The 72,089-nt window shown below is 41.2% G+C and overlaps 3 protein-coding genes across 5 annotated transcripts in view; all 3 read right to left on the bottom strand.

The window, feature by feature from the left end:
- Positions 1-6,069: 6,069 nt before the first annotated feature.
- On the bottom strand, positions 6,070-17,936 carry LOC125372063. 2 transcript variants are annotated; one of them, XM_048380958.1, is made up of 9 exons: positions 17,708-17,936; positions 16,244-16,534; positions 15,231-15,554; positions 13,583-13,613; positions 12,572-12,603; positions 12,288-12,377; positions 11,005-11,088; positions 8,592-8,686; positions 6,070-6,648 (listed from the first exon to the last, which is right to left on the bottom strand). In XM_048380958.1, the coding sequence occupies exons 1-9, from the start codon at positions 17,826-17,828 to the stop codon at positions 6,295-6,297; spliced, it is 1,422 nt and encodes a 473-aa protein (XP_048236915.1). In that variant the 5' UTR covers positions 17,829-17,936; the 3' UTR covers positions 6,070-6,294. The 2 variants fall into 2 exon arrangements, with proteins under 2 accessions (XP_048236915.1, XP_048236916.1); XM_048380959.1 differs by having other exon boundaries at positions 6,435-6,648; positions 8,630-8,686.
- Positions 17,937-27,934: 9,998 nt separating this feature from the next.
- On the bottom strand, positions 27,935-41,593 carry LOC124148306. 2 transcript variants are annotated; one of them, XM_048380964.1, is made up of 10 exons: positions 41,243-41,593; positions 40,495-40,525; positions 39,490-39,521; positions 39,206-39,295; positions 36,787-36,870; positions 35,189-35,281; positions 33,537-33,629; positions 31,885-31,977; positions 30,960-31,052; positions 27,935-30,037 (listed from the first exon to the last, which is right to left on the bottom strand). In XM_048380964.1, exons 1-9 carry the CDS (start codon positions 41,349-41,351, stop codon positions 31,000-31,002), a joined length of 678 nt encoding a protein of 225 aa, XP_048236921.1. In that variant the 5' UTR covers positions 41,352-41,593; the 3' UTR covers positions 27,935-30,037; positions 30,960-30,999. The 2 variants fall into 2 exon arrangements, with proteins under 2 accessions (XP_048236921.1, XP_048236922.1); XM_048380965.1 differs by lacking the exon at positions 31,885-31,977 and having other exon boundaries at positions 41,243-41,592.
- Positions 41,594-65,811: 24,218 nt separating this feature from the next.
- Positions 65,812-72,089, bottom strand: part of LOC124148330 (endochitinase A-like) — an 11,352-nt gene continuing 5,074 nt past the window's right edge. The window contains exons 5-10 of the mRNA XM_048380960.1: positions 71,436-71,467; positions 71,152-71,241; positions 69,418-69,501; positions 67,848-67,940; positions 66,939-67,031; positions 65,812-65,969 (exon numbers count right to left, since the gene is read on the bottom strand). Of these exons, the coding sequence (XP_048236917.1) occupies positions 66,979-67,031; positions 67,848-67,940; positions 69,418-69,501; positions 71,152-71,241; positions 71,436-71,467 (352 nt within the window). The 3' untranslated portion in view covers positions 65,812-65,969; positions 66,939-66,978. The remainder of the gene's footprint in view (positions 65,970-66,938; positions 67,032-67,847; positions 67,941-69,417; positions 69,502-71,151; positions 71,242-71,435; positions 71,468-72,089) is intronic.

The raw sequence follows: 72,089 nt of genomic DNA on the forward strand, positions 1-72,089 counted from the left end.
GTTATCAAACACATGACACTCAATAAAGCAAACACAGCAAAAGACTACAATGTGATGATTCACAATCTCGCTATCAAAAAACTTTCCAATAAGAGTATGTAACATCTCTTCCGACTATATCATGAGCAGGTGTTAATGAATCAAATAGTGATGATAACAGATGTTCGCGAAACGGTTAGTGTATCAAGCCCCACCGGTGGCACCCGTCACAAACACAGTCAAAGGCAAGTCAGTTGTTCACCTGAAAAAAACCTCGGGAACATAGCAAGCTATACTGAGGCCTTGAATGTTGTAACGTTGATCAAACAACTTCTGAGCAAACGTCGTATGACTCACTTGATTAATAGCGAGTGAGTACACCTCGTGCACCAATGCACGTCACAACACGTCGGCGTATCGATAACAACGTTAGCCATTCATAAAGAAGAGGGCGCCCCATGTCCTCTAGGTCGACTGGTGGTGTTGGATATCAAAGAATACAACTCGTCCCCAGTTGATATTTGGGGTAAGTTATCGGACACACTCCTTGTATATGGGTGACATATTTAGCAGCAAGTCATGTTTTCTTGGTATACTTTCTTTTGGACGTCAGTATACTTGCATGTGTTGTTACCCCCTCCCACGGTGTATGAGCAAAATGTAGGTAAGGGGATCTTATTTGTTTTTGTGGTGGCTTTCGTTTTTTTGTTTAGAATTGTTTTCTCCAGAAATACTTGTGAAAGCAATTTTGACTCAGGTTTTGGAAATAAAATATGTTTCTTCACAAGACATGTTGGATGCCGTGGTAAAAATGTGTTACTATAAATAGTGTTCTTCCTTTCAGACAATAATGTTTGTTTCGAAGAGGTGACAAAAAAACTTATTCTGTCAAACAAACAGTAAATTTATTCCGATGTGAGTCTCCTATTGAGTTTCAGCTGTTGAAAAAGAGAAGATGAAAAGGAAATGACAAATACATTACTTTTTTATCAACACCTTGGTATTTATATCACGCAATAAGAATTGATATTTTTGTCAGTATTTTAACGCCGCAGCCGTATGACTCCTGCTGGTAAATACTCGAGTCGCCAAATGAACCAGTGGTTGATATTATGAGCAACGGTCCAGGTTTATCAGGTTCCATGCCACACTATGAACCAAATCACAGACCCCTCCATCAATAAAGTTGGTACTGATGTACACGAGCGGATACTTATCAGTAACTAATAATGATTTCTGTGTAAGACTCCTTAAACAAGGAAACGAGAATGTGGATACGACTTCTGTCTGTATGCGACACCTTATAAGGAAACGAGTTTAAGGATAAGACTTATGTCTGTATAGACTCCTTATAACAAGGTAACGATAAGTAAGGATGCCACTTTTGTCTGTATACGACTCCTAATATATAGGAAAAGAGGAAACATGCTTTCTACTTGTATACCAATCCTCATAAGGGAACGAGGGTAATGATATGACTCCCGTCTGTATAGACTCCTTATGACGCCTGTCTGTATACGACTCCTTATAATATGGAAACGAGAGTAAGGATATGGCGTCTATCTGTATACGGCTTCTTATAACAAGGAAACGTGAGTAAGGATATGACGTCTGTCTGTATACGGCTTCTTATAACAAGGTAACGAGAGTAAGGATATGACGTCAGTCTGTATACGGCACCTAATAATAGGGAAACGAGAGTAAGGATATGACGTCTGTCTGTATACGATTTCTTATAACAAGGTAACGAGAGTAAGGATATGACGTCTGTCTGTATACGACTCCCTATAATAGGGAAACGAGAGTAAGGATATGACGTCTCTCTGTATACGACTCCTTATAACAGGGGAACGAGAGTAAGGATATGACGTCTGTCTGTATACGGCTTCTTATAACAAGGTAACGAGAGTAAGGATATGACGTCAGTCTGTATACGGCACCTAATAATAGGGAAACGAGAGTAAGCATATGACGTCGGTCTGTATACGGCTTCTTAAAACAAGGTAACGAGAGTAAGGATATGACGTCTGTCTGTATACGACTCCACATGATAGGGAAACGAGAGTAAGGTTATGACTTCTGTCTGTATACGACTCCTTATAATTGGGAAACGAGAGTAAGGATATGACGTCTGTCTGTATACGGCTTCTTATAACAAGGTAACGAGAGTACGGATATGACGTCCGTCTGTATACGACTCCACATGATAGGGAAACGAGAGTAAGGATATGACTTCTGGCTGTACACGACTCCTTATAATAGGGAAACGAGAGTAAGGATATGACGTCTGTCTGTATACGGTTTCTTATAACAATGTAACGAGAGTAAGGAAATGCCGTCCGTCTGTATACGACTCCCTATAATAGGGAAACGAGAGTAAGGATATGACATCTCTCTGTATACGACTCCTTATAATAGGGAAACGAGAGTAAGGATATGACGTCTGTCTGTATACGTCTTCTTATAACCAGGTAACGAGAGTAAGGATATGACGTCTGTCTGTATACGACTTCACATAATAGGGAAACGAGAGTAAGGATATGACTTCTGTCTGTATACGACTCCTTATAAGAAGGAAACGAGAGTAAGGATATGACGTCTGTCTGTATACGGCACTTTATAACAAGGCAAGGATATGACGTCAGTCTGTATACGACTCCTTATAATAGGGAAACGAGAGTAAGCATATGGCGTCTATCTGTATACGGCTCTGATAACAAATTAACGAGAGTAAGGATATGACGTCTGTCTGTATACGGCTTCTTATAACAAGGTAACGAGAGTAAGGATATGACGTCTGTCTGTATACGGCTTCTTTTAACAAGGTAACGAGAGTAAGGATATGGCGTCTGTCTGTATATGACTCCTTATAATAGGGAAACGAGAGTAAGGATACGACGTCTGCCTGTATACGGCTTATAATAACAAGGTAACGAGAGTAAGGATATGATGTCTGTCTCTATACGGCTTCTTAAAACAAGGTAACGAGAGTAAGGATATGACGTCTGTATGTATACGGCACCTTAAAATAGGGAAACGAGAGTAAGGATATGACGGCTGTCTGTATACGGCTTCTTATAACAAGGTAACGAGAGTAAGGATATGACGTCGGTTTGTATAGACTCCTTGTAACAAGGAAACACGAGTAAGGATATGACATCTGTCTGTATACGGCTTCTTATAACAAGGTAACGAGAGTAAAGATATGACGTCTGCCTGTATACGGCTTCTTATAACAATGTAACGACAGTAAGGATATGACGTCTGTCTGTATACGACTCCTTGTAACAAGGTAACGAGAGTAAGGATATGACGTCTGTATGTATACGGCACCTTAAAATAGGGAAACGAGAGTAAGGATATGACGTCTGTCTGTATACGGCTTCTTATAACAATGTAACGACAGTAAGGATATGACGTCTGTCTGTATACGACTCCTTGTAACAATGTAACGAGAGTAAAGATATGACGTCTGCCTGTATACGGCTTCTTATAAGAAGGTAACGACAGTAAGGATATGGCTGCTGTTTGTGTTCCAGGTAAACCTAACTGCGAGATGGGCTACAGCCTCATCCCTGACAAGAACAGGTGCGTCCGAGGTATGTAAACCACGTGGGACTGACTGACCAAGATAGTGAAACGTCAACCTTCTTTGTGTTCAAGTTAACACAAGTCATTTGACCAATATTGGCACACATGTACCATATCAATCAACGGTTGTGACCCTCTCTGTTCCAGATTGCAAGGTGTACAGCACCAAGTTTCAGAGGCAGTCCAACGTCATCTGTTACACGGCCTACAACAAGAAACTGAGACATGCACATAGAAAGGGTTGTGAAAGGGCGTGTCTGAAGTACAAGAAGACGTGTGACGGATATGAACTCTACAAGAACAACTGCTACATCATCGCAGAAAAGAAGATTTACGATGCAGAGTGGAAAGCTTTTGAAGACGAGTGTACTCACTATCAGAGAATATGCAAGGAATAGATACTTATCAGTTATATATCATCAGTTATATATCATCAGTTATGTATGCAAGTTCATCATCAGTATCCAATTCAGGATAACTCTTATTTCCGCAGGTAAACGTCTGAGACCTGCATCACTTCGGGCTTTCCTCCCACATTAAGCTGACACGCTGTGATATAACTTGAATACTGTTAAAAGCGGCGTAAAACCCAACTCACTCACTCACTACAAACAATAATAGGAAAGTGTTAAAGAAAACGTATATACATCTTTCTATTTTCACATGCATTGTTATTCTCTTAGATTTGAGGGGCGGTCGGGTAGCCTAGTGGTTAAAGCGTTCGTTCGTCACGCCGAAGACCCGGATTCGATTCCCGACATGGGTACAATGTGTGAAGCCCATTTCTGGTGTCCCCTGCCGTGATATTGCTGGAATATAAGCGGCGCAAAAACATACTCATTCACTCACTCTTAAATTTGAAAAATAAAGATTAAAGATTGACAACTGCAGTTTCTCCAAAGTTTCTTCTTTTATTGAATGAGCATAAAAGTAGGTATGCAAAACATTTTTATTGGCAACATCCTACTTAGTTGTGAAATAAGACTAAACCGTTTTACCTGAAATAAATCTACCAATTCGGTGCATTGTACAGCCAATAGTTAAACGTTTGGTCAATCTGACACACGAGGCTTCAAATCGAACATAGGAAATGGGTGGCCCAGTTGTATAAGGTGTAGTATTCGCTGTGAGTTACGTCCCCTTATGCGTACGAGATCCTCTGGTCACGGGTTCGAATCCCGAATTCGCCCTTATTTTGTTTCATGCCTTATGCCTGTGATAGTGAGTTTCACCAAAGTGACAGTCAACAGCTATACCTTTGGATTTTCCTCCCAAATTAAGCAGATAGACTGTTGCAACTGGAATATTGTTCAAGGCGCGTTAGTTATAAGCGTATACTCTCATTTAAGAAACGATAGATACACTCTGACTGAGTCCAGGTGTATATTTCTATTGTTATTCTGGTAATGATAAAGGTATACATGATAATACTTAAATTTGTAAGAGAGAATACAATATTCCAGCTATATGATGGCGGTCTGTAAATAATCGAGTCTGGACCAGACAATCCAGTGATTGACATCATGGGCATCGATCCACGCAATTGGAATACGATGACATGCATCAACCAAGTCAGCGAGCCTGACCAACCGATCCCGTTAGTCGCCTCCTACAAGCCCAGTCGCCTTTCACGGCAGGCATGGGTTGCTGAAGATCTATTCTACTCCGGATCTTCCCGGGATGTTACTGCGCGTAATACTGACATGTCACATTGACATAAACAAGGAACATAAAATGACAAGACAGGAAAGACAGCTGAGGACGTTCTTCCTGTTAGTTGTACAAGATAACTACAGTTGAAACCGAAATCACACTGCTATCTAATTCGCACAGTGGGTAGCTAGACAAAATGTATGATGTATATCAAATGCCACTCAAATGAGCGAACGTGCGAAAAGTCTACTGCAGTGTGAATGTAAATACAAATGAATGAGTTCACACAAAAAATATGCGATTACATTTGCAGTTAATATGTTATTTTCTTCGAATAAACCCTATTCCAACAATATTACATACACTGTCAATAGTGAAAAAGTAATATGTGAGGTGAGGTGAGGTGAAATGGGGTTTAACGTCGCGTCCAAGATTATTGCACTTATATGGCGACGTGCATGCACGTGTGTGTGTGTGTGTGAATACCCTACTCAGACACAGTATACTGACTCCGAGCCGACCAGTCCTTGGTTTGGCCCCTTAATGCCGAGCGCCAGACAGGGTAACAACAAGTACCATCTTTTAACGTATTTTGGTATGACGCGGCCGAGGATCGAACCCCGGACCTTCCGCTCTCCAGGCGGACGCTCTACCACTAGACCACGGAGGCGGTCCAGTAATATGTGGCTTCAATTTCAAAACGTTGGGTCATCTAAGTCAGAGGGTGCAATTTGGAGCTTATGTGGGTCAAACATTTGTGACCAACACTTACACATAAAGGAAACAACACAATTCCTTAATAAATCTGTTAAGCTCGTCTCGAACATCATAGTTAAAACTCAACTATTTCACTGGGCAAAAGTTTATTTTATGTTGTGTTACGAATGCATTGTACAGCCTAGAAACGCCAATAAAGAAAAAAACAGTTATCCAAATACAGTAGTTGATAAATACAAATAATTATGTGTGGTCTTTTGGCAGGGTGAGAGTTTGTCCTTCAACTTATCCATTGAAGACAGGAGAATGTGTACATCCAAAGAGTTATATTGAAAAACAAGATACAGCACAGTATTAACAAAATGACATCAAAACGTCCTTGGTTTCATACACAGTCACGAGTGACAACCATGTCCACGCCTGTAGTCCATTAAATGGTGAATCAGTAATATGTGGCTTCAATTTCAAAACGTCCTTGGTTACATACACTGTCACGAGTGACAACCATGTCCACGCCTGTAGTCCATTAAATGGTGAATCAGTAATATGTGGCTTCAATTTCAAAACGTCCTTGGTTACATACACTGTCACGAGTGACAACCATGTCCACGCCTGTAGTCCATTAAATGGTGAATCAGTAATATGTGGCTTCAATTTCAAAACGTCCTTGGTTACATACACTGTCACGAGTGACAACCATGTCCACGCCTGTAATCCATTAAATGGTGAATCAGTAAGATGTGGCTTCAGTTTCAATACGTTGGGTTATCTAAGTCAGAGGGTGCAATTTGGAGCTTTTGTGGGTCAAACATTTGTGACCAACACTTACACATAAAGGAAACAACACAATTCCTTTATAAATCTGTTAAGCTCGTCTCTAACATCATAGCTAAAACTAAACTGGGCAAAAGTTTATTTTTCTGTAGTGTTACAAATGCATTGTACAGCCTAGAAACGCCAATAAAGAAAAAACGGTTATCCAAATACAGTAGTTGGTAAATGCAAATCATTATGTGTGATCCTTTGGCAGGGTTTGTCCTTCAACTTATCCATTTTAGACTGGAAAATGTGTACCTCCAAAAAACAATATACGGCATAGTATTAACAAAATGACATCAGAACAGCCTAGTTTAAAACGGAAACGTGTCTCTGGCATCAGTGCGTCTCTTTTTATCCTATTTTTAATCCAAAAAAATATTTTCATACATTTCCTTCCTGACATGAAGCAGTTTCTGTTATCTTTGCTTGATAACTGACGTTGTATGATAGAGCCGAGTTTAGAGTGTGATCAGTTGTGCGATGTATCCTAGGATATTCTCAAGCAATATTTCCTGTGGAAGCCATTTTGGGATGATACATTCTCATAACACGATGAATACAAACCATAGAAAGTCATAACAGTTTACTTAAGAGGTTATTTAACAACACGTTGACAAGGATAACGTAGGTGTGATCTGAAAATTGACAAACATCCCATTCTTGTTATTAATCATCTGTTTGGTGTAAAAAAATTAGAAATTCTCGATCATTTGTTACCATTATACACTGAATATGTTGTCTAACACGGTAGAGAGCTACAGGTCTAACTCGCCTGATCCTGGTTTGTTTCGTGACATGTTCTTTCTTAGCATCTTTACTACTAAATTGTGCCCTGTTTGACCTGAATTATCCATGCAGAATAACGATAAATTGGTATTCATCTTAAACAGGAAACAAAGAAACAAATAAAACAAATAGAAGCTCCAACCCACAGTCCACTTCACAGTCCACCCCAGCCCATAGTCCACTTCAAAGTCCACTCAACTTCACAGTCCACCCCACCTCACAGTCCACTTCACAGTCCATATCACAGTCAACTTCACAGTCCACTTCACAGTCCATATCACAGTCAACTTCACAGTCCACTCCACAGTCCACTTCACAGTCCACTTCACAGTCCGCATCACAGTCCACTTCACAGTCCACCCCACATTACATTCCACCCCACTTCACAGTCCACTTCACAGTTCACCCCACATTACATTCCACCCCACTTCACAGTCCACTTCACAGTCCACCCAACTTCACAGTCCACATCACAGTCCACAACTCCTCACAATCCACCCCACTTCACAGTTCACCCCACATTACATTCCACCCCACTTCACAGTCCACTTCACAGTCCATCCCACTTCACAGTCCACATCACAGTCCACATCACAGTCCACTTCACAGTCCACATCACAGTCCGCTTCACAGTCCACTTCACAGTCCACCCCACATTACATTCCACCCCATTTCACAGTCCACTTCACAGTTCACCCCACATTACATTCCACCCCACTTCACAGTCCACTTCACAGTCCACCCCACTTCACAGTCCACATCACAGTCCACCACTCCTCACAATCCACCCCACTTCACAGTCCACTTCACAGTTCACCCCACATTACATTCCACCCCACTTCACAGTCCACTTCACAGTCCACATCACAGTCCACCACTCCTCACAATCCACCCCACTTCACAGTCCACTTCACAGTTCACCCCACATTACATTCCACCCCACTTCACAGTCCACTTCACAGTCCACTTCACAGTCCACCCCACATTACATTCCACCCCACTTCACAGTCCACTTCACAGTCCACCCCACATTACATTCCACCCACTTCACAGTCCACTTCACAGTCCACTTCACTGTCTTCACCTTCCGACTTGGGTTGTTTCTGTACGACGCTGTACACATCACAGGCAACGGCCTCCGCTTCAAGAAACAATGGTAATCTAATTTTGTAGTTACCAACAACATCCTACTTCAAAAAGTTAGTATGTACATGTACACATATGTGTATAATTTGGTTACTGATGTTCAATGTATAAATAACTATTACAACCATAGTCCAAGAACGTATATCAAAGACACAATGACTCATTAATGAAACTTTAATTAATTAAAAACGCAGATTGATCATAGTATTTTTGTTTTTCAGTCACTGGATTGTCTGGTCCAGATTCGATGATTTACAGACCGCCGTCAAATATCTGGAATGTGATAGGCTACTAACCTTCACATTATGATCCTAAGACATGATATCCACAAAGGAGGATCCTAAGACATGATATCCACAAAGGAGGATCCTAAGACGTATTATCCACAAAGGAGGATTCTGAGACATGATATCCACAAAGAAGGATCCTAAGACGTAATATCCACAAAGGAGGATTCTGAGACATGATATCCACAAAGAAGGATCCTAAGACGTAATATCCACAAAGGAGGATTCTGAGTCATGATATCCACAAAGGAGGATCCTAAGACGTAATATCCACAAAGGAGGATTCTGAGTCATGATATCCACAAAGAAGGATCCTAAGACGTATTATCCACAAAGGAGGATCCTAAGACATGCTATCCACAAAGGAGGATCCCAAGGCTTGATATCGACAAAGATAATTTGGTTACCGATGTTCAATGTTTTACTAACAATTACAACCATATTCGAAGACGCAATGACATATCAATGAACAAACATGCTGATTGAACATAGTCGTTCTGTTGTTTTCTGTGTGTCTGGTCCAGATTCGATTATTAACAGACCACCGTCAAATATCTAGAGTTCGGCGTTAAGCAACGATCAATCAATGTTCTTACAGAAGCCAATATAGGTACCGAGTAACAAAGGAATATGGGGGTTAGTAGCCTATCGACTTCTTCTGGACCCGTGAAGATTCCGGGGTAGAATAGGTCTTCAGCAACCCATGCTTGCCGTAAAGGGCGACTATGCTTGTCGTAAAAGGCGACTAACGGGATCGGGTGGTCAGGCTCGCTGACTTGGTTGATACATGTCATAGATCCCAATTGCAGGGATCGATGCTCGTGATATCAATCACTGGATTGTCTGGTCCAGACTCGATTATTTACAGACCGCCGTCATATAGCTGGAATATTGCTGAGTGCGGCGTTAAACAACAAACCAAACCAAAACCAAAAAAACTTCTTCTGGTGCAGTATCATAAACAAAGATACACGATGACCTTTGAAATACCAATACCACTGGAATGGCATTGCTGCGAACGTTTTGCTTGAGTATTGACTCATTAATCTGCAATAGATCAAGGTCCGTCTCCACAAAGATATCTTACTGCTTCGACTGTCGCACGTCTGTGTTAGTGTATGGGAGTGACCACAGCCCTAGCGCTTAGGTCGTTTGGTGGAGTGGGTGAGTGAGTGAGTATGGTTTTACGCCGCTTTTGGCAATATTCCAGCAACATCACGGCATGGGACACCAGAAATGGGCTTCACACATTGTACCCATGTCGGGAATCGAACCCGGGTCTTCAGCGTGACGAGCGAACGCTTTAACCACTAGGCTACCCGACCGCCCGCCGCTTGGTGGAACTGGACCTGGTATGTGATGGTTTTCATCTGGTAACTTTGTCTACATGGATACCGTCTCTATCTCTGCACTTAACCTTTTCGTATGTTGGGAAGTAAGCACCATGGAATTGTATCTCAGTTACAATGAAAAAATAGCCCAACATGAAAAACATTTGTATATCACGTGCCCTTACCATATGAGTTTGATTTGAACCAACCAACCGTCGACAGCGTGAACTGAGATGACATGCCGTTGACATGATACCAACACATGACATCAGTTCCTCGCAGCCACATAATGTACAACATTTGTCTGAATTTTATTGAGCTTCAGGACCAACATCCAATACTGAGGGTTTGTTGGTTGGTTGGTTTGTTGCTTAACGCCGAACTCCGCAATATACCAGCTATATGACGGCGGTCTGTAAAGAATCGTGTCTGGACCAGACAATCCAGTGATTAACATCATGACCATCGATGTACGCAATTGGAATACGATATTCAAATTTCGATAAAATCAAAACTACATGATACATGGTGGATTTAAATAAAATCATCTTGGCACTCAGATTGTGTAAAGGAAGAAAAGAAACATGCAGCTTCCAATGAACAAACTTTGGTGAATGGAATTCATGAACGTTTAAAGGCTGACGAATCGTTTTCGGCCAGAATATATTCATTTAACCAGTTTCCCTGCGACTCACCATTCAGTGTTGATGAACGCTGTTTATCCGGGATGGCGTATATGTCTGTAACCTCCTGAGATGTACCAGGGGACGCCTGGGGGTCTGAAGGAGAAAGTATTCAGTACAACATGAGACATGTTTACAAATGAATCAGTGCCAATGATTAAAAAACAGTGTAAGAGACTGGCCACGTATTCCTTCAAAATAGACCTTTGGATCAAATGTTCAAATTTCAATAAAACATACTTGATGGATTTAAATAAAATCTTTTCCTCAGAATTAGTACAGAAAAGATACAGGACCCTTCCAATGAATAAACTTTGGTCAATCGAATTTGTGAATGTTTAAAAGCTGACGAATCGTTTATCAATACAACAGGAATGTCCAAGCATACAGCTATAAGTTTATTAAATGAGTGGGCGGGGTTTTCCCCGGTTTTAGCCACAGAACGACGGTGGACACCAGACATGGGGTTGCAACATTATGGCCACGTGGGGAATCTTGCAGCTATTAGCGGCGAAGTAAGCAATCAAACCCGGGTCTTTGGATTGAAGATTCAACGCTTTGACAACCAGGCTACCACACCTCCCCCTTGTCATATATACCATAGACTCACCCTGGGTGCTGGCTGTCTGTCTGGCCCCACCTATCAGGAAACAGTGACGTCCCAAAACCTCCCCCTTGTCATATATACCATAGACTCACCCTGGGTGCTGGCTGTGTGTCTGGCCCCACCTATCTGGGCATAGTCCACGTCCCCACAGAAGCTGCTGTAGATGGGATTACCCACCCTTGTCATATATACCATAGACTCACCCTGGGTGCTGGCTGTCTGTCTGACCCCACCTATCAGGACATAGTAACTTCCCCATACCTCCCCCTTGTCATATATAGTAGCTGCTGTAGATGGGATTACCCACCCTTGTCATATATACCATAGACTCACCCTTAGTGCTGGCTGTCTGTCTGGCCCCGCCTATCTGGACATAGTGACGTCCCCACACCTCCCCTTGTCATATATACCATAGACTCACCCTTGGTGCTGTCTGTCTGTCTGGCCCCACCTATCTGAGCATAGTGACGTCCACACACCTCCCCCTTGTCATATATACCAAAGACTCACCCTTGGTGCTGGCTGTCTGTCTAGCCCCACCTATCTGGACACAGTGACGTCCCCACACCTCCCCCTTGTCATATATACCAAAGACTCACCCTTGGTGCTGGCTGTCTGTCTGGCCCCACCTATCTGGGCATAGTGACGTCCCCACACCTCCCCCTTGTCATATATACCAAAGACTCACCCTTGGTGCTGGCTGTCTGTCTGGCCCCACCTATCTGGGCATAGTCCACGTCCCCATCGTAGCTGCTGTAGATGGGATTACCCACCATCACTGCAAAGTGGATGGGGAAAATTACCTCAACGAAATATTGAAATTGATATTGACAGAGGAAAAAAAGAAAGAAAGTTTCTTGCATTTGTTGATATTGGTTTACAGTTTTGTCATGTATAGATTGTATCCCTCTTTAATAAAACACTTCAAAATTGAATATGTGATATAATAATCTCGTATTTATATGTACTGACCAGCATCTTCTCTCTGTTCCGGATCTTGATTTCTGATAAGTTAAATGTGTATGATTACATCATATTCGGTTTGTGTTGACATACAACATGAACAAATCAATTCAGTTAAAACCTGTTGGAATAAGATTGTTTAAAATGCAGAGATGTCGCATTATTTAAATTGAACTGCCTTTGGTTTAGTTTACTTTGTTATATTAGCACACTAATAAATCTACGACGCCGCATTTCATTGTGATCATGGGTTCGAATCCCTATGTTTCTAGGTTTGTCAACACCATACCCGTGTTCGTGGTTTCATTTCAGTGGTAAACGTCTGCGACCTGCACAGCTTCAGCCTTCCGACCACATCAAGCTGGCACTCTGTTACATAACTGAATCGGGGGAACGGGTGGCCCAGTCGTCTAAGGCGCCGCGATTCGCTGTGCAGAGATGCGTCCCTTGGGCACGCCAGAAACCTAGGATTGTGGGTTCGAATCCCGGTTCGCCCCGATTATGTTTCTAGGTTTGTCAGCACCATACCCGTGCTCGTGGGTTTTACCGAAGTGGTAAACGTCTGAGACCTGCATCACTTCGGGCTTTCCTCCCACATTAAGCTGACACGCCGTGATATAACTGGAATACTGTTAAAAGCGGCGTTAAATCCAACTCACATACTCACTCACTCACATAACTGAATCATTTGTTATTTTGTTTTTTAAAACATAATTATGTATTAGTGGTGGATAAGGATCTTGCACTGTCTGTACCATGCTGATATTCGAGTCTCAGACAACAGCAACAACGTTCATTTTATGCAGACAATCCATGACATAACATATCCTTCGCTCTTTCAATCCTTTCTTTAATTAAATAAAGTGACAAAACCACTCCCACAATCATATGAAACTTCCACTAAAGGTAGAGTCCATCATACGTTTCCGACATTATCATCAGCATGTATTATTAAACACTGTAAACAGTGATGATGCCAGGTGTTCGCGAAAAGATGAAGAAATACCTAAAAATACATACCTGGGATGACCTTTGACAGGCCGCTCAGTAGCTAAGGAAGAATGAATAGTACAGCATTGGATTCATATCATTCAAACAACATGCGCCAATACCTACGTCACTGATCGCTACGGTATAACTACAACTTGTATGTACTAGGTAATATGCATAAAACATTTATTTATTTTGTAAATTTTTGGCATTAAATGTTTTGCTATTGGAGCAAATATGATTCAAGAAAAACAAATTCCCTGAACGATGATATAAACTGATAACATCAGTTCATTATCACCTCTCGAGAGGTCATAAACGATATTTGGGATACTGATGTCCCATTCGCCCAAAGGCACCGGAGTTCTGTGTGCAGAGTTGCGTCGCGTAGGCTTGCCAGGAACCTGTGGCCTTGGGTTCGAATCCCGGTTCCTCCTCATTATTTGTCTAGTCGGTTCGAATCCCTGTTTCCAGGTTTGCCAGCACCATATCCCTGCTCGTGGGCTTCACCAAATTGGTAAAAACCTAAGACCTGCATCACTTGGCTTCCCTCCCACATCAAGCTGACACACCATGATGCAACTGCCATACAGTTCAAATCAGCATTTACCCAAACACACTAAGTCTAACGAATTCACTTCGCCACTACTTGCTACTGACATACACGGCTTCTTATATGAAGATGGAGTGCCGGTGTCCCTGTATAAACTCTCCCCCGTACAAATTCTCCCCCCGGAGATTTTATACCGGTACAGATTCTGAAATAAAATCTCCCCCGGGCGGATATGTTTCGCGCCCCCCTCAGTATAAAGTCTCCCCCCTGATTATTCGGTTTGTTGCAATGTCTTTAAGTACTATATTCTTTAAATAGTTATCTTTAATGTAAGGAGGGTTACTTTAAAAAATAGATTATGAAATATGGTCATAATGAATGGATATTTCGGCATATTTAATTTGGTAACTGTACCTTCCATCCTAAAATAATTATAAGACATAATCATACCAAACAAATTTGAATGAAATGACTTAATGTTACAAATACATTTACGGTTACTGTTGTAACAGAATTCAGAAATCTTATTAATCCTCGCAAACATTCGGTTTTAACACTAACTACGTAAAAACTGTCAATATATCCACGCGCGCCTCCAGCCCAGGCTGTCCGTTAATACTCTGATTTTAGATCTAAAATATATTCCTTAATACAGGCTACGATATGAAAATGGTATCAGTGTAATATCAGTGGCTAGAATATCATGGTACAAGCAGGTTTCTGTTAAACATATAACATCATAACTATCTAATTCAGCACTGATAAAATCTACTTTGTCTTTAAGACTGCGTACGTTTAGATTCATAATCTTTAAATCTGGACTATGCAAAGGTCCTGGATTCGGATGGATATCACCGCAGCAGAAGAGAAAAAGTAAATCTAAGAATGATAATCGGAAATTATATAAGCAAAGAAACCCAAAATATAGAGAAATGTGTATCATCTTCCCGAAATGATTAGCATGTAGAATAGATTCAAAAACACCAACTATCAGCCTATATTGAACAACATCAACCGGCATCGACAAAGCAAAGTGATACGGCAACGTATGTAAAACTGTTCGAAGCGGCGTTGAACCAAACCCAACTCCCTCACTCACTCTCTTGTGAACAGTACAGTACTTACAGCCATCGGTTTGCCTCTGTTTCCTTGATCGGAGTAAGCAGCAGACGGTGATGACGGCAGCAAGTAGAACCAGAGCGCCGCCAATGGTTCCGCCAAGCAGGGGCAGCATGGAGTTTACGGGGGGTGTTTGGGGATTTGTAGAGTCTTCGGTTCTTTCATTCTTAAACCCTGTGCTGCTTGTATCCGTTACAGAGGTTGTAGGTTCATTTGTTGAGTGAGTAGATCCGGGGGCAGTGGACGTAGTAGTGGCTTGAGCTGCTGATGTTGATGTCACTTTTGCCCTTGGTGACGATGACGTAGTCGTTGTTACTTCAGTTGTTTGTTCTAAGACGTTCACAAGACATGGCACTATGAGTCAGTGCCAAGGTTAGCAATATTACAGCTATATTACGGCGGTCTGTAAATAATCGAGTCTGGACCAGACAATCCAGTGATAGATATTATGAAGTAAGCCAAGGATATTGACATATTTCAGTGTAGACATTATGTTGATTAATTTGTCATAATTTTTAATCAAGTTACATGTTGGAGAGGCAATTGGTTCACCACAATGTGACATAGCTTCGTCTAAATGGATTCGTCGATACTTTGTATTCGATAGGGTAAAAGCAAAGTTCATTTTGTTTGGATATAATATTATCATCAGAGGCAGATGGAGATGAAGTTGATTAGTTTTCCTGAGGATGTTGTTTCGAGGGTTTTTTTGGAAGAAATATAAAGACATATGTCAGAGGGAATAAAGCACTCTACATTCCAACAAATCATGTTATCAAGATGGTTACGTCATTTATCGGTCAACTGAGATTCCAGAGTAAGACAAAAGTCGAGTAATTGAATTACTCTTACTACAATTTGCTACGGAAATCGACACTACACGTGCTTCCTTCATGTCTGATTCCAGTGTAAAGACATGAGATGGGGAGGATCTGATAAGAGCTAGCTTATTTGACTTTGCATTTTACATTTGGACATCAAAGATAAAACACTAATAAGATAGGATTGTCTTATAGTACCTGCAGACCGTGCCAAAACATTGACATCGATGCTTCTGGTTACTCCTTGTATTTGACACTTCCAATTTCCTTCGTGCACCTTGCTGATGTTGGAGATTTTGAGGGCATGTTTTCTGCAGTTTGTACTTCCCAATGACAGCTCTGACCGACGTGGATTCCCGTAGCGTATCTTGCATCCTTCAGGACCCTCAAACATATCCACAACATATCCATCGATGTCTGGCATATACCAGATGGCTGCCTTCTTACTTACCCCTTCACACTCTAAAATAACATCACTTCCCGCTTCACCTGTATGGGGGTGTCCGTAGATGTCACCGAGAAAGCAATAAAAACTCCATATGTATATTATGTATCATGTGATGACATTATGGGAAATACGTCATAGCAATCGTTTAACATCATGTGTACAAAAAATCATTTCCATCAAACTTAAACATGCAGACGGACAGGCCCATAAAGACGCGTGGGGTCAACAATGAAAGTCACAGTCCTTACACAAGACGAGGCAAGTGTGTAAAATGTCAGAATACTAATCATAATGTCACGTGATATCGGGTATGTCCACCTTGAGCATTAATGCACGCCAGAACATGTCGACGGGCCATTGACGTGCCGATGAAGTTCTGCGTCAACCATGCCGTATGCTGCGTTGCATTGTCGTGCTGGAAAATGATTCCACGAGGCTGTTGCTGGATGAATGGCTCGACAACTGGTCGCAAAATTTCATCTCGATATCGCTGTGATTGGTGGTACCATGAGTCGCCATTAGGCGGAAATAATGCCGATGCGACGTTAGATTTTAACTCACTCACTCATGTTAGCATGGATAACCACGACACTCTCCTACCCAGAGTTCTATAGTACCTCTGCCAAAGGCCAGCGTCATGTGACGATTCGTCAAATCTTACACAGTCCATTCAAGATATTGCATATGCTTTTCATCCGTTTCATGTTTGACAAGTCTACACATTTTCAGAAACAAATGTCAAAGAATGGTTACAGTTCATTAAGAAAGTATCCTAATACGCCTCTAATGCCAATCCTCCACCTACTATATATACTCGGTACAATGTCCCTCTTTCAGTCTTGCTTGACAACGGTATAAGGATCTATACCGAAACGTCGCTTTTTACAGTAGTAAAGAAGTTGTTATCCATAAAATTGTGTCTACCAAGACTGAATGAGTGTTGCTCAGTGACGTTAACGTCAGGTTTCTAATTTTATTACCTCCCCTGAAAGAACGTCGAGAAGAGCCATTGAAGAAACTATTGGAAGTAAGAAGCTGCAAAGGTGAAATCAAGATCAACATTTACAATGTCGACATAATCATAATTTTGTTAAATGGTATAAGCAAGGCAGCCATATTGAAAATCAGATTGAAATCTCTTGAAAAAATTAGGATTTCCTCATTGGTGGAAACAAGTAGGTGTAGATTCTGCTTCAGGTGAGCTTAAAACTTACGTTCAATTACTGTAGACGTTCCATCCACTCCATATATCCAGAAACACGCCCATGACATGATTCCAAAAAAGACACAGGTTGTTCGAATATACATCATGTTGAAATGGCAGTGTTTCACCATATATCTTTGTGTTGATATAAGCGACAAATATCAATACCACAGTACGATCCCGACAGTACCACGACCATGCGCCCACGAATCATCAGCACACAGCGACGACACCAGGCGCTCGCGGAAAGGCGGGAAATGACAAGGGAATTCCGTGTGTGAGTGGCCAAGTATGCAAGACACGGTACGTTACAAACTATATCCGGAACAAGGTCTATTTTAAAGTGATCACTAGAACGTGGTAATGGCGGTTGTTACAACTTCCTTATATAAGAGTTCACATATTTAACTATAATTTATAAACAATCTCTCATGTTTGATTGTCCATCACAATTTAATTTCCAGTTTCGTTTTATCTTTCGCTTATGGACGATGGGTCATGACCTAACAGGCTTATACTACTGACGCAATCATGTGGGTGTGGAGTCGTATCTTTGTGCTTCTATATTTGCGGATATTTGCCATTGTAAAGGTGGCTCCTTCAAAACACAGGAAAAACTTGCTTTTAGGTTTTAATAAAGAAAAACCTATTCTAAAACCTTCAAAGTAAAATCTTGCAATTAAGGGAATAGTTGTTGAAGATGAAAAAGAAACAGGGCTGACAAGTTTTTTTCGAATCACGCAATTATTTGAAACTGAATGACAGACAGGACCATGAAGGTTAATCCTCCGCTTTCGGCTCATCATTAACCGGATGAATATCCCGATAGCTTCGGTAATGTGGCATGAACAGATGTAATCGTTGACATTTCCAGGTTGAACACGCCTTCTTGCACAGGAGTGAGTGTGTGATTGACTTGTGTTTAATGCCGCTTTTAACAGTATTCCAGTTATATCATGGCGTGTCAGCTTAATGTGGGAAGAAAGCCCGAAGTGATGCAGGCCTCAGTCGTTTACCACTTCCGTGAAATCCACGAGCACGGGAATGGTGCTGACAAACCTAGAAACATAATCGGGGTGAACCGGGATTCGAACCCACAATCATGGGTTTCTGGCGTGCCCAAGGGACAGAACTCTGCACAGCGAATCGCAGTTATTTAGACGACTGGGCCACCCGTGCCCCCTTCTTGGAGCAGGAGCCCTGAAATAGAAACATATATATACTGAACAACAAAAGTTCCTGTGACACCAATATTTTAGTGTATTTTTCAAACAAGTAAAATTTAGTTTTCAATATTGTAGTGTATGTATGGAATCAAGTCACAAAAGGCAACTGCTACAGAAAAGCATGCATTCCATGAAAAAGTTGACTTTTATGCAAGCCCCATGCATTTCACTACCCAAGAATGGGTATAAAACCATGTGCGTTAGCGGGACTCCATATGCATTGTTTAGCATCGTGCTGACAACAACCACTCAGAAAAACAACAAAATTACGCAATTATTCAACATTACGAAATGCCACGCCTGTTCGAAAATGAGCGTCTGCGAGCCATTGGTATGCTTGAAGCAGGATCGAGTCAACGTGATTTTGCAAGACAAGTTAACGTCCACAGAAGCACCATTTGGTGTTTATGGCAACATTGGCAACAGACGAATGCAGTCAGAGACTATCCTCGGAGTGACAGGCCACACGTAACCAATAATTGACAAGGCAAGTGGATTCGAACAACACACCTACGAAATCGATTCCAGCCAGCAACAGTGACCGCAAGAAGCATCCCTTGCGTTCGACGAATATCTTCACAAACCGTACGTCGCCACCTCAGATGTGCAGGGATTGTCGCCACAAGACCCGCCAGACATCTCATTTTAACAGGAAACCACCGTCAAGCACGTCTACAGTGGTGCAGATAGCGTCTACGATGGACGGCCATACAATGGGCACAAGTTCTATTCACTGACGAGTCTCGGTTTCACCTCAGCCACTGCGTTGGACGGATTCGAGTGTACCGACGTCGAGGTGAACGTTACGTCAATCATTGTGTCATGGAAGAAGATCGGTTCGGGGGCGGCAGCCTTATGGCATGGGATGGGATTCCAGCAAGAAAGAGGATCCTCTCCAACAAAACAAAGTGCATGTCATCCCCTGGCCGGCTCGCTCCCCTGATCTCTCACCAATCGAGCACATGTGGGATGAGATGGATCGGCGCTTTCGACTTCAACCACATGTTCCACAGACAATCCAGGAACTTCAAAACATGCTCCAGTAGATATGGACAGATACTTCACAGGACTTTGTGCGACGCCTGGTCCATTCCATGAGACGAAGATGTGTTGCTTGCATCGCAACCAGAGATGGACACACAAGCTACTGATTTTATTAATTGTCATTTTGGCATGTTCATGCTTTTTATGAAATCACGCATTTTCTGAAGTCAGTATGGCAAATTAAACCATTTGAACACTTACAGGAGTCTTTTATCTGTTGCAAACCGAAATTGTTTCAGATTTGGTAAAAAACATAAATCTTTTAATAAAATCTTATTCAATGTCACAGGAACTTTTGTTGTTCAGTATAGATTGATCCCTAATATCACTCAGCATATTCCAGTTGTTTAATAGGAATGTACGTGTATGTACTCTTCCCGTGATCTAACGGACAATTAACGCCAATATCTAATGCAGCCTGATCCTTCAAGTCACAGATGAAATACTGGCTAATGTTAATGCCAGTATTTTATCTGTGACGTGAAGGATCCACCTGCGATTTGGAACAATTCCATCTCTCTCGCACACCCAAAAGCCTACCCAGTGTATGATAACTCTATTCTACTACGGTCAGTACCATGGACAGTTGTGTTAAATGTATAAAACTATCAAAAGAAATGTCAAATCCTCGAAACAAGCAGACCGAACAATATGACGGGGTACAATGGAGCGGGTAAACGTTCATGGAGGATTCTTGGAGGGTTTTGAACAAAGACCGGTGGCAGTCCGCTCTCTACATACGCTGTGGGCTATAGATGGTCCGCCTCATGAATGAATGTATCAAAGCCGGGGTCTTTCCGCTTTGGTATTGTAGTTCATAGGTCATCCGTGTCATGAATGAATGTATCAAAGCCGGGGTCTTTCCGCTTTGGTATTGTAGCTCATAGGTCATCCGTGTCATGAATGAATGAATTAAAGTCGGTGACTTTCCGCTTTGGTATTGTAGCTCAAAGGTCATCCATGTCATGAATGAATGTATCAAAGCCGGTGACTTTCCGCTTTGGTATTGTAGCTCATAGGTCATTCTATCAGCTGATGACGGATGCGGACTATGTGACTATGTGGGAAGGTTCAATCACGCCGACATCTTAAAAGATGCAAATGACTTTATGAGGTCCGAGGGGCTCGTATTTCATGAGATCTATAGCCTCAAATACGAAACTCTAGAATGGCAACAGAGAAGAAGAATTCCTACACAGGTTACTAAAAGGACTGAACTTGAAGTTGGATGTATACTTTGTGTGTGTAAATAGAAACAAATCAGCTTGTATGTATGTTATGCTGACAAAGTATTGTAACTGTATATAATTAAAAATCAACCTCTTTCATGTGGATTGTGCAAATAGTGTACAGTGTGATCAGTGATAACTACTACAATCTACAATGTCTCGATTGTATTCACATACTTGGGTGAGATACCATGATAAACTTGATGACAATAGCATTGTTTGATTATGAGATATTGTGTTATGCTGACAAATAGAGAATCTCACCAGAGTGTCTTTTGATATCAAATATATCAATAAAAGTGGGAAAATTTCGAGGCTTGCCGAGGATTTTTGCCACTTTTATCAACGAGTGTTGATATATTTGATGTCAAAAGACACGAGGGTGAGATTTTATTTATCATCCAACATCATTCTTCCAACTTTTTCAGTTTGTAGACAGTTATAAGCAGTGTCTTCAGTGTAAAGAGTACTGCTTACAGCTTCAGTAGCAGAGCCATTAGTGATGTCATTTGATTTTGATGTCATGGTAACCAGTGACGTCACAATGGTCTGCAAAGCATTGTGATATTATTTCATTGAAGCGATATCTACAGTGTAGATATCGCTTGATCTCACCCAAGCGATATCTCCTGCGGGAGCCAGTTTTGGATGATAAAGTATTATAACTGTATATAATTAAAAATCAACCTGTTTCATGTGGATTGTGCAAATAATCTACAAGTATCGATACTTAGTTGAGATACCATGATAAACGTGATGACAATAGCATTGTTTGTTTATGAGAAAATCATGTTTTGAATGAAGTGCTAATAAATTCAGATGATGTTTCCCCTTTGCCTGTTGTCCTTGATCTACCCTGAAATGTGTTTGTGATGCAATGACACCTATGAGCGTTGTTGTTTCAAGAGCTGCCACAGACCCATTAGTTTCCCAATGGTGGAGTTAGTTTTGATATCTCGCAAAAGTTGTCAAAGTATATCGTCCGATTTATTATGGACACTCGCCATTCCATGATTGTAGACGTGTTCATCTTTAGTCGTTGCATTAGATGCCGATGATGATGATGATGATGATGATGATGATGATGATGTAGTTGGTTCATCCTTAGTCTCTTATGTGTGATATTGTTGACTGCAGATCCACCTGACTGACTTTCACTGTCTTTTGTCAGCAAAATAGATGTCGGTTTACAGTGGGGTGGAGGACTGGTGGCCCTCTTATGGGTCAGCCTTTGATAAGTTTCTCGTGTAAGTAATATCATAGGCTTCATCCTCTGAAGGGGCGGTCGGGTAGCCTAGTGGTTAAAGCATTCGCTCGTCACGCCGAAGACCCGGGTTCGATTCCTGACATGGGTACAATGTGTGAAGCCCATTTCTGGTGTCCCCCGCCGTGATATGGCTGGAATATTGCTTAAAGCGGCGTCAAACCTCACTCACTCACTCACTCACTCACTCACTCACTCACTCACTCATCCTCTGAACCTGTTTCATCCTTATCACGGGGGGAAAATGTAATGGTGAGATGTCAGGAGCTCCAGCTTGTGTGCAGAACGAGGATTAGACATTAAAATGAATATATGAGTATTTAAATTCAATATGCGCGAACCAGGACCCTTGGGGTAAGCGCTTTGCTGGAGATTAAGTTCAACGATGCCTATATGACGGGAAAGGGTGGTATACAAGGTGATCATCAATTTACTCGCTGAAATGTCCATCATAAGATCCATCATAAGATCATCCAACACCAAAATCATGTTTTTGTCGGTCAAGTAATCTTTTCCACTCCACGTACCTGGTAATTGTAGTAGGTGCTGCAAACGTCCCTAAGCATTTCGATTTCATGTTGACACTTCGGTTGTTGAAGTATAACATACAGACTTGCATAAACCCTATTTTGGGCCTCATTTGAGAATTTCACTTGAATTTTGGGTGGTAGCGCACCCACCCAAAGAGTTACTTCCCTTTGACCATTATCATTATTTCACTTTCTTACATATGCGTCCATTCAACAGTCGCTTGACAATCGCTTTGATAGCTTTGATTTGTCTTCTGGTCATACCACGTATGTCATCGTGTGTCTCGTCATAATCATTTTGTAGAATGAGCTGTCTTAGAAAATTAAAATGTTGCAGCACGTATCTGGCCATTCTCGATCGAAAATTACTTCATAAATGACATGGAACTTAACGGTTCCTCCTTAAATAATGTGACAAACCTGGTGAAACATTTTCAACATTTTATTCTATTCTAGTGTTATTTGGTTACAATACAGAGAGAGGAGCGCGTAAACTATTATGATGTACAAAGAGCTTGGTTAGGTAAACAGTATTTGAAATAGTTGCAGATGTATCATGATACGAACATATCATTTCGTAGTATATCTGCACTAAACCTAGACACATTGTCGATCAAAGAGTCTCTACAGTTTTAAGCAAGAAAAAGAAACAGTAAAATCCATACGTTGATTGTTGGATTGCTTTCGTGTTGTGCCGATAGTGACAAGAATATTTCTTTATAAATTGAGTGAATTCCCGGTTATTATAATCTGGTTTGTGATTACTATCAAAGAAATCTGCAACATGGTTTTCATAATAGAAAGCAACCCAATGGTGTCCCCGCAAACGCGTCACTTCCGTGTTGACCACACATCCCCAAGTTGTGATGAGGAGAGTAAGGTATTTCCTGAGAACACCCCGACTATATGTCTGCGAAGACTCGGATGACTCTGATTGGCACACAGCAGTTCATTTTTGTTTTGTTTGTTTTTTACTTCAGAAACACGTTTGTGCTTTGATCAATTTCAAAGTTCGGGAACTTGGCTGGGGTTACAATATTGAAAGTGTGGGTTAGGAACTGGGAGAACTGTACTTCCAGACGGAGATTGCCGGACCCGACCAGGTTCAGATAGTCCACATCCGTGACTGTATCTTGAAGATTGAATATGTAAAGGGAGTAGCAAGTAGAAAACTATGTGCCTTCAAAACTGAGGCCTTTGTCTTTTCGCAATGTATTGTTCCAGTTATAGAGACTGGTGTAAGCTTTGATGTTGTCCATCTCGAGCGGACGTCCTGGCACACTGGTACCATTAATATAGAGACCCATGCTTTTGACAAAAGAATCATTCAAAACTGAAAGGGTTGACTGTGTAGGATCCTCGAACCCCATCGGCTTTAACCAGTGACACAATGAGTCGACTCGGCATTTCATTCAGAAACATATTGTCCCATGTGTAGGATAGCTGAGATGATGGGACTGATACCATTTTCACCATGGACCTCTTATATGGGTAGAGAGCATTTCCATTCTCGTACAGTTTGTTGTGAACAAGGATTAAGGCAGGTGTCGATGGAAATTGAACACATCTTCACAAAGAGGACCGGACAGGGTCACTGACTTGCTTCCAGATATGAAAGTTCCGCGGTTGATGAGCCCATCGTTTCCACCGACCCTTTTGATCAATTATCAAATAATGGATAGCGACGCAAGACAAGTGACACGTTCACTCTTCCTTCAGAAATGAGAGTGGCGTACCCTCTGCACACTTTATATAGATTTGAATTTTGGAGGTGTCTTTCAAAACCACTGGTATGTGACATGGGAGATGGAAATAGTAATTGGGGCCGTCTCGCAAATCAACACGTCTTAACAAAGGGACATAATCTTCTCCAACGTGAGAACTATCGCACAGATTGCACATCAGGTCTATTGTGGAATTGTCTTTCAAGCCTCGCTTCCCAAACATTAACTGTAATAAAGCCACCTACCACACTACTTCTAGCTGTATGCGTTGAGATAGCTTCACTCGGAAACAAAAGGGGGAATTTGGAAAGTAATCCTTTCTAAATAGGACATAGTTATCCATGTTTAGACGATTTTTACTTCACTTTCGGGTACCCAGCTACCTGCTTGGTAAAAGACCCTCCTTCTCTCACGCTCTTTTTCAACGCTTTTTCAATGTTCCAAACTGCGTCTAAATCTTAATCGACCTTCTGAAGCTCTTGTTCATAAAAACGTCCTCGCACAGGTTCGTCATGAAAATCTTTCAATGTGTAAAATGGTATGTAAAGTTCTGTGTTATTGTGGGTCAGATACCTAGATATTAGGGATCGTTAAGTCCTTCTGACTCTCTCTCTCCATAATTGGCTTTGATGTCTACATTTTGTGTCCCGATTAATTTGATGTCCTGGTTCTCTACATAGGACTGAAATGTACCTTTTAATTCATTTCCCTTATCCGTACGTGTCTTTTCAGAAATTCGACCCTCTGACAAAATCTTTTTTTAACCCCTCTAGCACGGTCTCTGGTTTCATATTTTTTTAAGGATGTTACTCACAAATAGCGTGACAAAACGTCAATGACTATCAATAAATATCGCACATTGTCATTGGACTTAAAATATCTGCCCACATCCATTAAATCCACATCTGCTAGTTGACTGTTGACTTGAACTCGGAAGATCGTTCGAATAGGTACCTCATGGGTTTATGAATGCTATATGCATACTGTTATTGTTTCACTCTCTTGAGAGCGTAGGTTTTAGCCCGCTTTTTCAAACTCTGTTGAAATTTAGATGACCCGTAAGGCCCTACTTTGTTTTGGAGCAAAATAGAATTGCTCCAAAATCTTTTTCTCCTTCTCACTTGAACGTGTTTCCGATTCATCCCTGATATTTTGTGACTTTTCCAACCAAATTTATTTGATTGTGTGAAATGCAAAATCTTGAAAGAAATGTGATATCTCTTCTGAAAAATTCATCAATGAGGTTTTTTTTACTTTTTCAACAGATTTGTTGTTTTTACTGAAAACCTAAAATTTGGAAAATAAATGTGATTCCTCTGCTTAAAAATGTCATCCCAGTGACTTTGTGACTTTTTGAACAAAGATTTTGTGACTTTTACAACAAAAACATTTTTTTACTGAAATTAAGAAAATAAATGTGATTCCTTTTCTGAAAAAAATCATCCCTGAGATTTTGTGAGTTGTTCGACACTCTTTTCTTTCTGACTGAAATGCAAAATTTCAAAAGAAATGATTGTGAATTCTCTTCTGAAAAATTTCATCCCTGATGTGACTTTTCAAACTAATTGTTTTGTTTTTGACTGAAATGCAGAATTTAAAAAGAAATGTGATCTCTCTTTACGATTCTAGCTCATCGTGAAATAGGAATAAAAAAGACTAAAAGGTGTAACGTACAACTTCATATTTTATTGAAAACTCTTTCCAACTGCAACATTTTTACAAGGCGTTTCCCTAACTCTGATAACCAAAGGGGAGTTTTGAAGTAAATGTCTCTATAGTCTTTGCACTGGTATTGTCACAAGGTAAACGATGAGGTAGAACATAAATTCGGATCATCGTGAATCAATTTTAACCAGGTTTCAATCATGTGATCATCGCTGACTTCGAATAAAGCCAAGTTAAAATATTGATTCACTTTTTTCGTCTGATATTTTACTGCATGTATGAATTGGCTCCCCTTCGTGTGCAACCAAACAGAATTCAGTGGACAGTCGCTTGGTGATCTTACAGAGTTCGAGTGTGTAACACACAGTCAACAAAGACTCTATATTCTGGATGACATGGACAGCTTCCACTTCATCTACCAGCACTCTTTCCAGACGTATTTTCTTCACGATGACTCGTTTGTTTGCTTTCACGGCATCTTGAAATTTAATTTTGGTATCTTGAACACACTGAGCGCGGTCTTGAAACCACTGGGATGACTGCACAATGACTGTTTCTTTGAGTTGGTCAACTTTACGCAACACACGTGTAAAAGGTGGCCTTTTCACCGGTAGTCAAAGGGGCCATGATAGGTTTGATTTGCAATCCAAACCTTTCGCGACCTTCCAGCAAGACGACGAGAAATCGAATGACCTATCCAACAAATTATCTATGCGTCTTATTGTCAATTCAAATACATTGGCTCCATGGACAATGTCGATGGTTTATCTCAACGTGTGTACGTTCTTTTGTTTCACAACACCGACCATTTTAATGTAGGGACAGTCGGGGGACCACTTTTCATGTTCTACCCATGGGTCGTCAGTGGCTTCCCATCCTTTCAGACGAATGTCCCATTTAAAACAATAGCAGCTATCAGCACGATTCAAATAGACGAATCCAGCCATATCTTCCGACGACTGGTTCATTTGTCTCGGCCAATCTTTACACGAGGATAGTCTTCTTTCAAAATAACTCCAGTCCTGTAAAACAGGCGACTTACCAGCCACAGAATCCGTACAGATATCACCCATCATCATCATTATCATCATCTTCCTTGCTCGCGTAATGTTAGCTTGTGACTGAGCGATACTAAACAATGTCAATCCATTTAAACACATGAGCAAACAGGACTCCATTGTACCCCGTCATCTCTCCATTGTTCAGTCTGCTTGTTTAGAGGATTTCATTATTCTTTTCATAGTTTTATACATCTTTCACTACTAAGGTGTTTACATAAAAAATATGCGATTATTTCAATTATGTTAATATGTTATTTTCTTCGAATAAACCCTAATCCAACAATAATACACATACCTGTAGTCCATTACATAGTGAAGTACTTATATTTGTTAGCTTTCAATTTCATAACGTTGAGTCATCGACGTCAAAGGGTGCAATTTGGAAATAATGTGGGTTAAACATTTATGACCAACACTTCCGCATAAAGGAAACAACACAATTCCTTAATAAATCTGTTAAGCTCATCTCGAACATCATAGTTAAAACTCAACTATTTCACTGGGCAAAAGTTTATTTTCTGTTGTGTTACAAATGCATTGTACAGCCTAGAAACGCCAATAAAGAAAAAAACAGTTATCCAAATACAATAGTTGATAAATACAAATCATTATGTGTGGTCTTTTGGCCAGTTGAGAGTTTGTCCTTCAACCTTATCCATTGAAGACAGGAGAATGTGTACATCCAAAGAGTTATATTGAAAAACAAGATACAGCACATTATTAACAAAATGACATCAAAACGTCCTTGGTTAAAAAAGGATGTCTCTGGCATCGGTGCGTCTCTTTTTATCCTATTTTTAATACAAAAAAAAATATTTTCATACATTTCCTTCCTGACATGAAGCAGTTTCTGTTATCTTTGCTTGACAACTGACGTTGTATTAAAGAGCCGAGTTCAGAGTGTGTTCAGTTGTGCTTGTTGGTATCCATGGTGGGAAAAAATTAAGAAGTGTTCACCCCTTATATTTTTGATTTCAATAAAAGAAATAAAAAAATAACACCACCACCTCGCTTTTGAGAACAATGAGCACGAGATACATGTATGTGTTAATACATCCTTTTTACATAGAATAGCTAGCCCAGACACAGACAAATTACCAGTATATGAACAATTTAAGTCACAAGAACATATTTGTCATAATCAACATATATTATTTGGGTTAGTTATATTTTCAAACACATACTGAATACAAAGAAACAACATATATAATATACTATTAAGCAACATATTGAAGGAGAGTCGTATTGAGTAACTAAAAGAATTAGTAACAAAAGAGCATGTGACGTCATCCATTGTGTCATGGTGTGATCACATTCCATGGTGACGTCATTGCATTTAAGAGAGACGCCATTTCTAAACTGTGTTCATGTAGAGAGAGTGTGCTTCAGGAAGCTAGTGATCACTTTTGTATCTAACAGTGAGTGAGTGAGTTAAAGCTTTACGTCACATCTCCAATATTTCAGCCATATCGTGACTTGTATCTAACAACATCAGTAACACTGGTGTATATAATTGAGGGTATTGTTGAGTATTTGATGCAAGGACAAATGAACCATTCGGAATGTATTTGAAAAAATAATACAGCATAGTATTCAATAATGACACGTGCTAATTATTAGTAACTGTGACCAAAAGCACATAATATTAAAAGCAAAATAAGCAGTTTGAGTCAAAGTATATATTTATCATATTCTACATATTCTACATACATAAAATGGGTTACATAAAAAATCTAAACCAAAGCATCGGAGTTTTAATTCGTGTTGATATATTTGATATTAAAAGACACACGGGTGAGATTATTCTTATTGTCCTGAATCAATCTTCTAGCCTTTTGCCAATGCAAACAGTACTAACCAGTGTCCTGTGTGTATAAACTACAGCTAACCAGCTTCTGTGGTAGATTAGTGACGGCATTGTACCGATGACGTCACAATGGTATGCAAAGCATTGTGATGCAGTTCCATTGTAGCGATATCTCATAACATATACTCAAGCAATATTTACGTGGAAGCCATTATTGGATGATAAATTGTCATAGCACACAGAATACAAACCGCAGAAAGCCATAATAATTTACTTAAGATATTATGTAACAACACGTTGCAATAGATAAATTGGGTGTGACAAACATCCGATCCGTGTTATTTATCATCTGTTTGGTTTAGAAGAATAGAATAGCTGTACACTGAATATGTTGTCTAACGGTAGAGAGCTACAGGTCCAACTCATCTGCTCCTGGTTTGTCTTGTGGCATGTTCTTTCTCAGCATTGTTTCTACTAAACTGTGCCCCGTTGGACCTGAATTATCTGTGCAGAATAACAATAAATTGGTAATTATCATAACAAAAGGTAACAAAGAAAAAAATCACAAAAGAGAAGCTGCACCACACTGTCCACCTCACAGTCCACCTCAAAGTCCACCCCGGAGTCCACTTCACAGTCCACTTCACAGTCCACCCCCCAGTCCACCCCACATTCCACTTCACAGTCAACCCCACAGTCCACTTCACAGTCCACTTCACAGTCTTGATCTTGTCTTACTACCCATGATCTTGTGGCTTCTACACCTAGCTGTACAGCTCAGACATCTCACCTATAAAAACAAAGTCATTTTTTATCGGTTTTATTTTATTTCATGTGCCCACGCATTGAGAATTGTTAAACAATATTTTAAGACGAGTAAAGGCAGGATGTCTCATAAATATGGACCCTCCTTCAGCTCAGGTATATTTAACGTAAATGATTCAGTATCAATCAGTGAAGTATTTCGTTTGCTCAGCTATGGAAGACATCAAAGCTCGGACGGCCCATGAAGACCCGGGTAGAGAATAGGTCTATAGCAACCCATGCTTGCCGTTAAAGGTGACTTGGTTGATGCATGTCATCGTATCCTAATTGCGTGGATCGATGCTCGTGATGCCTATCACTGATTGCCTGGCCAAGACTCGATTATTTACAGACCGTCGTCATATAGCTGGAATATTGCTGAGTGCTGCGTTAAGCCACAAACAAACAAACAAACAAACAAAGCTCGGGGACATCGGGACTCGATGCCGCGAATACCTACAATATGAGAACACAGGTGTGCTCGTCTTCAGTTTGATTGTTGTTCGCAAAGTTTATTCCATTTTATCATGGCGGGCGGTATATGGTTCAAGTCTTGACAACCTGATGCATTAAGTCGCTTCTTATGACAAGCAGGGTTCCAGGGGACCTGTTGTAGCCAGGACTCCCCACGTCCTGATGGAAGTTACAACATAGGAAAATACTATTCACTAAAACGATCAACTGACTCGATCATTTCGGTTGCCCATATTTATATGTTCACACGATTGTCTATCTCATTATCATAAAGCCAGGAGGTACTGTAGCCTAGCCAAACGATTTCGAATCTTTATATGGATGCGATATATGCATTCCTACCCCGGGATCCCCATCCGTGGTATTGCTGGAACATTGCTAATCTCAGCGTAAAACGCTATCACACAATCACTCGACAACATTATCTGACTTACCTCCCTTGTCTGTCGACTGGAGTGACTCTGCCCGATCCTCTCACTTGGGCTGTTTCTGTACCACGCTGTACACATCACATTCAGCAGCCCCATCTTCAAGAAACAATGGTAATCTAACTTTTAGTTAGGAAACAAACGACGAGTGGGGGTTGTTTATCGTACAATAAAACACTGCAGGGAGAATAAACCATGATGGGCGCAGCTCCGAGTGATTTATTCTCCCTGCAGTGTTTACTGTACGATAAAGAACGTCTATGAGACGTTTATTTCTTATATGAGACATCAACATCATGTACAGCCTCTTAAGGATGATGATGAAATGTACAAGCTTTCAAAATATTAACCCGTATTTTAATAATGATGACTCCCTCAACAGAATCAATGAAAGTCCATTTTATGCACAGGTGGGTATTTCCCGCAAATTCTCACAATCCTCACGTCGATTGCCTGTACCTTTTCTCCCAATGACGATTGTAATATCTCACCCGCTTTTGGATGCGATCGTTCGGCTATCGCGTTTATCTTAGTAGCCGAGCTACATCTATGGGGAACAATTCACTAGACACTCCCTTCTCAAAAATAACGTCGTCCAATATACGTCATCAAGTTGTGAGCGCATGTTCGAATCTCCAGAAATGACGTCATGATAGTACAATGTTAATGAAATAAACCACACTTCGCTCTTCATTGTTCTTTGCTATATATCGCGTGGCTATCTTATATTTCCCATAACATCCTACTTCAAAAAGACATTTTGCACATGTACATAATCGCAAAGCCAATTGGAAGGTACGGTAGCTCAGTGAATCGAATTCGAATACCCATATGGATGCACTGTATGAATTCCCCGCCGTAATATTGCTGGAATATTGCTAAAAGTACAACCACACTCTATCACTCCCTCGGCAATACTAATCTGACCTACCATCTTTGTCCGTCGGTTGGTGTGACATTCCCTGGCCTTCCGTTTTGGGTTGTTTCTGTACGACGCTGTACACATCACAGGCAACGGCCTCCGCTTCAAGAAACAATGGTAATCTAACTTTTTAGTTACCAACAACATCCTACTTCAAAAAGTTAGTATGTACATGTACACATATGTGTATAATTTGGTTACTGATGTTCAATGCATAAATAACTATTACAACCATAGTCCAAGAACGTTTATCAAAGACACAATGACTCATTAATGAAACTTTAATTAATTAAAAACGCAGATTGAACATAGTATTTCTGTTTTTCAATCACTGGATTGTCTGGTCCAGATTCGATGATTTACAGACCGCCGTCAAATATTTGGAGTGTGATAGGCTACTAACCTTCACACTTCTTTGTACTCGGTACATATATAGACTTTTGTAAGAACAATGATTGATCGTTGTTTAACGCCACACACAACAATATGCAAGCTCTCTCTCGGCGGAGTGTAAATAATCAAGTTTTGACCAGATAATCCAGTGATTGATATCATGAGCATCGATGCACGTAATTGGGACACGATGACATGCACCAACTAAGTCAGCAAGCCTGACTACTCGATCCAATTAGTCCCCTCTTATGACAAGCATAGTCACCTTTAATGGCAAGCATGGGTTACTGAAGACCTATTCTACCACCGATCTTCACGGGTGGAGTACTAAGTAAGGACATATATGGATAACAAACTTAGTGTTTAACCTACACCGAAACGTTGCTCCTAATTGTAGAACAGAAGTTGTCCATATATGCAATTTTCCTGCACATTTATCTTTGTTCTGAGACATAATATTTTTTCGGACACTGCTTCAAGACATGATATCCACAAAGGAGGATCCAAAGACATGATTTCCACAAAGGAGGACCCTAAGACATGATATCCACAAATAAGCAACCTAAGACGTGATATCGAGAAAGGAGGACCCTAAGACATGATTAACACAAAGGAGGAACCTAAGACATGATATCCACAAAGGAGGATTCTGAGACATGATATCCACAAAGGAGGTTTCTGAGAGATGATATCCACAAAGAAGGACCCTAAGACATGATATCCACAAAGGAGGACCCAAATACATGATATCCACAAAGGAGGAACCTAAGACATGATATCCACAAAGGAGGAACCTAAGACGTGATCAACTCAAAGGAAGAACCTAAGACATGATATCCACAAAGGAGGACCCTAAGACATGATATCCACAAAGGAGGAACCTAAGACTTTATATCCACAAAGGAGGATTCTGAGACATGATATCCACAAAGAAGGATCCTAAGACGTGATATCCACAAAGGATGATCCTAAGACATGATTAACACAAAGGAGGATCCCAAGGCGTGATATCGACAAAGGGCATGTTCGAATCTCCAGAAATGACGTTGTGATAGCTATCTTATATTTCCAATAACATCCTACTTCAAAAAGACATTTTGCACATGTACATAATGGCAAAGCCAGATGGAAGGTATGGTAGCTCAGTGAATCGAATTCGAATATCCATATGGATGCACTGTATGAATTCCCCGCCGTAATATTGCTGGAATATTGCTAAAAGTACAACCACACTCTATCACTCCCTCGGCAATACTAATCTGACCTACCATCTTTGTCCGTCGGTTGGTGTGACATTCCCTGGCCTTCCGTTTTGGGTTGTTTCTGTACGACGCTGTACACATCACAGGCAACGGCCTCCGCTTCAAGAAACAATGGTAATCTAACTTTTTAGTTACCAACAACATCCTACTTCAAAAAGTTAGTATGTACATGTACACATATGTGTATAATTTGGTTACTGATGTTCAATGCATAAATAACTATTACAACCATAGTCCAAGAACGTTTATCAAAGACACAATGACTCATTAATGAAACTTTAATTAATTAAAAACGCAGATTGAACATAGTATTTCTGTTTTTCAATCACTGGATTGTCTGGTCCAGATTCGATGATTTACAGACCGCCGTCAAATATTTGGAGTGTGATAGGCTACTAACCTTCACACTTCTTTGTACTCGGTACATATATAGACTTTTGTAAGAACAATGATTGATCGTTGTTTAACGCCACACACAACAATATGCAAGCTCTCTCTCGGCGGAGTGTAAATAATCAAGTTTTGACCAGATAATCCAGTGATTGATATCATGAGCATCGATGCACGTAATTGGGACACGATGACTTGCACCAACTAAGTCAGCAAGCCTGACTACTCGATCCAATTAGTCCCCTCTTATGACAAGCATAGTCACCTTTAATGGCAAGCATGGGTTACTGAAGACCTATTCTACCACCGATCTTCACGGGTGGAGTACTAAGTAAGGACATATATGGATAACAAACTTAGTGTTTAACCTACACCGAAACGTTGCTCCTAATTGTAGAACAGAAGTTGTCCATATATGCAATTTTCCTGCACATTTATCTTTGTTCTGAGACATAATATTTTTTCGGACACTGCTTCAAGACATGATATCCACAAAGGAGGATCCAAAGACATGATTTCCACAAAGGAGGACCCTAAGACATGATATCCACAAATAAGCAACCTAAGACGTGATATCGAGAAAGGAGGACCCTAAGACATGATTAACACAAAGGAGGAACCTAAGACATGATATCCACAAAGGAGGATTCTGAGACATGATATCCACAAAGGAGGTTTCTGAGAGATGATATCCACAAAGAAGGACCCTAAGACATGATATCCACAAAGGAGGACCCAAATACATGATATCCACAAAGGAGGAACCTAAGACATGATATCCACAAAGGAGGAACCTAAGACGTGATCAACTCAAAGGAAGAACCTAAGACATGATATCCACAAAGGAGGACCCTAAGACATGATATCCACAAAGGAGGAACCTAAGACTTTATATCCACAAAGGAGGATTCTGAGACATGATATCCACAAAGAAGGATCCTAAGACGTGATATCCACAAAGGATGATCCTAAGACATGATTAACACAAAGGAGGATCCCAAGGCGTGATATCGACAAAGGGCATGTTCGAATCTCCAGAAATGACGTTGTGATAGCTATCTTATATTTCCAATAACATCCTACTTCAAAAAGACATTTTGCACATGTACATAATGGCAAAGCCAGATGGAAGGTATGGTAGCTCAGTGAATCGAATTCGAATATCCATATGGATGCACTGTATGAATTCCCCGCCGTAATATTGCTGGAATATTGCTAAAAGTACAACCACACTCTATCACTCCCTCGGCAATACTAATCTGACCTACCATCTTTGTCCGTCGGTTGGTGTGACATTCCCTGGCCTTCCGACTTGGGTTGTTTCTGTACGACGCTGTACACATCACAGGCAACGGCCTCCGCTTCAAGAAACAATGGTAATCTAACTTTTTAGTTACCAACAACATCCTACTTCAAAAAGTTAGTATGTACATGTACACATATGTGTATAATTTGGTTACTGATGTTCAATGCATAAATAACTATTACAACCATAGTCCAAGAACGTATATCAAAGACACAATGACTCATTAATGAAACTTTAATTAATTAAAAACGCAGATTGAACATAGTATTTCTGTTTTTCAATCACTGGATTGTGTGGTCCAGATTCGATGATTTACAGACCGCCGTCAAATATTTGGAGTGTGAAAGGCTACTAACCTTCACATTTCTTTGTACTCGGTACATATATAGACTTTTGTAAGAACAATGATTGATCGTTGTTTAACGCCACACACAACAATATTCCAGCTATATGTCGGCGGAGTGTAATTAATCTGGTTTTGACCAGACAATCCAGTGATTGATATCATGAGCATCGATGCACGTAATTGGGACACGATGAATGCACCAACTAAGTCAGCAAGCCTGACTACTCGATCCAATTAGTCCCCTCTTATGACAAGCATAGTCACCTTTAATGGCAAGCATGGGTTACTGAAGACCTATTCTACCACCGATCTTCACGGGTGGAGTACTAAGTAAGGACATATATGGATAACAAACTTAGTGTTTAACCTACACCGAAACGTTGCTCCTAATTGTAGAACAGAAGTTGTCCATATATGCAATTTTCCTGCACATTTATCTTTTTTGTGAGACAATATTTTTTCGGACACTGCCTCAAGACATGATGTCCACAAAGGAGGATCCAAAGACGTGATAAACACAAAGGAGGATTCTTAGACGTGATATCCACAAATAAGGATCCTAAGACATGATATCGAGAAAGGAGGATCCTAAGACATGATATCTACAAAGAAGGATCCTCAGACGTGATATCCACAAAGGAGGATCCTAAGACATGATACCCACAAAGGAGGATCCCAAGACATGATACCCGTAAAGGAGGATCCTAAGACAGGATATCCACAAAGAAGGATCCCAAGACATGATATCCACAAAGGAGGGACCCTAAGACATGATATCCACAAAATCGGATCCTAAGACGTGATATCGACAAAGGAGGAGCCTAAGACGTGCTATCCACAAAGGAGGATCCTTAGACAGGATATCCACAAAGGAGGATCCTCAGACGTGATATCGACAAAGGAGGATCCCAAGACATCATAAACACAAAGAAGGATCCCAAGACATGATATCCGAAAAAGGAGGATCCTAAGACATGATATCCACAAAGGAGGATCCTCAGACGTGATATCGACAAAGGATGATCCCAAGACATCATAAACACAAAGGAGGATCCCTAGACATGATATCCACAAAGGAGGATCCTAAGACATTTTTTCAGGACATTAAGTTTATCCAGCAAACAATTCTATGTTATCTGTAAAATGTGTAGAATTCTTTTGTCCATGATTTTCGGGCAAATAGTATTCATTAACACAGTTTTCCTGCGACTCACCATTCAGTGTTGATGAACGCTGTTTATCCGGGATGGCGTATATGTCTGCAACCTCCTGAGATGTACCAGGGGACGCCTGGGGGTCTAAAGGAGACAGTATTCAGTACAACATGAGACATGTTTACAAATGAATCAGTGCCAATGATTAAAAAACAGTGTACGAGACCTTCAAGATAGACCCATAGATCAAATGTTTAAATTTCGAGAAATTGATCCATCTACTTGATACATGATGGATTTAAATTTTAAAAAATCGTCAGAATTGGTAAAGGAAAGAATGAAACAGGCCCCTTCCAATGAATGAAACTTTTGTCAATCGACTTCGTGAACGTTTAAAAGCTGACGGATCATTTATCAATACAACAGGAATGTCCAAGCATACAGCTATAAGTTTATTAAATGAGTGGGCGGGGTTTTCCCCGGTTTTAGCCACAGAACGACGGTGGACACCAGACATAGGGTTGCAACATTATGGCCACGTGGGGAATCTTGCAGCTATTAGCGGCGAAGTAAGCAATCAAACCCGGGTCTTTGGATTGAAGATTCAACGCTTTGACAACCAGGCTACCACACCTCCCCCTTGTCATATATACCATAGACTCACCCTGGGTGCTGTCTGTCTTGTCTAGCCCCACCTATCTGGACATAGTAACGTCCCCACACCTCCCCCTTGTCATATATACCATACACTCACCCTGGGTGCTGGCTGCCTGGACCCACCTATCAGGACATAGTGACGTCCCCACCCCTCCCCCTTGTCATCTATATCATAGACTCACCCTGGGTGCTGGCTGTCTGTCTGGCCCCACCTATCAGGACACAGTGACGTCCCCACACCTCTCCCTTGTCATCTATACCATAGACTCACCCTGGGTGCTGGCTGTCTGGCCCAACCTATCAGGACATAGTGATGTCCCCACACCTCCCCCTTGTCATCTATACCATAGGCTTACCCTGGGTGCTGTCTGTCTGTCTGGCCCCACCTATCAGGACACAGTGACGTCCCCACACCTCCCCCTTGTCATCTATACCATAGACTCACCCTGGGTGCTGCCTGTCTGTCTGGCCCCACCTATCTGGGCATAGTGACGTCCCCACACCTCCCCCTTGTCATCTATACCATAGGCTCACCCTGGGTGCTAGCTGTCTGTCTGGTCCCACCTATCAGGACATAGTGACGTCCCCACACCTCCCCCTTGTCATATATACCATAGACTCACCCTGGGTGCTGGCTGCCTGGACCCACCTATCAGGACATAGTGACGTCCCCACACCTCCCCCTTGTCATCTATATCATAGACTCACCCTGGGTGCTGGCTGTCTGTCTGGCCCCACCTATCAGGACACAGTGACGTCCCCACACCTCTCCCTTGTCATCTATACCATAGACTCACCCTGGGTGCTGTCTGTCTGGCCCAACCTATCAGGACATAGTGATGTCCCCACACCTCCCCCTTGTCATCTATACCATTGGCTCACCCTGGGTGCTGTCTGTCTGTCTGGCCCCACCTATCAGGACACAGTGACGTCCCCACACCTCCCCCTTGTCATCTATACCATAGACTCACCCTGGGTGCTGCCTGTCTGTCTGGCCCAACCTATCTGGGCATAGTGACGTCCCCACACCTCCCCCTTGTCATCTATACCATGGGCTCACCCTGGGTGCTAGCTGTCTGTCTGGTCCCACCTATCAGGACATAGTGACGTCCCCACACCTCCCCCTTGTCATTTATACCATAGACTCACCCTGGGTGCTGGCTGTCTGTCTGGCCCCACCTATCTGGGCAAAGTGACGTCCCCACATCTCCCCCTTGTCATTTATACCATAGACTCACCCTGGGTGCTGGCTGTCTGTCTGGCCCCACCTATCTGGACATAGTGACGTCCCCACACCTTCCTTTGTAATATATATCATAGACTCACCCTGGGTGCTGTCTGACTGTCTGGCCCCGCCTATCTGGACATAGTGACGTCCCCATACCCCCCCCCCCCCCCCCCCCCCCCCTTGTCATATATACCATAGACTCACCCTTGGAGCTTTCTGTCTGTCTGGCCCCACCTATCTGGACATAGTGACGTCCCCATACCCCCCCCCCCCCCCCCCCCCTTGTCATATATACCATAGACTCACCCTTGGTGCTTTCTGTCTGTCTGGCCCCACCTATCTTGACATAGTGACGTCCCCATACCTCCCCCTTGTCATATATACCAAAGACTCACCCTTGGTGCTTGCTGTCTGTCTGGCCCCACCTATCTGGGCATAGTCCACGTCCCCAAAGTAGCTGCTGTAGATGGGATTACCCACCCTTGTCATCTATACCATAGACTCACCCGGGGTGCTGTCTGTCTGCCTAGACTCACCTATCAGGACATAGTGACGTCCCCACACCTCCCCTTGTCATATATACCATAGACTCACCCTTGGTGCTGGCTGTCTGTCTGGCCCCACCTATCTGGGCATAGTCCACGCCCCCATCGTAGCTGCTGTAGATGGGATTACCCACCATCACTGCAAAGTGGATGGGGAAATTTGCCTCAACGAAATATTGATACTGATATTGACAGAGGAAAAAAAGAAAGAAAGTTTCTTGCATTTGTTGATATTTGTTTACAGTTTTGTCATGTATAGATTGTATCCCTCTTTAATAAAACACTTCAAAACTGAATGTGTGATTTAATAATCTCGTATTTATATGTACTGACCATCATCTTCTCCCTGTTCCGGATCTTGATTTCTGATAAGTTAAATGTGTATGATTACATCATATTCGGTTTGTGTTGACATACAACATGAATAAATCAGTTCAGTTAAAACCTGTTGGAATAAGATTGTTTGAAATTCAGAGATGTCGCATTATTTAAATTGAACTGCCTTTGGTTTAGTTTACTTTGTTATATTAGCACACTAATAAATCTACGACGCCGCATTTCATTGTGATCATGGGTTCGAATCCCTATGTTTCTAGGTTTGTCAGCACCATACCCGTGTTCGTGGTTTCATTTAAGTGGTAAACGTCTGCGACCTGCACAGCTTCAGCCTTCCGACCACATCAAGCTGGCACTCTGTTACATAACTGAATCGGGGACACGGGTGGCCCAGTCGTCTAAGGCGCCGCGATTCGATGTGGAGAGATGCGTCCCTTGGGCACGCCAGAAACCTAGGATTGTGGGTTCGAATCCCGGTTCGCCCCGATTATGTTTCTAGGTTTGTCAGCACCACACCCGTGCTCGTGGGTTTCACCGAAGTGGTAAACGTCTGAGACCTGCATCACTTCGGGCTTTCCTCCCACATTAAGCTGACACGCCGTGATATAACTGGAATACTGTTAAAAGCGGCGTTAAACCCAACCCAACTCACTCACTCACATAACTGAATCATTTGTTATTTTGTTTTTTAAAAGATAATTATGTATTAGTTGTGGATAAGGATCTTGCACTGTCTGTACCATGCTGATATTCGAGTCTCAGACAACAGCAACAACGTTCATTTTATGCAGACAATCCATGACATAACGTATCCTTCGCTCTTTCAATCCTTTCTTTAATTAAATAAAGTGACAAAACCACTCCCACAATCATATGAAACTTCCACTAAAGGTAGAGTCCATCATACGTTTCCGACATTATCATCAGCATGTATTATTAAAAACTATCAAACAGTGATGATGCCAGGTGTTCGCGAAAAGATGAAGAAATACCTCTACATACCTTTGATGACCTTTGCCAGGCCGCTCAGCAGCTAAGGAAGAATGAATAGTATAGCATTGGATTCATATCATTCAAACAACATGCGCCAATACCTACGTCACTTATCGCTACGGAGTAACTACAACTGGTATATACTAGGTAATATGCACAAACATTTATTTATTTTGTTAATTTTTTTGGCAATAAATGTTTTGCTATTTGAGCAAATATGATTCAAGAAAAACAAATTTCCTGAACAATGATATTAATTGATAACAACATTTCATTATTACGTCTCGAGAGGTCATAAACGATATTTGGGATACTGATGTCCCATTCGCCCTAAGACATCGGAGTTCTGTGTGCAGAGTTGCGTCGCTTAGGCTTGCCAGGGACCTGTGGCCTTGGGTTCGAATCCCGGTTCCTCCTCATTATTTGTCTAGTCGGTTCGAATCCCTGTTTCCAGGTTTGTCAGCACCATATCCCTGCTCGTACGCTTCACCAAATTGGTAAAAACTTAAGACCTGCTTCACTTGGCTTCCCTCCCACATCAAGCTGACACACCATGATGCAACTGCCATACAGTTCAAATCAGCATTTACCTAAACACACTAACTCTAACGAATTCACTTCGCCATTACTTGCTACTGACATACACGGCTTCTTATATGAAGATGGAGTGCTGGCAACGTATGAAATACTGTTCAAAGCGGCGTTGAACCAAACCCAACTCCCTCACTCACTCTCTTGTGAACAGTACAGTACTTACAGCCATCGGTGTGCCTCTGTTTCCTTGATCGGAGTAAGCAGCAGACGGTGATGACGGCAGCAAGTAGAACCAGAGCGCCGCCAATGGTTCCGCCAAGCAGGGGCAGCATGGAGTTTACAGGGGGTGTTTGGGGATTTGTAGAGTCTTCGGTTCTTTCATTCTTAAACCCTGTGCTGCTTGTATCCGTTACAGAGGTTGTAGGTTCATTTGTTGAGTGAGTAGATCCGGGGGCAGTGGACGTAGTAGTGGCTTGAGCTGCTGATGTTGATGTCACTTTTGCCCTTGGTGACGATGACGTAGTCGTTGTTACTTCAGTTGTTTGTTCTAAGACGTTCACAAGACATGGCACTATGAGTCAGTGCCAAGGTTAGCAATATTACAGCTATATTACGGCGGTCTGTAAATAATCGAGTCTGGACCAGACAATCCAGTGATAGATATTATGAAGTAAGCCAAGGATATTGACATATTTCAGTGTAGACATTATGTTGATTAATTTGTCATAATTTTTAATCAAGTTACATGTTGGAGAGGCAATTGGTTCACCACAATGTGACATAGCTTCGTCTAAATGGATTCGTCGATCGTTTGTTTTCGATAGGGTGAAAGCAAAGTTCATTTTGTTTGGATATAATATTATCAACAGAGGCAGATGGAGATGAAGTTGCTTAGTTTTCCTGAGGATGTTGTTTCGAGTTTGTTTTTTTAAGAAATATAAAGACATATGTCAGGGGGAATAAAGCAATCGATATTCAAACAAATCATGTTATCAAGATGGTAACGTCATTTATCGTTCAACTGAGATTCAAGAGTAAGACAAAAGTCGAGTAATTGAAATACTCTTACTACAATTTGCTACGGAGATCGACACTACACATGCTTCCTTCATGGAAATAGTCTGATTCCAGTGTAAAGACATGAGATGGTGAGGATCTGATAAGAGCAAGTTTATTTGACTTTGCATTTTCAATTTGGACACCAAAGATAAAACACTAATAAGATAGGATTGTCTTATAGTACCTGCCAAAACGTTGACATGGATGCTTCTGGGTAATCCTTGTAATTGACACCTCCAATTTCCTTCGTGCACCTTGCTGATGTTGGAGATTTTGAGAGCATGTTTAGTGCAGTTTTTACTTCCCAATGACAGCTCTGGCCGACGTGGATTCCCGTATCGTATCTTGCATCCTTCAGTTCCCTCAAACATATCCACAACATATCCATCGATGTCTGGCATAAACCAGGCGCCTACCTCCTTCTTTGCCCCTACACACTCTAAAACAACATCACTTCCCGCTTCACCTGTATAGGGGTGTCCGTAGATGTCACCGAGAAAGCAATAAAAACGCCATATGTATATTATGTATCATATGATGACATTATGAGAAACACGTCATAGGTATCTGCATTGAAATAAACAGTAAACAACGGCTTTTCTGTAGCAGTGATATCGTAATATTCGCCTGTAGGAACCGATCTAAACCTCTCCACGGTAGAGTAGACTTTGAAGTTGTTATAAATACTTGCAGAAAAAATGTGACTGTGTTGTATAAAATGGTGTAAATGTTACGTTATTGACAATAACAACTTGATATTTGGTTATTCGTCTGAGCCATGTTTTACTATAACAAACGCATTGACGAGACCCATACCGAGTAACATGAGGCAGAGCGACACGCCCTAAAAGATGTCAATATAAGGTGTGACCACCAATTGCGTTAATACGGGCGAGCAGCGTCGGCGCTTTGAAGACACCGGGTGATTGAAAACAGTCTGGGGTATGTTGTTCAAAATGACAGCCAGTCAGCGCAACAAAGCTAGCGTTACCGATCCGGGTCGTTGGCGTCTGTGAGAGACAGATCTGCAGAAACAGCCTGCAGATCTGCAGAAATGGCAGTACAGCAATGCTATGCTAAATGAGCCTGTTACAGCAAGAGCAACGCGTGGGCGGGTATTATCCTGCTGCAACGTTCTTGAATTTGAACCTAGGAACATAATCTCCACAGTGTTGGACATTTAGCAACATATGGCAGTCAAACAAAATGACTGCTGCTGCACTTATACGCAATGTTCCTCCCACGGCGGCAGCGACGCAATATCACGCCCCACGACTTCGATTCGTGTCGTTTACGCTTTCACATAGTGAAACCAACTCAGTAAGCACGCGATTTAATGCTTGCATTTGATGTAGTCTGCTACGATTACTGGTGGAAACACTGTTGCAATTTGTTTGACAAAAACACCTCAACTCAGAGAGTGACACACAACTTTAGCTATACAGTGAACTACGGCTATAACGAACACGCTTATAACGAACTGATTGAATAACGAACTTATTTTTTAGTCCCGGCCATTTGTCGTATTTATGCTGTATATATGCTTATAACGAACTACGGTTATAACAAACTTAAATAAGTGGTCCCTTTGAGTTCGTTATAACCGTAGTTTACTGTATTTCCATGTGTTACTTCTTCCCCTTAATGGAATGTTTCGAGTCACATAATCATTCTGGAGCTAAGTACTTTAAATCCTACTTTAAGATAAGATTCAGCTGCAGCTGTAAAACCAGATTTAATTTTTTGTTCAATTAAAACTGTAAACCTACAGGTGAATATCTTGTTTTATTGTTTGTTTGTTTGTTTGACGTTTAACGCCGCGCTCAGCAATATTCCAGCTATCTGATGGCGGTCTGTACATAATCGAGTCTGGACCCTGGGCCAGACAATCCAGTGATTGACATCATGTGCATGATCCACGCAATTGGGATACCATGACATGCATCAACCAAGTCAGCGAGCCTGACAACCCGATCCCGTAAGTCGCCTCTTACCACAAGCTTAGTCGCCTTTTACGGCAAGCATGGGTTGCTGAAGAGCTGTTCATAATATAAAAACAAGAATATTTCAAAGTCAACAATACTTGAATTATGGGTTACGAGAAGTTCTCGGAGATGATGCACAACCTTAAGACATGCGTTACAATCTCGGTGATTGGCTGAAAATATTTCTCTCCTCTACGTCCATTGGCTTAATCACACAGGGCAATACTACTTTTGATCACTGCACGGCATAACGGGTCAATTCATAATTCATTAGAACAATCTTTTAACATCATGTGTACAAAAAATAATTTCAATCAAACTTTAACGTGCAGACGGACAGGCCCATAAAGTCGCGTGGGGTCAACAGTCACAGTCATGACACAAGACGAGGCAAGTGTGTAAAATGTCGGAATATACCTCATAATGTCACGTGATATCGGATATGTCCACCTTGAGCATTAATGCACGCCAGAACATGTCGACGGGCCAATGACGGACCGATAAAGTTCTGCGTCAACCATGCCTTGCTTGACAACGGTATAAGGATCTAAAGAAGTTGTTATCCATAAAATTGTGTCTACCTAGATTGAATGAGTGTTGCTCAGTGACCTTAACGTCAGGTTTCTGATTTTATTACCTCCCCTGAAAGAACGTCGAGAAGAGCCATTGAAGAAACTATTGGAAGTAAGAAGCTGCAAAGGTGAAATCAAGGTCAACATTTACAATGTCGACATAATCATAATTTTGTTAAATGCTATAAGCGAGGCAGCCATATTGAAAATCGGATTGGAATCTCTTGAACAAATTGGGATTTCCTCATTGGTGGAAACAAGTAGTTGTAGATTCTGCTTCAGGTGAGCTTAAAACTTACGTTCAATTACTGTAGACGTTCCATCCACTCCATATATCCAGAAACACGCCCATGACATGATTCCAAAAAAGACACAGGTTGTTCGAATATACATCATGTTGAAATGGCAGTGTTTCACCACATATCTTTGTTTTGATATAAGCGACAAATACCAGTTCCACAGCACGATCCCGACAGTACCACGACCATGCGCCCACGAATCATCAGCACACAGCGACGACACCAGGCGCTCGCGAAAAGGCGAGAGCAACGCGACCCGGAAGTGACAAAATACTTCAGAGTGGTCTTTGTGTCATCAAGTATGCCAGATACTGTACATTACACACTATGGCCGGAAAAGGTCTATTTTATATAAAGTGATCACTAGAACGGCGATTGTTATACGAGTTCCAAATATACAACTATATCCGGAACAAGGTCTATTTTAAAGTGATCACAAGAACGTGGTAACGGCGGTTGTTACAACTTCCTTATATAAGAAGTTCACATATTTAACCATAATTTAGAAACAATCTCTCATCTTTGATTGTGCATCACGATTTAATTTCCAGTTTCGTTTTATCTTTCGTTTATGGACCATGACCTCACAGGTTAATGCTACTGACGCAATCATGTGGGTGTGGAGTCGTAGCTTTGTGCTAATATATTTGCGGATATTTGCCATTGTAAAGGTGGCGTCTTCAAAACACAGGAAAAACTTGCTTTTAGGTTTTAATAAAGAAAAACCTATTCTAAAACCTTCAAAGTAAAATCTTGCAATTAAGGGAATAGTTGTTGAAGATGAAAAAGAAACAGGGCTGACAAGTTTTTTTCGAATCACGCAATCATTTGAAACTGAATAACAGACAGGACCATATTGGACAGCCGTCTTCGAAGGTTAACCCGCAGGCACAACATACTGCTTTCTGTTTGTTTGTTTGTTTGTTTGTTTGTTTGTTTGTTTGTTGTTTAACGTCGCACTCAGCAATATTTCAGCTATATGACGGCGGTCTGTAAATAATCGAGTCTGGACCAGACAATCCAATGATTGACATCATAAGCATCGATCCACCCAATTGGGATACGATGCCATGCATTAACCAAGTCAACGAGCCTGACCATCCGATCCCGTCGCCTTTTACGACAAGCATAGTCACCTTTTATGGTAAGCATGGGTTGCTGAAGACCTATTCTACACCGGATCCTCACGGGTCTACTGCTTTCTGCTCAGCAATGGTGGTAATGAAGGTCCCGATAGCTTCAGTAATGTGCTATGAACGGATTTAATCGTAGACATTTTTCAGGTTGAACACACGTTCTTGCTAAGGAAAACTGAAATATATATTTATATAGACTAAACGTTGATATCACTCAGCATATTCATTTTCGGATTGTATAATAACAATGTCTGTGCTGTTGCCGTAAACTAACGGACAGTTAACGTCATTTTTTTAATGCGGCTGGATCCTTCAAGTCACAGATGAAATACTGACTAATGCTAATGCCAGTATTTTATCTGTGACTTGAAGGTTCCAGCTGCGATTAGGAACAAGTGAACAAAGCATCTCTCTCGCACACCCAAAAGCCTATCCAGTATTTTATATTTCTATTCTATTGTGGTCAATATCATGGGCCCACTAGCCAGGACACATGGTTCAATGCCTAAGGCATATGGCAGAGTATTTTATTGTTGAACAATGAGTGTGACTGTGTTACCTTGTTTCTGTTGAGATTCGGTCGACGCTTATTGTGTTTGGACGGTGATTAGTTATCAGGAATGTCGTACTGTCTAATGTAAGCAATTTTGAGGAGTTTACTATATTTAGATGCTAGTGCTATGTGTACACTTTCGGAATACCATTGAATATTCTGTAATGTTCTAGTGCCGCTAGAATGGTGATGGCAATAAGTAGATTTCCAGAAGCTAGGCAGGTTGTATATAAGGGGACACTAGCGTTTTACGGATATCTCACGCATTTCATCGCTTCGGAACAAGCTTTCATGCGAGGATCGCTCATCATCCCTGATTCCCTGCCTAGATCATCTCGGAAGCTTGACCACTGTCGCCACTGGGTGACTATGCTATTATCACTGACTTCGGCTATCACCATTATATTTATATCTGATACTGACCACTCCCATTATATTATATATTTCCGTTGAATATTGTACTACCACTCTATTGTGTGCAACCATTGTAATTGCTGCGCAGTAATTTGTAATCATTTTTAAACTTCGTTAATTGTGTAATACATGTTTGGATTATATACCACAAGTTTCGTATTTGTTGTTTTCCACTAAGTTCTGTTATGTACAGATTTCTGGGTTAACATATTGTTTTAATTTGGGAATCGAAACGTAACAATAAACATGTTGTTTTTTTAACGTATGACAGTATATGTAACTGTTTTGTAATGTGCTCTGTTATGACAGAGTCAAATATTATCTGAATTTGAAGTGATCACACGCTACGCAATACATGCACACTCTCTGAGTGTATACATTCACATAACAGGGAATACATGTCATCGTATCCCAAATGCGTGGATTGATGCTCACGATATCAATCACTGGATTATCTGGTCCAGACTCGATTATTTACAGACCGCTGTCATATAGCTGGAATATTGCTGAGTGTGGCGTTTAACAACAAACAAACAAACAAACACATAGCAGGGATCCTTCAGAATAAAAATTCCATAGCGGATAGATGTGACATTCGATAATCACATTACTATATACTTTATTTGGCTGTCGACTGACAAGTGTGTGATTGCTCGATGTTTCCACAACAGCTGAGGGGATATATGACGCACGGGAAGTACACCCTCACCATCGGCCCAGCTTCCTTGTTTATGTCGAAGTGACATGCCAGGATCAGAAGAAATAACACCCCAGCGCCATCTGTGCATCAGGCGGATTTCATTAGCTGTAGTTAAGTATGTTTCGATATGGAAAACTGACCTTAACACTTATGTCGCCGGCAGGCTTAATTCTACTTTGGTCCATCTTAACGCCTAATTCACGGGCTTCTACCTGTGACGTCACGGCAATTTGAACGCACAGTCAATTGCCACCTGTCAGCCTGGTAGGATTGGCCAACAGCACTCAACACTTTTCTAATGTTGACGTTTCATGTTACAGGCAAATAAATACATTTTAAAAGAAACTCCGTCTTCAATATTTGTCTGGGACGACTAGAAGCCTGAACCTGCGACAAAATGGCGCCCGAACAGGGACGGAGTTGTCATTACACCTGAGCAACACAACGTCGACGACGACCCCGCTTTCACGACGAGGCCTATGTACTTGCATGGTACGTCGACCGCCGATGCATCGATCATGATACGGCATACAACCTACCAACAAGTGACTGATTCACGATTACTGTGAGTGACTTTGAGATACCCGTGACATCAACCATGACTGTGTTTATCTGTGAAACTTCCACCTGTGATATATATTCTGTGATTAACTTTTAACAAGTGATCATCATCAGACTTAAAGACTTTACATCATCGTGTACTTTATAAACACTTCATCATCTGTGTCACCGTGACTTGCATGTCATAACTTTATTTTCTGTGTATACACGCATTTTATGATACATCTACAACCATTGTGCAATATATACTTTGTACATAAACTTGTGTTTTATCTTTAAACCTATAGGTGCATTATACGCCTATCGTTTTAAGCTAGAATATCTACTACTGCAGTTTATCTTAGTTCCTGTGTTTATAGTATTTAGTTTAGCGTTTGGTTCTAGTTTAGTGTAGTTTAGTTTAGTTTAAATTTAGTTTCATTGCCATGTCTTATTTTCATCGTCTGTAAAACGATCTTCCGTGTTGTCAATAATATTGGGGGTTTGTTGTTCTTCATTATTTACATTACGTGATTGCATGTGTGAGCGCGTCCGTCACGTACACTTGCACTAATAACAGCTGCACTCGCGTTATACGTTTTCGCGTTGTTTGGCCGCGTTCGTGTTAAAGTAAATGTAACTTAATTTCCATCAATCATTGGACTTAGTTTATATCAATAAAGTGTTAGTATATACCTACACTCCCATGTCACCTTAGCATTTGTCTCTCTGTCCTTTTCACCCATCCTCATACTTTACCTGTCGGCGATTGTCTCCCTTGGTGTTCTCTTCGTCTAGGTACGTCATTGTGGAGGTAGTTATTTATTCCGGTTCAGCACAACGGGTATATTTGACTGGTGCTTTTCTGCAATGTTGTGTTCACAGTCCACACTGTGAAGGTTTGGTGCTTTTTGTGCATATTTTCTGCGATTATTATATGTGTTTATTTGTTTTCTTTAAACACATATCTGGTGATCAAGGTCACTTGTATATTGCGTACTTGCAAATGGTGTATTTAAGTGTTTCTAAAAAAACAAAAAAAACAGCTCCTATTGTGTTTTCTTTATCACCTATCAAAGCATTGCCTCCCCCATTGTATATACCTACAACAGTGCTTCACCATTGGCATAATGTAATTCAGTGACATATATTGTCATTTGTTTTTACATTGATGTGTGCACAGCCGGGTTGTGTTGACATAGTCATGTAATTCAGTGACACACATTGTCATTGTTTACATTGTTGTGTGCACATCCGGGTTGTTTTGACATGGTCATGTAATTAATTCAGTGACACACATTGTCATTGTTTATATTCATTGGTATACAACCAGGGTGAGTAGCTCACATGTACTATAGGTATATAACATATTTTTCAACATATTATTGGTTGTATTAATCAAAATGGCTCAAGGTGGTGAAGATTGAGAGGTTAAGTCTGAAGTTTTATCTGATGAAGATGAATTTAAGATGTTAGCCTACTTGAAGAGCACTGGTAAATATAACATTCATCAAGTTACACCCCAACCAAAACAGAACCATCTGTTCACACCTAACCCAAGCCAGGAACACATGTTCACACCAATCAAACCAGGTTATTCTCCTTTCACTCCCGGTCCAGCAGCAAGTGCAAACCCGTGCTTTTACCCACAGCCTCTCTCCTCTTCACCTTGGCCTGTATATCAGAGACCACTTAGGATATCTACCTTTTCAGGTGAAGATCCGGGTAGTAAGGGAGATACATCCTTTGAGATGTGGAAGTTCGAGATCCGATGCCTCATTAGAGACGACACTTATCCTAATGCCACTCTGACTCAGGCAGTTAGGAAGTCACTTAAAGGTGATGCTGCTCGTATTCTCCTTTCCTGGGGTGAAGACGCTACAGTAACTGATATTATTAACAGGCTTGAGGGTCCGTATGGTACAGTTGTCACTGCAGAAAATCTATTTCAAGAATTCAACCAAGCTATGCAAGGAGATACAGAGTCAGTAGCGTCTTGGGCTATTCGTCTTGAGGATTTACTTCAACGAGCACTGGATAGAGGAACGTACACAGATAAACCTGCTAGTAGTGCTATGCTAAGGAACCGCTTCTGGACTGGACTTAGGAGTACACATCTGAAGGATGCTACAAGACATGCCTTTTATTCCAACCGGGACTTCAGTACACTTATGCAGTCTGTGAGAATTATTCTTCAAGGTCCGAGTAAAGTACTTGGGACATGTGGTATCTGTGAACGGAATTGAAACAGACCCGGACAAGATTGCTGCACTCAAGGACTGGCCAATCCCCAAGGATGTTAATGATGTCAGAAAATTCCTCGGATTCACTGGGTATTACCGCAGCTTTGTCAAGAACTTTGCCAGAATTTCTCGACCCTTAAATGATCTTCTGAATGGACAGCCAAAAAAAGAAAAGAAAGAATGCTAAAAAATCCATTAAAAGCAAGAAACTATTTTCCCTGCATTTTCAATATCGCCAGCGACCTAGATCATTACGTTGATAAAAATGTTAAGAAAATTTCAGTCTACAATGTTACTGTTAGAATTGCTTATTTTTTATCGATGACATGTGTAGGAAAGTTTCAGCATCAGTTGCCATGACAACGTGACAAACTGCATTAAGACATTAATCAACATTTACACATGGACAGCCAGCCAGTGTGAGCTAAACCACTTGGCAACATCTCTGGCAGTCACACAAACACAGGGCACCAATACATGGAACAATAGATATCGTAACAATCACACACCACGTGACATTGTCTTGTAATAATAACAATCTGGGTGATATAGGCTTGAGGTTTAACACTAAACTATATACACATAAAACAACCACTGGGAAACTGTGTTGACAGAAACAGACTAGAAATACATTATACATCCAGTGTGTTCACCTTGGGATCTATCAATCACTGGATTGTCTGGTCCAGATTTGAATATGTACCATACGTCAGAGCAGGGGTAGAAACTAACAGTTTTACTCCACTAGTCCTTATAATGATAACACGTAGCAAAACCTGTAAAAATGACAAATTTCTACTAGTCCTTATGATACCTTAACTATTGGGCAGTTTGGCAAGGAATATAGGACTAGTGCCGATTTCTAACACTGCAGAGCTTAAATACTACCCCCTGTGACAGTCTGTGTGTGTCTTGCAGGGAGGGAGGGGGGAGGAGAGAGTACTGCACTGGCATATTTTTGTGTGTGTGTTCATTTACGTCATTGCAAGCAATATTAAACCTATATGATATGACGCAGCTTATTAATCATTGACTTCGGACAAAACAAACCAGTGATCAATATGATAAGCACTGACGTATGATGACCCACAAATAAGCATGTCAACGAGTTTGACCACGTGGTTCATTTAATTGCTCCAATTTTACTCACTCCCCTTACTCACTCACTCACTCACTCCCCTTACTCACTCACTCACTCACTCCCCTTACTCACTCACTCACTCGCTCACTCCCCTTACTCACTCACTCACTCACTCACTCACTCTGGACAAAAAGAAAACTTATACACTGTGATGCATTCTATCTTCCTTTACCATGGTTACAGTCTCTTTTAAATAATGGACGCAATCCATCTTCTGTTACCATGCTTATAGTCCCATTAACGTAATGGATGCATTCTAGCATATCTTACCATGGTGACAAAATAGATGAATTCTACCTTCTGTTACAATGGTGACAGTCCCTTCCACAAAATAGACGCATTCTACGTTCCGCTACCATGGTGACAGTCCCTTGCTTAACAAAGATACATTCTACCTTCTGTTACCATGGTGACAGTCCCTTGCACAAAATAGATGTGTTCTACCTTCTGTTACCATGGTAACAGTCCCTTGCACAAAATAGACGCATTCTATCTTCTGTTACCATGGTAACAGTCCCTTGCACAAAATAGATGCATTCTACCTTCTGTTACCATGGTGACAGTCCCTTACACAAAATAGATGCATTCTACCTTCTGTTACCATGGTGACAGTCCCTTACACAAAATAGATGCATTCTACCTTCTGTTACCATGGTAACAGTCCCTTGCACAAAATAGACGCATTCTATCTTCTGTTACCATGGTAACAGTCCCTTGCACAAAATAGATGCATTCTACCTTCTGTTACCATGGTGACAGTCCCTTGCACAAAATAGATGCATTCTACCTTCTGTTACCATGGTGACAGTCCCTTTCAATAATGGATGCGTTCTTCTAATACTATTTACAGTCCTATTAACATAATGGATACATTCAAGATACACAATACTCCATAGCATATGTATGGGATGGGACTTAAATGGTCTTCACTATATACTACACTGAATACCGACTTCGGGAACACACACACAGTAATCATACATCTACCATGTACAACTACCGTATTCGACGTTATAAGCGCCCAGGGCGCTCTCAAAATTAGAAATAGGGGGCTCTTATGAGAATAAAATTTTGAAAGTTGAGTTGAAAGATCGTAAATTTCGTGGTTTAAGGTGACAGCCTGAAATTATATAAAAGAAAAGTCTGTGCGTATTATACACCACAGATTTTAATTGCCCATAATTAAGAGTGCATATAACACACGAGTGCGTATTATACACGAATAAATAAGTCTTGTGTACATTGATCAATCGGAAGGGGTGCTAATTGGGATTGTTCACTAGCCAATATATTAGCAAATATCGCCTTGGGTGCTTATTAGAGCGGGGCGCTTATTACGTCGAATACAGTATTATATACTCACCACCAAAAGAGAGGCGGATACCATACATGTTGCACACTTACTCATACTCAAGAGAAATTTGACTGGTTCGTTGGACCAACGAACATACTGGTATGTTGTGTGCACCGATGCTCATGAACTCATCACATGGGTAGTCATAGATCCATGACTCGAGATTTGTCTCGTGCAGAATTAGTGTGTAAAGTTTGGATATCGTGATAAGAATAAAATCAATCTGTGGTAACACTTGACTGATTGTTAGTTCTGCATAAATTGGTACACACTTGAAACATCCCTTCTTCTGTGGTTCGTGTTTCTTTTGGGGGTGAGTATACATTATTATTATTATACAACATGTGTTAAATATATCTATACTTCTCCACTTTTCATTAAGATGATAACATGTCATTCATTTTAAATATACACTTGACATATTTTGAGAATCATTTCGTGTATCATTGAAACAGAAAATATATAACTTATATAGCAGACTTTATAATTTCAAGCTCATCACAATTAACCATGACCTTAGAGTGTGCTTTATTGCACCTGGTTAATCAGTGGTTTCAAATCACAATAACATGTCTCTGATTACACACGGTAAAAACAGCCAATTTGAAACCAACTTTAGTTTCAAGGTTTATTTAAGCATAAGTATTCCACAGTACTATCAGTACTTGCCAAAGATAGTATCGAAGTACTTTGAATAAAGCTAATATTTACCTGACTTGTCCCCACATAGGGTACCCCAACAGCTCCAATGACACACAATCAACCAAGTTACCGACGGGTGTTGATCGATTTAAGGAATAGGGCCGGGGCAAAACACTGGACCTACCTGTAGTTAGTTCAGGTGTCAAATAGATCCAACAGTTTAGATACTTGAACATGGTTGAGTTTGTGTTCTTTACCCTGACTAATGTCACGCATCTTCCCATGACCATAAAAATCTAGTTTTCATCCTTGTTGAACTAGGCTGGTATTATGGAGTTACATTTTGGCTGGACTAACGAGTGTATGCATAGTCCAATCAAAATCGTGCAACGAAATCGAAATCCGGTTCGTATATGTCACCCAGGTTTCGGTCAATTGCAGGATTTGCAAAGCATGTCGTTAGATGTTTTTAATCAAGGTGCTCAAGTGATTTATGCACTTCACGATGTAAGACTCATTTTATCACAATAAAGATCTTGATTATCGATAAGATCGTCTTGACTGGGGGCCGCCATTTGGTTTGAAGCAAATGCAAATGATACGAGAGGTGGAATCGGATTGGTCCATGGGAGAGGCTTAGAAGGGACATAACTTGTAATAGCGACTGGTGGCGCTACGATCGAGCCCAGGAATTCCAGCCTAGTTCGGCAAAGGTGGAAACTGGACTTTCTAAGTCTGTTAACTCTCTTGCCTCGGGAAGATGACTTTATAGGTACCGGCACACTTGATTGTCTGGTCCAGACTCGGGAAGATGACTGTCACGTGGCCACAGAACAAGTGAATGAAACTTGCAAGGCAAGCAAGTGGGCAAGCAGAGGTGAAATTGGGTTTAACATTGAGTCCAAGATTATTGCACTTTTATAGCGATGTGCGTGTACGTATGTGTGCGTGTGTGTGTGGGTGGGTGTGGGTGAGCGTGAGCATGTGCGTGTGTGTGTGTGTGTGTGTGTGCTTGTACAAGTCTGGACATATGCCAGTTTATAGAGCTTGCCCACTGAGATACCATGCTGCAGTTTGACATGAATACCCTACTCAGACACATTTTACCAGACTACAGGACCCTCTTTCAGAAGCCTCTGATTATAATAACACGGTTAGCTTCACTCAATGGCAGCCCTCGGTGTTTAATTGTTGGAAATTATTTTTTTATATTCGTACACATGGTGTAAATAATTATTGTTTTTCATTTCTGATTACATTTCTACCGATTTCACGGATTCTGTTCATGATTTGGCCATGTTACAAAATGAAGCTTAAAGAAACAAAATATTTTTGGACCAATCAACCACCAAGCTCCAATCAGTGTGCGGTTTCTTCCATTTAATCCAGCAGTCCATTCTTCTGTCGAAGCAACACACTTTGACACATACCACACGTCTAAGAAACACTCATGCAGCCATGAAATATATACACACAGTCAGTCAGTCATCAGCAGTCACAACACATCTGTCCTCGGACGGGCTGGATCCAAGGGACAGAACTCTAGGACTGCATCTCAACTTATCTCCCTTTGACAGGGGAAAGACGGGTGGGTGAATGCTCTCTCTTGTTCACATGACGACACATTGTTCTGTCATCCCCGGCAACTTGGGGATGCCATTGTCATCAAATTCTAAACCTGGGGCCTGAAATGAAACAGTTCATTCATTATTTTCTGAAATCGGGTGATAAGTTCTGAAATATACTTCACTGAGAAAACTACAGTTAAACCAGTCCAAACCAAACCTCTTTATACAGACCAGATGCACAATTCCAGTTTTTAAGAGAATAGAACATTTTCATAAAACTACAATCGTAGTAGGTAAGTGAGTGAGGGAGTCATTGAGTGAGTGAGTGAGTGAGTCACCAAGTGAGTCATTGAGTGAGTCACGGAGTGAGTGAGTAGTAAGTCACCGAATGAGTGAGTGAGTGAGTGAGTGAGTCACCAAGTGAGTCATTGAGTGAGTGAGAGTGTGTGAGTGACTGAGTGAGTGGGTGAGAGTGTGTGTGTGTGTGTCATTGAGTGAGTCATTGAGTGAGTGAGTGTCACCAAGTGAGTCACCGAGTGAGTGAGTGAGTGAGTGAGTGAGTGTGTCACCGAGTGAGTCACCGAGTCATTGAGTGAGTGAGTGAGTGAGTGAGTGAGTGAGTGAGTGAGTGAGTCTTACCATATCTCCGACTATTTCCTTCGGAGGCTGCCCTAGCTCTTGCATCTACAACAGAAGTAAGATTGAAGCAAAACATATTGTTGAGATACGCTACATTAAAGTCAAGATAATAATTGTCTTTTACAGATTTCTCTAGCCCTAAATAACATAAAAGTGAAAAAAATATATACAAAAAGCACTTTTTTCTTCATTACACTGTATAAGGTGCGGTGAAATGCGGTTTAAGGTCATGTGTGGATGTGTAGTCAATGCTAATGCTTGGCCCATCAACCTTACAGTCACCTTACAATTATTCTCTTCCACATGCACAAACTGATCTTAGTGCAATTGTAATACAGATTGGATTTTAGACCGAGATATTCGCTGAGATCAAAATCTTTAATTGTGTAGGTACAAATATCATGACTCTAACTGTCTACAGTTGTCCGCAAACACACATAGCTTACTGCACATACACTAAGTGGAACCGGCTACGACACAAGAAGCTTGTTGTTGGTTGGGAACAAGGAAGAGAACTGTGAAGAACTAGTGGTTGGTTGGGAACAAGGGAGAGAACTGTGATGAGCTAGTGGTTGGTTGGGAACAAGGGAGAGAACTGTGAGGAGCTTGTGGTTGGTTGGGAACAAGGGAGAGAACTGTGAAGAACTTGTGGTTGGTTGGGAACAAGGAAGAGAACTGTGAGCAGCTTGTGGTTGGTTTGGAACAAGGAAGAGAACTGTGAGGAGCTTGTGGTTGGTTGGGAACAAGGGAGAGAAATGTGATGAGCTTGTGGTTGGTTGGGAAAAAGAAAGAGAACTGTGAGGAGCTTGTGGTTGGTTGGGAACAAGGGAGAGAACTGTGAAGAGCTTGTGGTTGGTTGGGAACAAGAAAGAGAACTGTGAGGAGCTTGTCCTTGGTTGCGAACAAGGGAGAGAACTGTGAGGAGCTCTTGGTTGGTTGGGAACAAGGGAGAGAACTGTGAGGAGCTTGTGGTTGGTTGGGAACAAGAAAGAGAACTGTGAGGAGCTTGTCCTTGGTTGCGAACAAGGGAGAGAACTGTGAGGAGCTCTTGGTTGGTTGGGAACAAGGGAGAGAACTGTGAGGGGCTTGTGGTTGGTTGGGAACAAGGAAGAGAACTGTGAGGAGCTTGTGGTTGGTTGGGAACAAGGGAGAGAACTGTGAAGAACTTGCGGTTGGTTTGGAACAAGGAAGAGAACTGTGAGGATCTTGTGGTTGGTGCACCATTCTCGCTCTAAGTGCAAGCACGGCCATCAGATTATTATCAGCCAAACTTGATGCTATACTTCAGCAATTAGATACTAACAAAGCTCAGTTTGAATTGTCGCTCAATGACCGCATCGGAGCATTGAGGGAAGAATTCAGCCAGACCGCTAAAGATTTAAAGAAACTGCGAGCTGAAAAAGACTATTTGTGGAGTCGGGAAAGTAATAAAATCCAACACAGTTTCAACGAAGAAACGGTAGACTCACTTACTCAAGTTCTGGTAGCTATACAAAATCAACGTTTCAAGGACTGTGAAACGTATGTCACGTCAGACATTGCAAGGCTCCAGCAAAGCAATAAACTTATAAAAATTGCAGATTCTTCCGAGGGTAGATGGGAGACGGTCCGGAACTATGGTTCCAATGAACTTGCAGATGATTCGGACGACGACAGGAAGAATACGAGGGCCGACATTAAAGCTGTTCGGAAATTACGTCAGAAACGTTCACGCCAAGCGCCGTATCCAAGTAGGTCATCCAGGCGATCAGCAACCCTTACCCGCCCCGTGCAAGGTGCCTTTCTTCCTGCTTCTTCTGTGCAACATATCAAACCTATCACAAACCAGCCTTTTCGTGCCAAAGGTCAGAGGACAGGAGCATGCTTTACGTGCGGTGACTTCAGCCACTTCAGAAGAGACTGTCCCAAAAACAACAACGTGTCAGCCCAGAGAATGTCCAGTTTTGCGGCCGGAGGCTCATCCCAAGGGAATCAATAGTTCGCAAGACCTGTCAGTTGAGTATTTCAGTCATGATGGCGTTGTTGATGATTTGTAATTTTCTAAAATTTTTACAGATGACTATTATGAGTATGAGCAAGGTACAGCTGAAATTGTGGTTAGGGGGCGTCTCAAGAGCAGGTTGCAATTCTGGATAAATATTGGTTCTTCCCATTTTGTTGTAGATTTGATTGCTAATGGGTATAAGATCCCATTTATATTTCAACCGCCTTCTACGTATGCAAGAAATTACCAATCAGCTTTCAAACACAAAGACTTTGTCACAGAGGCTATTGATGAACTGGAGACGAAAAGCCTCATATGCGAGTGTGATACTCCTCCTACTATCGTCAGTCCACTGTCCGTATAAGTCCAGTCTTCCGGGAAGAAGAGATTAATTTTAGATCTTCACAGAATTAACAGTTATGTGTTCAAACAGAGTGTGAAATATGAGGATTTGAAGATAGCTTTGAGTTACATCAGAGATAATGACTGGCTCATAAAATTTAATATCCATTCTGGTTATCACCACATTGATATTTTTCCCCCTCATACTGATTATCTCGGATGTTCATGGGCTGATCAAACAGGAATCGTTCACTATTACAAATTCCTTGTGCTTCCCTTTGGTTTAATATCAGCTCCATATGTGTCACCAAAGTTACAAGACAGTTGGTTAAGAAATGGAGGTATGAGGGATACAGAATAGTAACTTTCTTAGATGATGGTATTCTTTCAGGTTCTTCACGGGACGAGGCACACGCGTCGGGTGCAGCTGTTAAGCAGGATCGACTCGGATCAGGTCTCGTTCCTAAAGTAGAAAAATCCCTTTGGTTGCCGTCTCAGTCAATTGAGTGGTTAGGTTTCAGGATTGATACAACATCTATGATCATGAGTGTTCCTGACAGAAAAAGGTAGAAGGTATTGTAGTGCATTACCGTGTTACAACAATCTAACCATAGCTATTTCCCAGTGAAATACATAGCTTCTGTCGTTGGTCAGATAATGTCTATGAAAATTGTGATGAGCCCAATCTCTCAGCTGATGACAAGATCTCTGAGTATTGATGTTGTTGCATCCCCGTCATGGCATAGCTATATTGTGTTGTCAGATTCAAGTATCAAACAGTTGCAGTTTTGGTCATGTAGCTTACATAAGTATTGTTCCAGATATCTAGTTCAGACAAAAGTTTCAAGGAAACTCGGATATTCAGATGCCAGTGATATTGGTAACGGTGGCTACTGTGTGGAATTGGATAATGTCCCTTCCCATGGGCAGTGGTCAAGGGACGAGGCAATGCTTAGCTCGACGTGGAGGGAGCTGAAAGCTGTGCATATGGTGTTGCAGAGTTTTGTGTCTAGTCTATCACACCAGAGTATCAAGTGGTTCACAGACAATAAAACTGTTGCAACAATTATTGAGAAAGGGAGTATGAAGATCCACTTACAGTCACTTGCTTTAGAAACATTTGACTTATGTGTGAAAAATGGTATTGATCTACATTTACAGTGGATCCCTCACTATGAGAACCAGAAAGCAGATTACCTTAGTCGTATGGTCGACTATGATGACTGCGGTATTGCTTAAAACATTTGTCAAAACGTAAATGCCAAGTGGGGCCCTCATGATGTTGATCGGTTTGCGACCTATTATAACACCCAATTAGAGGTATTTAATTCACGTTATAGCAACCCTGGATGTGCTGCTGTGGACTGCTTTACTGTGAACTGGAAAGGAACAATGAGCTGGATTGTGCCCCCTATTTGTCTGATTCCACAAACAATCAAGCATCTAGCACAATATGGTGCTACGGGAACACTTGTCGTCCCCGAGTGGCATTCTGCTTGTTTCTGGCCTTTATTAAATTCAAATTCTATGTTTATTCCGCAAGTTAAAAGTTGTATGTATTTGCCTACTTCCAGTGAGTCTTATATAGCTAGTAGGATTCCAGGAGGAATGTTTGGTGACACAGATTTGCAATTTAACATGCTTGCTCTTCTTGTAGATTATCGCTGATTGATATTTTCAATGTTACAGATGTGTGTCAGAGTCGAGAGCCGAGTCCACTGTCAAGAAATATACATATGGTTTTGCTGCTTGGCAAAGGTGGGCAAGAATGAATAATATGCCGGGTGTATTACCTATTCGCACCTGTATTGTGCTATTTATCTTTTATCTATTGTCCAACAGAGTGATACAGTGTCACCTGTCATTACAGCCTTCTATAGTCTAAGGCATGCACATTGTAGTGTGGGCCTTGAGAGTCCTACTGAAAATGGTCTTGTGAAAAATGTGTTGGAAGCAGCTAAACGTAAATTGGCTAAGTCTGTTGTTAAGAAGGAGCCAGTTACTGTTGCTATTCTTGAGAGGTTGTACGATTCAAGAATTGTAAATGTATCTTTGTCTGATTTGAGAATACTAGCAATGTGCTTGTTGGCTTATGCTGGATTCTTAAGATCTTCTGAACTGATTAATATTTCTCGTTCGGATATAATATTTTATGATTCTCACATGACAGTTTTTATTGAAAAGTCTAAAACAGATGTATATAGAGACGGAGCCTGGCTCGTTATCAGTAGAACTCAATCGAAATTGTGTCCAGTTGAATGTTTGAAACAGTATCTAAAACTTGCAGGTATTCTGATCAGTATGTTTTCAGAAACCTCAGCAAATGTGCGTCTGGTTATGTGTTAAGAAAAGGCAACAATCCTATGTCTTACACTAGACTGAGGGAACTTAGATGCATTGTCTCCCTTTGTAACGAACATTAAAAGTTATTGTCTACACAGTCTACGTAGTGGTGGTGCTACAGCAGCAGCGAACAGCGGCATACCAGACCATATGTTTTAAAAGACATGGAGGATGGAAAAGTGAGAATGCTAAGGACGGATATATTAAGGATAGTATTAACAACAGAATGAAAGTTTACCTTTCTCTTTGTCTTTGTCTTTCTTTGTAGCTCTCGGCCGTGCAACGCACAGCGTGTTCCATTCTTAAGTGTGTTGTTGTAATGTTGCATAACTGTTGGGCATAGGAGAAATATTATTTCTTTCGTTTGAAGGATGAATTAGAAGGAAATTGCTTTCCCCTTGCGGTGTGTAGAGTTAGTGTAAGTGAGTAGTCCGCCCCGCTAGGTGGCGTTAAACTGGGGTACTTAAGGAGTGTGAAGATTTGAATTGTTCATTCTCGTTCTAAGTGCAAGCACGGCCATTAGATTATTTCTGTTTCTTTATGTGAAAAGTATTGCATTTTCAACGTTTTAATCTGTTGTCTGTATGTTTCAGATTTGTGACAGTGGGGACAGATTCAGATTTGTTATATTTTCGGGCGTATTGTTGTCGCCAGGCTGCAGAGCCATTATAATACAATGTAAGCTGCTGTAAGCGTAGTAAAACGACGATGTGATGTTGCTCTGGGCTGAAGAGCCACTATAATACTAATGTAAGCTGCTGTATGTGCAGTCGTACGATGTGATGTTGCTCTGGGCTGAAGAGCCACTATAATACTAATGTAAGCTGCTGTATGTGCAGTCGTAGATGTGATGTTGCTCTGGGCTGAAGAGCCACTATAATACTAATGTAAGCTGCTGTATGTGCAGTCGTACGATGTGATGTTGCTCTGGGCTGAAGAGCCACTATAATACTAATGTAAGCTGCTGTATGTACAGTCGTACGACGTGATGTTGCTCTGGGCTGAAGAGCCCATATAATACTAATGTAAGCTGATGTTGTGCTTTCATAGGATGATGTTCTGGGCTGAAGAACCGTTATAATACAGGGAGTAAATATGCCCTAATACAGTATATGCAGTGTTTGTGTATATTGTTGTCAGTAAAATATGCTTATGTTCATAGGCTAGCAGCCATTATAATACACTATGATGTGATTAAGTGATACAGAAGTATTATATACTTGTCAAAGTATATATGTGTCGGTGCCATTGTGTTTTCTGTGTACGTGTGGACAACCGAAGCAATTTTTTACACAATATTTCAATGTACATATGTAGCTAATGAATATATCAGGTTTAAGTGTTCATGTACATCTGCAGTAGATCACATGCATACTGTAAACCCTCCGGTAGTTGCTGTTTGCAGTCGTTGAGGGAACACGGTTCCAGAGTATTTTCTCTAAAGGAGTTGTTTACCTCTGGTTTTACGTGTCGGGCAACAGCAAGTTAATTGTGATCAAATAGTGTATGTTTCATTGTATGTAAGATCTGAGGTATGCAACATCAAAATGTATGTATGTTTAGGCAATTGCGGAAATAAATCTCGGCCCTGCAACGCACAGCGTAATCCATTCTTAAGTGTGTTGTTGTAATGTTGTGTAACTGTTGGGCATAGGAGAATAGATAATCTTTAACTCCTTTGTAAAGAGGCCTCGGTATGGACACGTATGACTTCTGTACCGGTACATCATCAGTGAGTTGAATGTCCATTTTCAAATCAGTTATTGTCCTAATATCATCATCTGTCTTACTGAAGACATCTGACTCTTCATATAACACCTGATTGATCATTTCCTGTTGTTCCTCACATAAATCATTACTTAAGTCGACTGGGGGATGCCAGTGTTCTTGTATGCTTGTGGTGTCTGATGTCTTTATCTGATATCAGGATATCATCTAAATTCCAGTCAGGATCTGGGTCGTTCTCACCTTGTAATGGTATGACAGATCTCACTTGCTGCAGCGTACCAAGACATGTCCTGCTGTGAACTTTAATGTCATGACTAGTACAGTTCATTATGTAACGGGATGTTTGTTTTTGGTGCCTCTCTTCAACCTAAGAAGTGATCCCTGAATCTTCAGTCCATCAGGCCAACATAAAAGTCAACAAAGACTCTATATTCTGGATGACATGGACAGCTTCCACTTCATCTACCAGCACTCTTTCCAGACGTATTTTCTTCACGATGACTCGTTTGTTTGCTTTCACGGCATCTTGAAATTTAATTTTGGTATCTTGAACACACTGAGCGCGGTCTTGAAACCACTGGGATGACTGCACAATGACTGTTTCTTTGAGTTGGTCAACTTTACGCAACACACGTGTAAAAGGTGGCCTTTTCACCGGTTGCCAAAGTGGCCATGACAGGTTTGATTTGCAATCCAAACCTTTCGCGACCATCAAGCAAGACGACGAGAAATCGAATGACCTATCCAACAAATTACCTATGCGTCTAACTGTCAATTCATATACATTGACTATATGGACAATGTTGATGGTTTATCTCAAGAAAGTAGCTTCCTTCGTGTGTACGTTCTTTTGTTTCACAACACCGACCATTTTAATGTAGGGACAGTCGGGGGACCACTTTTCATGTTCTACCCATGGGTCGACAGTGGCTTCCCATCCTTTCAGACGGATGTCACATTTAAAACAATAGCAGCTATCAGCACGATTCAAGTAGACGAATCCAGCCATATCTTCCGACGACTGGTTCATTTGTCTCGACCAATCTTTAAACGAGGATAGTCTTCTTTCAAAATAACTCCAGTCCTGTAATACAGGCGACTTACCGGCCACAGAATCCGTACAGATATCACCCATCATCATCATTATCATCATCTTCCTTGCTCGTGTAATGTTAGCTTGTGACTAAGCGATACTAAACAATGTCAATCCATTTAAACACATGAGCAAACAGGACTCCATTGAACCCCGTCATCTCTCCATTGTTCAGTCTGCTTGTTTAGAGGATTTCATTTTTCTTTTCATAGTTTTATACATCTTTCACTACTAAGGTGTTTACATAAAAATTATGCGATTATTTAAATTACGTTAATATGTTATTTTCTTCAAATAAACCCTAATCCAACAATAATACACGTACCTGTAGTCCATTACATAGTGAAGTACTAATATTTGTTAGCTTTCAATTTCATAACGTTGAGTCATCGACGTCAAAGGGTGCAGTTTGGAAATAATGTGGGTTAAACATTTGTGACCAACACTTCCGCACAAAGGAAACAACTCAATTCCTTAATAAATCTGTTCAGCTCGTCTCGAACATCATAGTTAAAACTCAACTATTTCACTGGGCAAAAGTTTATTTTCTGTTGTGTTACAAATGCAATGTACAGCCTAGAAACGCCAATAAAGAAAACAGTTATCCAAATACAGTAAGTGATAAATACAAATCATTATGTGTGGTCTTTTGGCCGGTTGAGAGTTTGTCCTTCAACCTTATCCATTGAAGACAGGAGAATGTGTACATCCAAAGAGTTATATTGAAAAACAAGATACAGCACAGTATTAACAAAATGACATCAGAACATCCTTGGTTAAAACGGAAACGTGTCTCTGGCCTCAGTGCGTCTCTTTTTATCCTATTTTTAATCCCCGAAAAGTATTTTCATACATTTCCTTCCTGACATGAAGCAGTTTCTGTTATCTTTGCTTGACAACTGACGTTGTATTAAAGAGCCGAGTACAGAGTGTGTTCAGTTGTGCTCGTTGGTATCCATGGTGGGAAAAAATTAAGAAGTGTTCACCCCTAATATATTTGTTTTCAATAAAAGACAGAAAAAAAATAACACCACCTCCTCGCTTTTGAGAACAATGTGCACGAGATACATGTATTTGTTAATACATCCTTTTTACATAGAATAACTAGTCCAGACACAGACAAATTACCAGTATATGAACAATTTGAGTAACAAGAACATATTTGTCATAATCAACATATATAATTTGGGTTAGTTATATTTTCAAACACATACTGAATACAAAGAAACAACATATAGAATATACTTTTAAGCAACATATTGAAGGAGATTCGTATTGACTAACTAAAAGAATTAGTAACAAAAAGAGCATGTGACGTCATCCATTGTGTCATGGTGTGATCACATTCCATGTTGACGTCATTGCATTTAAGAGAGACGCCATTTCTAAACTGTGTTCATGTAGAGAGAGTGTGCTTCAGGAAGCTAGTAATCACTTTTGTATCTAACAGTGAGTGAGTGAGTAAAAGCTTCATGTCACATCGGCAATATTTCAGCCATATCGTGACTTGTATCTAACAACATCAGTAACACTGGTGTATATAATTGAGGGTATTATTGAGTATTTGATGCAAGGACAAATGAACCATTCGGAATGTATTTGAAAAAATAATACAGCATAGTATTCAATAATGACACGTGCTAATTATTACTAACTGTGACCAAAAGCACATAATATTAAAAGCAAAATAAGCAGTTTCAGTCACAAGTATATATTTATCATATTCTACATATTCTACATATATAAAATGGGTAACATAAAAAATCTAAACCAAAGCGTCAGAGTTTTAACTCGTGTTGATATATTTGATATCAAAAGACACGTGGGTGAGATTATTCTTATCGTCCTGAATCAATCTTCTAGCCTTTTGCCAATGCAAACAGTACTAACCAGTGTCTTGAGTGTATAAACTACAGCTAACCAGCTTCTGTGGTAGATTAGTGAAGGCATTGTACCGATGACGTCACAATGGTATGCAAAGCATTGTGATGCAGTTCCATTGTAACGATATCTCATAACACATACTCAAGCAATATTTCCTGTGGAAGCCATTATTGGATGATAAATTGTCATAGCACACAGAATACAAACCGCAGAAAGCCATAATAATTTACTTCAGAGGTTATGTGACAACACGTTGCAATAGATAAATTGGGTGTGACAAACATCCGATCCGTGTTATTTATCATCTGTTTGGTTTAGAAGAATAGAATAGCTGTACACTTAATATGTTGTTTAACGGTAGAGAGCTACAGGTCCAACTCATCTGCTCCTGGTTTGTCTTGTTGCATGTTCTTTCTCAGCATTGTTTCTACTAAACTGTGCCCCGTTGGACCTGAATTATCTGCGCAGAATAACAATAAATTGGTAATTATCATAAAAAGATAAAAAAGAAAATAATTCACAAAAGAGAAGCTTCACCCCACAGTCCACCCCACAGTCCATCTCACAGTCCACCTCACAGTCCACTTCACAGACCACCCCACAGTCCACCTCACATTCCACTTCACAGTCCACCTCAGTCCACTTCACAGTCCACTTCACAGTCTTGATCTTGTCTTACTACCCATGATCTTGTGGCTTCTACACCTAGCTGTACAGCTCAGACACCTCACCTTTAAAAACAAAGTCACTTTTAATGGTTTTATTTTATTTCATGTGCCCACGCATTGAGAATTGTCAAACAATATTTTATGACGAGTAAAGGCAGGATGTCTCATAAATATGGACCCTCCTTCAGCTCAGGTAAATTTAACGTAAATGATTCAGTATCAATCAGTGAAGTATTTCGTTTGCTCAGCTATGGAAGACATCAAAGCTCGGACGGCCCATGAAGACCCGGGTAGAGAATAGGTCCATAGCAACCCATGCTTGCTGTTAAAGGTGACAATGCTTGTCGTAAGAGGCGACTTATGGATCGGGTGGTCAGGCTCGCTGACTTGGTTGATGCATGTAATCGTATCCTGATTACGTGGATCGATGCTCGTGATGCCTATCACTGATTGCCTGGCCAAGACTCGATTATTTACAGACCGCCGTCATATAGCTGGAATATTGCTGAGTGCTGCGTTAAGCCACAAACAAACAAACAAACAAACAAAGCTCGGGGACATCGGGACTCGATGCCGCGAATACCTACAATATGAGAACACAGTTGTGCTCGTCTTCAGTTTGATCGTTGTTCGCAAAGTTTATTCCATTTTATCATGGCGGGCGGTATATGGTTCAAGTCTTGACAACCTGATGCATTCAGTCGCTTCTTATGACAAGCAGGGTTCAAGGGGACCTGTTGTAGCCAGGACTCCCCACGTCCTGATGGAAGTTACAACATAGGAAAATACTATTCACTAAAACGATCAACTGACTCGATCATTTTGGTTGCCCATATTTATATGTTAACACGATTGTCTATCTCATTATCATAAAGCCAGGAGGTACAGTAGCCTAGCGAAACGATTTCGAATCTTCATATGGATGCGATGTATGAATTCCACCCCCGGGATCCCCATCCGTGGTATTGGAACATTGCTAATCTCAGCGTAAAACGCTATCACTCAATCACTCGACAACATTATCTGACTTACCTCCCTTGTCTGTCGAGTGGACTGACACTGCCCGACCCTCTCACTGGGGCTGTTTCTGTACCACGCTGTACACATCACATTCAGCAGCCCCATCTTCAAGAAACAATGGTAATCTAACTTTTAGTTAGGAAATAAACGACGAGTGGGGGTTGTTTATCGTACAATAAAACACTGCAGGGAGAATAAACCATGATGGGCGCAGCTCCGAGTGATTTAGTCTCCCTGCAATATTTATTGGACAATAAAGAACGTCTATGAGACGTTTATTTCTTATATGAGACATCAACATCATGTACAGCCTCTTAAGGATGATGATGAAATGTACAAGCTTTCAAAATATAAACCCGTATTTCAATAATGATGACTCCCTCAATGGAATCCATGAAAGATGGGTATTTCCCGCAAATTCTCTCAATCCTCATGTCGATTGCCTGTACCTTTTCTCCCAAAGAAGATTGTAATATCTCACCCACTTTTGGATGCGATTGTTCGGCCATCGCGTTTATCTTAGTAGCCGAGCTACATCTTTGGGGAACAATTCACTAGATACTCCCTTCTCAAAAATAACGTCGTCCATTATACGTCATCAAGTTGTGAGCGCATGTTCGAATCTCTAGAAATGACGTCATGATAGAACAATGTTAATGAAATAAACCGCACTTCGCTCTTCATTTTTCTTCGCTATTTATCGCGTAGCTATCTTATATTTCCAATAACATCCTACTTCAAAAATACATTTTGCACATGTACATAATCGCAAAGCCAGATGGAAGGTATGGTAGCTCAGTGAATCGAATTCGAATACCGATATGGATGCACTGTGTGAATCCCCTGCCGTGATATTGCTGGAATATTGCTAAAAGTACAACCACACTCTATCACTCCCTCGGCAATACTAATCTGACCTACCATCTTTGTCCGTCGGCTGGTGCGACATTCCCTGGCCTTCCGACTTGGGTTGTTTCTGTACGACGCTGTACACATCACAGGCAACAGCCTCCGCTTCAAGAAACAATGGTAATCTAACTTTTTAGTTACCAACAACATCCTACTTCAAAAGGTTAGTATGTACATGTACACATATGTGTATAATTTGGTTACTGATGTTCAATGCATAAATAACTATTACAACCATTGTCCAAGAACGTATATCAAAGACACAATGACTCATTAATGAAACTCTAATTAATTAAAAACGCAGATTGATCATAGTATTTTTGTTTTTCAGTCACTGGATTGTCTGGTCCAGATTCGATGATTTACAGACCGCCGTCAAATATCTGGAATGTGATAGGCTACTAACCTTCACATTATGATCCTAAGACATGATATCCACAAAGGAGGAACCTAAGACATTATATCCACAAAGGAGGATTCTGAGACATCATATCCACAAAGGAGGATCCTAAGACGTAATATCCACAAAGGAGGATTCTGAGACATCATATCCACAAAGAAGGATCCTAAGACGTAATATCCACAAAGGAGGATCCTAAGACATGCTATCCACAAAGGAGGATCCCAAGGTGTGATATCGACAAAGGAGGATCCTAAGACATGCTATCCACAAAGTAGGATCCTAAGACATGATATCCACAAAGGAGGATCCTAAGACATGATATCCACAAAGGAGGATCCTAAGACATGATATCCTCAAAGGAGGATTCTGCAACATGATATCCACAAAGGAGGATTCTGAGACATGATATCCACAAAGGAGGATCCTAAGACGTAATATCCACAAAGGAGGATTCTGAGACATGATATCCTCAAAGGAGGATTCTGAGACATAATATCCACAAAGGAGGATTCTGAGACATGATATCCACAAAGGAGGATCCTAAGACATGCTATCCACAAAGGAGGATCCTAAGACTTGCTATCCACAAAGGAGGATCCTAAGACATACAGTGTAATATCCACTAAGGAGGATTCTGAGACATGATATCCACAAAGGAGGATTCTGAGACATAATATCCACAAAGGAGGATTCTGAGACATGCTATCCACAAAGGAGGATCCCAAAGCGTGATATCGACAAAGGTGGATCCTAAGACTTGCTATCCACAAAGGAGGATCCTAAGACATGATATCCACAAAGGAGAATCCCAAGACATGATATCCACAAAAAAGGATCCTAAGACGTGATATCCACAAAGGAGGATCCTAAGACGTGCTATCAACGAAGGAGGATCCCAAGGCGTGATTTCGACAAAGGGGGATCTAAGTCATGATATCCAGAAAGGGGGATCTCAAGACATGATATCCACAAAGGAGGTTCCCAAGACATGATATCCACAAAGGAGGATCCTAAGACATGATATCCACAAAGGAGGATCCTAAGACATTTTTGTCAGGACATTCAGCTCATCCAGCAATCAATTCTATGTTTACTGTTTTGTAAAATGTGTGGAAGAGTTCTTTTGTCCATGATTTTCGGCCAGAAAGTATTCATTTAAACAGCTTCCCTACGACTCACCCTTCAGTGTTGATGGACGCTGTTTATCCGGGATGGCGTATATGTCTGCAACCTCCTGAGATGTACCAGGGGACGCCTGGGAGTCTGAAGGAGACAGTATTCAGTACAACATGAGACATGTTTACAAATGAATCAGTGCCAGTGATTAAAAAACAGCGTAAGAGACTAGCCACGTCAAATGGATCAAATGTTCAAATTTCAATAAAATATACTTGATACATGATGGATTTAAATAAAATCTTTTCGTCAGAATTGGTAAAGAAAAGATACAGGACCCTTCCAATGAATAAACTGTGGTCAATCGACTTCGTGAACGTTTAAAAGCTGACGAATCATTTATCAATATAACAGAAATATCCAAGCAAACAGCTGTAAGTTTATTAAATGAGTGGGCGGGGTTTTCCCCGGTTTTAGCCACAGAGCGACGGTGGACACCAGACATAGGGTTGCAACATTATGGCCACGTGGGGAATCTTGCAGCTATTAGCGGCGAAGTAAGTAATCGAACCCGGGTCTTTGGATTGAAGATTCAACGCTTTGATAACCAGGCTACCACACCTCCCCCTTGTCATATATACCATAGACTCACCGTGGGTGCTGTCTGTCTTGTCTAGCCCCACCTATCTGGACATAGTAACGTCCCCACACCTCCCCTTGTCATCTATACCATAGACTCACCCTGGGTGCTGGCTGCCTGGACCCACCTATCTGGACATAGTGACGTCCCCACACCTCCCCCTTGTCATCTATACCATAGACTCACCCTTAGTGCTGGCTGTCTGTCTGGCCCCACCTATCTGGACATAGTGACGTCCCCACACCTCCCCCTTGTCATATATACCATAGACTCACCCTTGGTGCTGGCTGTCTGTCTGGCCCGACCTATCTGGACATAGTGACGTCCCCACACCTCCCCCTTGTCATATACCAAAGACTCACCCTTGGTGCTGGCTGTCTGTCTGGCCCCACCTATCTGGACATAGTGACGTCCCCACACCTCTCCCTTGTCATATATACCATAGACTCATCCTGGGTGCTGACTGACTGTCTAGCCCAACCTATCTGGGCAAAGTGACGTCCCCACACCTCTCGCTTGTCATTTATACCATAGGCTCACCCTGGGTGCTGGTTGTCTGTCTGGCCCCACCTATCAGGACACAGTGACGTCCCCACACCTCCCCCTTGTCATCTATATCATAGACTCACCCTGGGTGCTGGCTGTCTGTCTGGCCCCACCTATCAGGACGCAGCGACGTCCCAGACCTCTCCCTTGTCATCTATACCATAGACTCACCCTGGGTGCTGTCTGTCTGGCCCAACCTATCAGGACATAGTGACGTCCCCACACCTCCCCCTTGTCATTTATACCATACACTCACCCTGGGTGTTGGCTGTCTGTCTGGCCCCACCTATCTGGGCATAGTGACGTCCCCACACCTCCCCCTTGTCATCTATACCGTAGGCTCACCTTGGGTGCTGGCTGTCTGTCTGGTCCCACCTATCAGGACATAGTGACGTCCCCACATATCCCCCTTGTCATCTATACCATAGACTCACCCTTGGTGCTGTCTGTCTGCCTGGCCCCACCTATCTGGGCATAGTGACGTCCCCATACCTCCCCTTGTCATATATACCAAAGACTCACCCTTGGTGCTGGCTGTCTGTCTGGCCCCACCTATCAGGAAATAGTGACGTCCCCACACCTCCCCCTTGTCATATATACCAAAGACTCACCCTTGGTGCTGGCTGTCTGTCTGGCCCCACCTATCTGGGCATAATCCACGCCCCCATCGTAGCTGCTGTAGATGGGATTACCCACCATCACTGCAAAGTGGATGGGGAAAATTACCTCAACGAAATATTGAAATTGATATTGACAGAGGAAAAAAAGAAAGAAAGTTTCTTGCATTTGTTGATATTTGTTTACAGTTTTGTCATGTATAGATTGTATCCCTCTTTAATAAAACACTTCAAAACTGAATGTGTGATTCAGTAATCTCGTATTTATATGTACTGACCATCATCTTCTCCCTGTTCCGGATCTTGATTTCTGATAAGTTAAATGTGTATGATTACATCATATTCTGTTTGTGTTGGCATACAACATGAACAAATCAGTTCAGTTAAAACCTGTTGGAATAAGATTGTTTGAAATGCAGAGATGTCGCATTATTTAAATTGAACTGCCTTTGGTTTAGTTTACTTTGTTATATTAGCACACTAATAATTCTACGACGCCGCATTTCATTATGATCATGGGTTCGAATCCCTATGTTTCTAGGTTTGTCAGCACCATACCCGTGTTCGTGGTTTCATTTAAGCGGTAAACGTCTGAGACCTGCACAGCTTCAGCCTTCCGACCACATCAAGCTGGCACTCTGTTACATTACGGAATCGGGGGCACGGGTAGCCCAGTCGTCTAAGGCGCCGCGATTCGATGTGCAGAGATGCGTCCCTTGGGCACGCCAGACACCTATGATTGTGGGTTCGAATCCCGGTTCGCCCCGATTATGTTTCTAGGTTTGTCAGCACCATACCCGTGCTCGTGGGTTTCACCGAAGTGGTAAACGTCTGAGACCTGCATCACTTCGGGCTTTCCTCCCACATTAAGCTGACACGCCGTAATATAACTGGAATACTGTTAAAAGCGGCGTTAAACCCAACTCACTCAC

This window comes from Haliotis rufescens, unplaced genomic scaffold (assembly GCF_023055435.1).
Source record: "Haliotis rufescens isolate VD_foot unplaced genomic scaffold, xgHalRufe1.0.p SCAF_34, whole genome shotgun sequence".
Lineage (NCBI taxonomy): Eukaryota > Metazoa > Mollusca > Gastropoda > Lepetellida > Haliotidae > Haliotis > Haliotis rufescens.

Coding starts and splice junctions, on each gene's coding strand:
- LOC124148306 (XM_048380964.1), bottom strand. CDS start 41,351: ATGCTGCCCCTGCTTGGCGGAACCATTGGCGGCGCTCTGGTTCTACTT. Junction 35,282..36,786: donor GCGTTCATCAACACTGAATG/GTGAGTCGCAGG, acceptor TGTTTCTTGAAG/CGGAGGCCGTTGCCTGTGAT. Junction 33,630..35,188: donor CCAACCGACGGACAAAGATG/GTAGGTCAGATT, acceptor TGTTTCTTGAAG/CGGAGGCCGTTGCCTGTGAT.
- LOC125372063 (XM_048380958.1), bottom strand. CDS start 17,828: ATGGTGAAACACTGCCATTTCAACATGATGTATATTCGAACAACCTGT. Junction 12,378..12,571: donor GGAACAGAGAGAAGATGCTG/GTCAGTACATAT, acceptor TCCACTTTGCAG/TGATGGTGGGTAATCCCATC. Junction 8,687..11,004: donor GCGTTCATCAACACTGAATG/GTGAGTCGCAGG, acceptor TGTTTCTTGAAG/CGGAGGCCGTTGCCTGTGAT.